The 66,255-nt window shown below is 30.5% G+C and overlaps 2 protein-coding genes and 1 long non-coding RNA gene across 3 annotated transcripts; 2 read left to right on the top strand and 1 right to left on the bottom strand.

Moving 5' to 3' along the window:
• The first annotated feature begins 22,102 nt into the window (after positions 1 to 22,102).
• Positions 22,103 to 34,928, top strand: LOC112791179 (cellulose synthase-like protein E1). Its single transcript, XM_025833908.2, has 8 exons — positions 22,103 to 25,364; positions 26,043 to 26,382; positions 27,487 to 27,627; positions 27,720 to 27,854; positions 28,491 to 28,703; positions 29,111 to 29,344; positions 32,494 to 32,841; positions 34,284 to 34,928. The coding sequence occupies exons 1-8, from the start codon at positions 25,084 to 25,086 to the stop codon at positions 34,824 to 34,826; spliced, it is 2,235 nt and encodes a 744-aa protein (XP_025689693.1). The 5' UTR covers positions 22,103 to 25,083; the 3' UTR covers positions 34,827 to 34,928.
• Positions 34,929 to 35,651: 723 nt separating this feature from the next.
• LOC140184472 (uncharacterized) lies at positions 35,652 to 37,935 on the bottom strand. The gene is made up of 2 exons (XR_011881363.1): positions 37,362 to 37,935; positions 35,652 to 35,831 (listed from the first exon to the last, which is right to left on the bottom strand). It is a non-coding gene; the product is annotated as an uncharacterized lncRNA (long non-coding RNA).
• Positions 37,936 to 45,580: 7,645 nt separating this feature from the next.
• On the top strand, positions 45,581 to 56,754 carry LOC112791168 (cellulose synthase-like protein E1). Its single transcript, XM_025833897.3, has 8 exons — positions 45,581 to 45,945; positions 46,691 to 47,021; positions 49,750 to 49,890; positions 51,060 to 51,191; positions 51,965 to 52,177; positions 53,004 to 53,243; positions 55,185 to 55,532; positions 56,096 to 56,754. Exons 1-8 carry the CDS (start codon positions 45,668 to 45,670, stop codon positions 56,645 to 56,647), a joined length of 2,235 nt encoding a protein of 744 aa, XP_025689682.1. The 5' UTR covers positions 45,581 to 45,667; the 3' UTR covers positions 56,648 to 56,754.
• The last annotated feature ends 9,501 nt before the right edge of the window (positions 56,755 to 66,255 follow it).

Below are 66,255 nucleotides of genomic sequence, written 5' to 3'. Positions count from 1 at the left end.
AATTTAAAGTTCCTCGCTTGTTTTAACACTTGATTGCCCTTACTTATGTGTAAAGATGATTCAACCCTATTGATGCCTTTCATAGCAGGTTCTCCTTTAGCAACATAATTAGAAGATTTATCCACATAAACTTTTTTGGACTTATCCTGGTCATGCTTACCCAAAAAGACCTTCTTGTCCTTTGTCTTTCTTTCCACCTTGGTCCACGTTGTATCCCCTGCATGCGCCCCTTCCATTACATGCACTTCCTTATCCTTATTCTTCTCTATCCCAATTGTAGCACTACCAAAAACAAAAGGCTTCTCAATATTAGAAGAAAATGGCACCTGATCCATCTTCTCGTGATCTTGTTCCTTGTCTTCATTCACCCCTGTTTCATCAATGTTCGTCGAAATTGAACTAATCAATTTACAGTCTACACCAACATGCCCATAACAACCACACGTATTGCAGACCAACTCAAGGCTTTCATATTCAACATCCAAAACCCTCCCATCCACCTCAACACTACGAGTAATGGGAACGCCTAAATCAATCTCCACACAAGCCCTCGCATACTTCCCTCTTGCTGCCATCTTAGTTGCTACATCGACTTTCACTGGCTTTTCCACCGCAGCGGCAATCCTCAACATAGCCTTCTCATGGTAGTACCGAATCCCTAAGCCATAAAAGCGTACCCAAACCATGGTGGATCCAAAAACCTCCTCTTCTGAATAGAACTCAGGTGACCATGGCTTTACAGCAAGATAAAACCCAGATATCATCCAAGGACCACCAAGTAATACCCTCTCCCAATCTTCGAAAGCATCAAACTTCACCAGAAAATAGCCATTTCCAACATCCAGAACTTGAAACCCACCCTTCAATCTCCACACCATACCCAGCTTATGCACCATCGCCGTGTAACTCATATGCTTGCCCAAGACTTTGACGACGATCGCTTCCTTATATGGTACAGATAACGCCGTCAGCCCTTCTTCTGAGAAGATGACCCGAGGAGGATGCGAATCCCCGTGGTTCCCTTTGATCACCTTGGCTAGCCTCTCTCCATCTAAAGCCTCATTCCAAAGCATAGGAGACGGAGACTTCTGTCCAGTCACCATGTCGCGGAAGGAAACCTTTTGAAAGCCATGTTTTTCCTTAGAAACCCTAGTAACCTCCTCCTTCTCACCAGATACAAACCCCCCGACGCTCTCCCCCTTAGTTCTATCGCCGGCATTACCGGTTACCTCACTGTGTGTCACCCTCTTCGTGAACCCCCCACTCACTCCGTCACTCATACCTAAACCCTAGCAGAAAGAGTACAAAAAGAGTATCCGTTATAATTTTTATTCTTTGTTTATAATTTCATATAAATATATTGGGTTCTTTTTTTTTTTCCGGATAACTGGTTTCTTTTAATAATATAAGGGTTACTCTTTGTTTTTTTTTTTTTGAAAGGTCTCCGAATTTATACCTCTTTTCCCAGACAAAGAAAAGCTCCACAAAGCAAAAAGCGGGAAAAAGAAAAACAGGAGAACCTCCTTTCTAAATGGGCTTCAACAAACATTAGCCCATAATAAATTTGGTAAACCCAAAAAAACGATTGGTAAAACGTAAAAACCCTATACGTTCTTAAAGACATTACAATCATCTGGTGGCGGCAAACGGGCACGCCCATCTCGCCTAAAGGCTAAAAGTGTGGTACCAAAAATAAACCTCACCTAACTCACATTGAAATTTTATAAACTGAAATTCGACTAGAACAAAGTTTTTTTTTTAACTTAAAATCAAAATTTTCTGCTTAACCTGAGTCTAAAAAAAATAAATAAATAATAAAAATAAGATGAAAATGCCTACAACTCTAAAATTCAATGTTCCGCATATTGAACTTTAGTAATAAAAAATATTCTAAATAAAAAATAACATTTTTGTAAAATTTAATAATTTATAACTTAAAATTATTCTTTTTTTTTGGTAAATAACTTAAAATTATTCTAAATAACAAATGTAATTTAGCATGTTATAATTATTTTTTTTTTAAAAGACAAACGTATACCAATTCATCGCAATCCATGATCATTGCACAAGGCTATGTAGTGTGTACTTTGCGGCGGAGTGAGAATGTGAGGGCGGGGTAGATGTGTTACTATTAGCGGGAGTTAACTCCTATCTTAATGGTTGAAATTGACTAATTGTATTGATTTAGTTTTTAATTAATATTTTTGTTTGTAATAATATTATGAGAATATAAATTTTTTTAAATTATAGTTCATTTTATTCTGATAATATAGATATACATGACACGAAAGATTTATAAAATTAAGCTATTTTTATAAAAAAAAGGTCATAAGTTGACAAAAATTTTTGCCTAAAAAGATTAAGGCATCTGTAGATAAAAAATCAAATAATAAGATTTTTAGTTATTATTTTTATATGAAAAGTCTAATTTTTATTAATAATTAATTTTGACATTTGTTATCTAAAATTTAAAATAATTTAACGTGTATATTTTTACATTTAATTAGGTATTAAATCTGTTGTACAAATAAAAATAATAAATTTTTATACTTTTTATTTAAAAATAATATTTTTTCTCTCTATGTATATAAAAATATAATTAGATATTAGCATAAAAAATTATACTGATAGTTATAAAATAAACTCATCTATAATTTTTTTTTAAAATAATTGAATCTTGATTTTAACTTTTAATTATAACATTAGTATTCTCTCCAAATTATATATAATAAATATTTGAAAGAAAAAAAATGAAAATATATATTAGAAAGATAAACGGTGAAAATTTAAAACTAAATAAAGAACTAAAAAAATGTATATAATAATAATTATAATTTTTATATGAATTATATTATTTTGTTAATTTCATTTTTTGGAGAACAAAAAAATAAAAAAATAGAAAATAAGAGAAAAGAGAGAAAAAAATAAAGATGAAGAATGAAACTGAAACTGAGACTGAGAGTTTGTTAATTTTAAAAGAAAAAATTTATTTTAATTGTAAAAAAAAATATCGGATGACATATTTTGATTTGTCAAATTATTAATATAAAATATAAATTATATATAGATTAAAAATGGTAGAGAGAAATAGAAAAATGGAGAGAAGTAGATGAGAGAATTTAGGAAGGGAGTTTATGAATTTTGAAAAAAATATTTTCTCTCAATTTTAATAAGAGAGTGTCATGTGACACATTTGATTATTAAATTATATAGTAAAAAATGATACATAATATAGGTATATTTCAATTTTAATTTTAATATTTTAATTTTAATTTTAATGCAATTAAAGAATGTCATGTTGTACATTTTGATTGGAAATTAGTAATTAGTCACTGATATTGATATTGATAATTATATATAAAATAGATAGAGTGGTTGAAGGAAAGAGAGAAATAGAAAAAGGAAGAGGGAGGATGAGAGAACTCTTTAATTTTGGAGGGAAATATTTGATTTCAATTGCAATGAGAGAGTGACATGTGGCACATTTTGGTTGTAAGATTAGTAGGGATGGGGAAAGAATTTTTTAATTTTGAAGGGAAAGATTTATTTTCAATTACAATGAGAAAGTGACATGTGGCACATTTTGGTTGTAAAATTAGTAAAGATAATTCCTTAATTTTGAAGGGAAATATTTGATTCTAATTGCAATGAAAAATTAACATGTAACACATTTTGGTTGTAAAATTAGATATATATATATATATATATATATATATATATAATAGATTTTTTAATTATTATAATTTAGTAATCTAGATTAAAAAAGTGCATTAATGTAGTTTTTTTTGTGTATTTTCTGTTGTCGGAGTTCAACGTAGTTAGTGACGTAGCTCAAGTCTTGTCACACTAAATATATTAAAACGACGTTGTAAGTGTTTTGGCGCTAAAGAAGATACTAAACGTTTGAGGATTTGAACAATACTAAAACGTTACATCCTCCTTTTTGAACAGTATTAATTGTTCAAATCCTCAAATGATGTCATTTAGTACCCTTTTTAGCACCAAAACGCGTACAACGTCGTTTTAATATATCAAGCGTGTCAATACTTGAGCTACTTCACTAACGACGTTGAACTCCGACGACTTAAAATATACAGAGAACTATATTGGTGCACTTTTTTTAATTTATGTGACCAAATTTTAGCAATTAAAAGATCAGAGACTAAATTAGTATAACTCGCCAATTTCAAATGTCAAAGTGGGGCTCAACTCATGTTAACAGGGGTAGAGTTAGTTTAGGTATAGGGATATTTTTGGGTTTTACTTATATTATCGATTTAGTTTAGTTGATGTTTTAATTTTAGAATCGAAAATCACACCGAAAAAGTAAAAAGAAGTAACAAAATCTAAATTTTTTGTTTCCTTTGTTCTCGATTTGTATGATTTTTCTTCTTTTTTTTAGTTCAATTTATCAATTTTTTTCGCTTTCATTTGATTTTTAACATCCTTACCTTTATCGATCTACTCTCACTTCCATCTCATCTATCTTGAAATTTAAATATGTTCTTGAAAGACTGAGATTTTTCATAGGTGATCAGTATCAAATCAAGCTCTATATATTTGAAATATAAAAGTGGGGGAATGGTTTAAAATAAACTTATTTTGTTTAAATCGGTGAACAACACCATGTTATTCTACCTTTTGTATTAATTAGGCCTAATTAAAAGAGATGTTTTAATCTAGCAAAATTTAATACGTCGTCATATTAATTCAAGTTTTGACATGCATGATAATGTCGTCATATGCAATTTTTTTTAGTCTAACTACGCATTCAAACATTTTTGTATTCAAGTCCAATCAAGCAATAACGCTTCTTCGCCTTTGTCTTCGCTCCTTCCTTCTTCTTCTTTGCTTTCCTTCTTCTTCGTCTTCGCATTCTTCCATCTTTTTTCTTCGTCTTCCTCGTTCGTTTTTTTTTGCGTTCTTTTTTCGTCTTTGCGTATTTTCTCTCAATCGTCATTCTTTTATTATTGTTGTTACTTGTTACTCCATTTTTCTTTTTCTCCTTTTAATTGAGGTTTATTTGGATCTAAAAATGAACCGAATTTGATTCAGATTTGGTGAATACTTAACAGTAATATCAAATGAACCTAACTTAATTCACAAATGAACCGAATTCGGTTCAAATTTGAACAAAAAGTGATAAACATTCAATCATCAAGAAAAGTACATTTCAATTCATTTCTACATGCAAATGAACTCAATTAAACTAAGAGATGAACCGAATTTCTTAAGGAATAACAGATTTGGTGAATACTTAAAATAAAGTAGTATCAGGTGAACCTAACTCAATTCACAAAGGAACCGAATTCAGTTCAAATTTGAACAAAAAGTGATAAATATTCAATCAGTAAGAAAATAACATTTTCAATTCATTTCTGCATGTAAATGAACTCAATTAAACTAAAAGATGAACCAAATTTCTTAAGGAATAATAGATTTGGTGAATACTTAAAAGTAGTATCAAATGAACCTAACTCAATTTACAAATGAATTGAATTCGGTTCAGATTTGAACAAAAAGTGATAAACATCAATCAGCAAAAAATCACATTTTAATTAATTTCTGCATACAAATGAACTCAATTAAACTAAGAGATGAACCAAATTTCTTAAGGAATAACGGTAAATATTTAAAAGTAGTATCAAGTGAACCTAACTCAATTCACAAATGAACCGAATTTGATTCAGATTTGAACAAACAGTTAAAAAATTAATTAAAGAATAAAAAGAAGAAGACGCAATATTGGAGGAGGAGGAGAAAGAGAAGGAGAAGGAAGAAGAAGGAGAAGGAAATGGAGAAAGAGGTGTATGATTTGAAAAGTTATTATAATAATTTGGTTAGACTTAATTAAGTATTTTGTTTGGATGTAGAGTTTTATTCTTTTTTTTATCTTAAATTTATTATAAGCAATGACAATATATTTAAATTTATGGCATAATTTTTTTTAAATATTGTCAACCTTTTTTTTTTCAAATCCACAATTTTTAACAAAGAATCAAATGCAGTAGTTCACAATATTGACATCAAACTTTTAGTTCTGTGAATAAATATTTGAGAAAATGATAAATAGGTTTTTGACTTTTTGATCTGAAGATATTTAAGTCCCTAAAAATTTGAAAATATATTTAAGTTCTCGACCTTCTCAAAATTTGGACATATCGATTCTTGAATCTAATTTGTCTTATTTTAAAAGCTCTTAAACGTGTATATTTATATATTGGCTAAATCACGATAACAGATGTTATATTTGATTTTTCTGTTGAATCTAATAAATCTAAATGAATAGATAAATTAATGTGTATAAATTTTAAAAAAATAAAAAATTTAAATATATTTTTAAATTTTAAAAAATTTAAATATTTATAGGTCAAAAGATTAAGAATCTATTTTTTAATATTTTAATAAGAATTCTAGTACGATGGTGGTGGGAATTGGGATTGAGTTGACCACGAATTGAGTTTATAATCGGAATAAATATAAAATACAAGAAATGTTCACCCTTAAACTCTTCAATCTTTTTGGATAGTCATTGCAATCGTAGTGGCCATTTCTCATCGACTTTATTTGGACATTCTTGAATACAAAATTACAAACCAATGCAACCACCATATATGACCAAAGTATCATTTATTAAAGCTTTGGACAAGACAAACCAACGCCACGCAAACGCAATAAATGAATAAGCATGGGGTCTTTTAGAATGAGTAATGAACTAATGATATATAATATTATGTTAAGAAATATATTTAATTTTAATAATACGCTTAGGCTTAACAAGTTGATAAGAAATTAATACCAAATCCTCTATTATAGACTCTCTATTTAATAAATTAATTAAAATGCTCAACAAACTTTATCAAAGTGTTAAGCATATGCTAAACATATTTCTTAGTATAGTTTAATTTATCATTATTATTAAAAAATTTGCATTTTTATTATATTATTATGTCATGGATCTGAGAATGACAAAGACACCCCAACTCCACGCAAATGTAATGTAACAAAAGAATTAATCAACATATAACCCCAGTCATGTAATTAAGAGAAAATATAGGAAATTAAACATTAGTCTATGATACACGATAATAATATGGATATAAAAAATTATACGATAGGAGACATGCGGGTATATTTATTTTAAACTTTTATAAAATACAGAAGTACAATATATATATAAAATATAAAATATTTTTTTTAATAAATTATAATAATATTTTAATATTTTATTAATATTAAAATATAAATTAATTTTTTAATTATTTTTAATATTTTTAATTATATAAAATATTAAAATATTTTTTGTTTTAAAAAATAATATATAATATGATTTTTTTATTTTTTACTAAGATATGATTGGATACAGAAAACATATGTATTAGACAAGTGTTGACAAGTGTCGTGTCCAAAATATATTTGATACGCAGATACAATAATTTTCAGCAAAGTATCCATATTTTATTATTTTATAGGTATTAGTTAATCAACATTAGTCCATTTTAGAGTTTAAGTTTATAATTTATACTATAAGAAAAATGTTAAGTACCGTCGAAAAAACGAAGAATATAATAAAATCTGAAGGTACGTTAATTACTGACAGATTTATCGTCGAAAAAATTCAATGGCATAAACCTCGTCAGTAATCAGTTACCATCAAATTTTGCATCCGATGGTAATTACCGTCAGATTCTGCGACAGATTACCTACCCAAAAAATTATTTGGTTACCGGCGGATTTTTTCCATAATAAAGTTGGCGCCACAATATCTTATTTCCTGAATTATTATTGTCGGATTATATCCTCAGTAAATCTGACGATAATGTTAATTTTTTTAAAAAAAATTATTGTGACACAATTTTTTTGTTTTTCCTTTTTAATTTTAATTTGTGGTCAAATTATAAACAATAAAAATCAATTATAAAAGTAAAATAATTACGATGAAGCAGTAAAATAAATGGATTAATTTTTTGGATATAATCCTCAAAATGTGTTGTTCATGGTTATAGAGAGCTGGTGTGTTTATAATCAATATGGAACCGATTTTTTGTTAAATTCCAAACCATAAATCAGAGACACCGATTTGGAGGAGGAAAACTAATGGTTCGATTTGAGGGTCGCTGAATTAAATTTTCGAGGGTTCACAAATCAGAGTCTCTAAATTGTGTAGTAATAATTTTTCTCACTTGGATCAAATTGGTGGGTCAGTTTTGAGAAATAAAAAGATATAAAATCTAAAAATTCAAATCAGTGAGTCAATTTTGTAAATTAAAAAAATAATTTTATAAAAATTCAAAGTCGAGGGTCAGATTTGTTAATATATATATACCCCATTGACCACTTGCGACAACATTATCGTTTTCAACTCATCTTCTTGTTCGTTCTTTACAGTTTTCATTTTGTTCCCTTTTAACTTTTAGCAATATGAACCAACGCGTTTTTAAAAAAATGGAGGATAGGGTTATATTAAAATTATACTATTATAGTCAAATTTTGGTACAAACATCTGAGAGCATAAGATTTATATGGGAGAATCCATGTGAGTTTATTGTTCTTTTTTCATTACCATTTGAAGAACTAAAAAGTGTTATTTGTGAAAGAGTAGATCCTCATATATCAAAGACGGTATCGAGTATTTTGTATCGACATTCTGTATCAGTACTTAGTGGGTTTGTTCATTTTCAAACAAAGTATGTAACTGATGAAGTGAGTACGCAAGAGATGTTTTCAATCTATTATCAAATTCGAGCATAAGTATCGTTTATCGAGTTGTACATTGAGTTCCAACAATCTAAAGCCGATCGAAATATCGAATGGAGAAATTACAATAGTGACAGCGAGAATGAGTTCGAAAGCAACTATGAGGTTGTTAGTCCAAATAAAGATGATGATGAAGCTGATGATACCATGGAGACAGATGTAGCAGAAGTGGTAAATGCATTGGCAAATAAGCATATGTTCGAAAAGCCATCTTTTATGTGCGTGTTGGATTTGGGAGCTATGCATGCATCAAAATTTTCGTGTTGGTATGAAAGATGAAGGATGGTTGCTAAGAGTGACCAAATGAGGTTCAAAGGGATGAATGAAAAGAGAAAAAAGAGATGAACTTCGTAATTAATTACCATCAACCCCACCCTTCCATGTGCATGCGTTACACTTGGTTCTTGACCACAAATCGGAGGCTCAGAATTGTGGAGCACTCCCTCACCAAATCAGAGGCTCAGAATTGTGGAGCATCCATTCACCGTCGATCTACGTTGATATATCCTTGTGTGTCGAATTGACAAGAGGTTAAATTTGAGGCTCAAATTTCGATCATCAAGCAATCACCGTTCGATCTCTATCTGTTCGCCCTTGAACGCCCGATTGTTGATCAAATCTGAGGGTTCGATTTAAAAAAACTGACCCTCCAATTTTCGGGGCTATATATCTGAGCCTTAGATTTATCTTCTGTTGTCGTCCACACTTGAGGAATAGACATAGCTTAGGATAGCAAATGGAGTGGGTGGCCTAGGCTATAAATATGAGGCTAAGTTCTCCATTTATTTTTGCACCAGTCAGAAACACTTTAAGCTTGTATCTGATTTTTTCTTTTCCTCTGTACTCTTTGATTAGAGAGCGTTGTGAGGTGTAGTTAGATATTTGCTTTGAGAGAATGTGGGTGTACTGGGGTGCCGGCGTTAGAGAGAAAGAAGTCTATGTGTTGTAACAATTTTCACATAGTGATATTCTACGATTGTCATTTGACAACGGCCGTGGTTTTTTCTCCTATTTCTTGGAGTTTTCACGTTAAATTCTTGTGTTGTGATTGTGTCTATTTTATTTTTCTGTTAAAGGTGTTTTCTCAAGGGGGATGGTGTCTTATTCCCAACAAGTGGTATCAGAGCTTCGGTTTGGTGGGATTTATTCTTAGTATGCTCTATGGTTGCAGCCTAGTCTGACCTTCCACATCAGAAAAGAATTTTGTCCTGTAGCTTGAGGTTGATCTTTGGTTGCTGTTGTTGTTGCTGGAAGGCAGTGTGACACTGTGAGAGTGCAGTTTGGAAAGGTTCTGGCTAAGGAAAGACCTGGTATTTAAGTGTGTCCATTGTGACCCACCTCTCTTTCCTGGGGACCCTTCCTAGTGTACGGTCTACAGTTGAGTTATACTATTCCAGTATACGGTTGTAACAATGTCAGGATATTCAAGTGTGATGAGTTTGGAAAACTCCAAATTAATATTTGTGATGAGCAAATATTATTAAAATATTTAATTGCAAAATTACTAATTTAATTTTCATATGTTAATTAATAATTTTGTGATGCAGGTTTTTAATTGGGCCGGAAAATAAAATGTTGCTAGCCCAAATTAAAACCAACAATCAGCCTTGTTACATGTTTCCTATTATGTGGCTGAATTATTGTAATTAAAGGGCCAAGCTCAATGTTGTTGCAACTAAGCCCATATTTGAAAGCTTCCTATGCTTCATCCGAAATCAAAATTCACCAAGAAAGCAATTGTTACTAATTGGGCCAGATTTAATTTTATTATTAACAAGCCCAACATTAATTTTTGAATGTTTCCAAGCTTGGTCTGAAACCAATAAAGCATATAGGCTTCAACGGATTCCATTGCTTGCTAAGAATGGATTTCAAAACTTAATATGCTAGCATTGGAAACATGAGAGAGAAACTTGACTTTGATTTGATGGGAATCATTATGATTAATGCTATACGCTATTCAAAGCAAGGGAAGTAAAAGCAATCTATCAATATGCTTCATTTCATTTAATTGCTTTTACTTTAACTTCACATTCTCTCTCATCTCTTTCTCTCTTCTCTTCGGTCATTAACCAGGAAGCCATGGAAGCAACATTCACCGAAAAGAAGAAGCTGCATGCATCAAAGACCATCAAGCTAATGATGGCAAGAAAAAGAAAACCAAAAGTATGTTGTGGCTGAGATAATCACCAAATGTGGTAAGATTTGGTGAGGTAATCTCGGATCCTTCATACTCAAAAAGAAAGAAGAAGATTCGACCAGCAAGGAAGAGATTCTTGGAGGCATGGCTTGTCTCTGATTCTGCTCAACCACCACAGGAAGTAGCTAGAGTGGCGAAGTGATGGAAGAGGCAAAGATTGGAGCAGATGAAGCCATCATCATCATGAAGCATCAAGTGCCAGAAATCTATCTTGGAGAGGAAGCCAAGGATGGAGCGTGTTCGGATTGATGAAGAGTGATGACCAAGGAAGGACTAGAGGTATTTGCATGTTGGTTTTTGCATGAGTTTCCTCTTCTCTCTCTGTGGCCGAACCGGTTTTGTTTTGGAGGAAAAGAAGCTAAGCTCGATTTTGTGTTTCAAACTGTGAAGGCTTCACTTATCTATAAAAGGGGTGAACAGTCATGGTTTGATTTAAGGAAAGAAAGTGAGAGTGTAAAGCACAGAAGTCTCATTGCTACCTAAGCTTACAGATTTTTTTCTCCTTTAATGTTTTCTGTTTTGTAATTTTTCTGTTTAATTTTTTCATGTCTTGAGTCTCATGGAAAAAGGCAAACAATGAGGTTTGTATGAAAAAGCCATAGAGCGGAAAAAGGTAGAGAGTGCAAAATTAAAAGAAAAAGCCATAGATGTCTTAGAGTTCCTTTGTTCATCTATGTTGTGTTTCATGATTCTGTGGGAATCCCCTTGTAAGTTGGGTTAGCACTTTACAATTTGTAATCAAGTTGATTATAGTGAAATTCCATCATTGTTGTGATGGAGACTGGATGTAGGCTGCACTGCACTTAGCAGCTGAACCAGGATATATCTGGGTGTAATCTTCTCTCTCTCCTACTTCACTTCTGTTTCTACAGTACAGGAGAAAAATCCAAAAATGTCTCATGCCAAGTGACGAGACAAAATGAAAATGTCTCGTGGATAGGGACGAGCTAAAACAGAAAAATCTCATCTAAATTCCAGCAAGTGTTAGCAAGCAAAAAAAGGGGCTAAGATTCAACCCCCCTTCTCTTAGCCACTAAAACCATCAATTGGTATCAGAGCTTGGTCTCAAAGAGATCAAGCTTTGCAGCTTGGAGAAAAGATCCTCATGGCAGAAAGCAGTGGCTCGAATCTAGTATCATACAATCTCACAGAAAGGCAATCAAGCAACAAGCCGCCTCTTTTCAATGGGAAAAACTATACCTATTGGAAGGAGAGAATGAAGATCTTTGTGCAAGCAGTAGACTACAGGCTTTGGAAGATTATCCTAGAAGGACCACAGTTTCCTACTAACACAAGTGCTGAAGGAGTAGTCACTTTTAAACCAGAAGCAAGCTGGACCGAAGAAGATAGGAAGAAAGTGGAGCTAAATGCCAAGGCCATAAATCTACTCAACTGTGCTATCAGCTTCGAGGAGTACCGATGGGTATCACGATGCACAACAGCAAAAGAAATCTAGGATAAATTACAAATCACTCATGAAGGAACCACCACTGTTAAGAAGACTCGGATAGACATGTTAAACTGGGAATATGAAATCTTTACAATGAAGGAAGGAGAATCTATCGATGAACTGTTCGAACGGTTCAATACCATCACTGTTGGCTTGGATGCTATAAGAGTAACACATTCTGATTCTGTGCTTGTGAGAAGAGTGCTGAGATGTCTCACTAAAGAGTGGGAAACAAAAGCTTTAATTGTCTCTGAGAGCAGTAATCTTGATTCCATGACACTTGATGATTTGAGAGGAAATCTTCTTGCTTTTGAAAACACTTATTTGAAAAAAGAGTCAAAAAAGAAAGGAATTGCATTTTCTTCTGTTACTAACCCTCTGGATGATGAATCCAGTGATAACTCATCTGAAAATGAATTTGTGTTGTTTGCCAAAAAATTCAGGAAAATGATGAAGTTCAAAGGCAAAGGCAGCAGTTCAAGGAAAATGAAGAAAGACCTTAGCAAAGTGACTTGTTTCAACTGCAAGAAAATGGGGCATTACAAATCTGATTGTCCTAAGTTAAAAAGGGAGGAGAAGAGAAAAGGAGGAAAGAAGAAAGGCCTGATGGCATCATGGGAAGACTTAGAGAATGACTCGGACAGTGATGAAGAATCTGAGACTAAGTCATAGCCTTGTCTCATGGCAGATCATGTAGATCAGATATTTTTTCAAAACCCTGACACCGAAGACCTTCATCTCATGATAGATCACCTTTTCTGAAAAAATAAGATGTTTTTTGACTGATAATCAAGATCTTGAACAACAAATTTTCATTCTTAAAGCTAAAAATGATTTTCTCAAAGAAAAACTAAGGGAGGCTGAAACTGCTTGTGATCTTGTGGAAGAAAATAAGCAGTTGAAAGCCCAACTTAGAAGCTGTGAAAGTGATCACTCGGTAGTGGCGTATGCAAACTGTTTTAAAGAAAATGAAGAGTTGCGAGAAAAGGTTAAAAATCTTGAAAATGACTTAGCCAAATTTACTCTCAGTTCTGAAAATCTAAATCAAATATTGGCTAGTCAAAAATCACTTTTTGATAAAGCTGGATTGGGATTTTATAAATCTGATGAGAAACCCTCTTTTAAAGATAAACCTTCTTCATCCAATGACACAAGGTTTCAAGATCCCACCTACTTTAACAAAACAGCAACTCCAAGATTTTGTAGATTGTGTAACCGAAGTGGTCATTTTCCAGTTCAATGTTTCTTTGGTGAAAGAATGATTGGTGATAAAGTTTACAAAGTTGTTTTTTATTACAATGATTTGGGACATAGGAGATGGTTTAACGTGAAAGAATCCAAGAAAATTTGGATACCTAAGGTCACTTGAGCTTATTTTGTAGGTATGCCTAGCATCCAAGAGGAAAGAAAATATGTGGTACATGGATAGCGGATGCTCTAGGCATATGACCGGAAAGACAACCTTCTTCATAAAGCTTGATGAATATGATGGAGGATTTGTCACTTTCGGTGATGATGCAAAACGAAAAATAGTGACTATTGGGAAAGTGGGTAAAAATCTCTCATCTTGTATAAATGATGTCCTTCTTGTACATGGCTTGAAACATAATTTACTTAGTGTTAGTCAATTATGTGATTTGGGTTTTGAAGTTATTTTTAAGAAATTTGTTTGCTTAGTTGTTTGTGAGAAAACTGGGGATGTTCTATTTGAAGCTAAAAGATGCAACAATGTGTATGGATTAACTCTTGAGGATTTAAAGGAACAAAATGTAACATGCTTTACCTCTCTTGAATCTGAAAAATGGCTTTGGCATAGAAAGTTGGGTCATGCTAGCATGTACCAAATTTCTAAGCTAGTCAAAAAGAATTTGGTTAGAGGAATTCCAAACATCAAGTTTGATAAGGATCTTACTTGTGATACTTGCCAATTGGGCAAACAAGTAAAATCCTCTTTTAAATCAAAAGATGGAATCTCAACCAAAAGGCCATTGGAGATGTTACATATTGATCTTTTTGATCCTACTAGAACTTAAAGTTTAGGAGGTAAATACTATGGTCTTGTGGTGGTAGATGATTACTCTAGATTTGGTTGGGTGCTTTTCCTTGCTCATAAGAATGATGCATTTTATGCCTTTTCCACTCTTTGCAAGAAAATTCAAAACGAAAAGGATTTGAAAATTGCCCATTTGAGAAGTGATCACGGAAGAGAATTTGAAAATCAAGACTTTAAAAAATTCTGTGATGACTTAGGGATTTCTCATAATTTTTCATGCCCTAGAACCCCCCAACAAAATGGGGTGGTTGAAAGAAGGAATCAAAGCCTTCAAGAAATGACTAGGGCTACGCTATGTGAGAATGAGATTCCTAAATTTTTATGGGCTGAAGCTGTGAACACAGCATGTTATGTTTTAAATAGAACAATCATTAGAAAATGGTTAAAGAAAACCCCTTATGAGCTATGGAAAGGAACCCCTCCAAATCTTAAGTACTTTCATGTTTTTGGATGCAAATGCTTTGTTCTTAACAATAAGGAAAACCTTGGAAAATTTGATCCAAAATCCTATGAAGAAATGTTTGTTGGATATTCCACCACAAGCAAGGCCTATAGAGTTTATCTCAAAGAATATAGAACCATAGAGGAATCCATACATGTTACTTTTTGTGATTCTAACTTAATTCCCAGTACTGTAAAGGATAATGATTCAGATTGTGAAGAAGATGGAACAAGTAAAGAAATTCCCAAATCTGTGCAAAATGAAGAATCTGACAGCCCAGTTTTGTCTCGTCAGATTGGAGGAGACATTTCCATTTTGTCTCCTGAGAAGGCACGAGCAACTGAAACAGTGAGACCACCAGAAGTTTATCAAAGCTCTACACCTGTCCGAAAGCCTAGAGAATGGAAGTCTATGAGGGGTTATCCTCATGACTTCATCATTGGTGATCCCTCTCAAGGTGTAACAACAAGATCCTCCACCAAAAGGCAAACTGAACCTAGCAACTTTGCTCTCTTGTCACAAATGGAGCCCAACAATGTCAAACAAGCTCTTGAAGATCCATCATGGGTCAAGGCCATGCAAGAGGAGCTTGCTCAATTTGACAAGAATGAGGTTTGGACATTAGTACCTCATCCGGATGGTAAGAAGGTAACGGGTACTAAGTGGGTATTCAAAAATAAACTTGGTGAGGATGGACAAGTTGTTCGTAACAAGGCTAGATTAGTGGCCCAAGGTTACGATCAAGAAGAGGAAATAGATTTTGATGAGTCTTTTGCTCCGGTAGCTAGAATGGAAGTAATTAGGTTGCTTCTTGCCTACGCTGCACATAAGGGTTTCAAAATGTTTCAAATGGATGTTAAATGTGCTTTCCTTAATGGCTTTATTGATAGAGAAGTGTATGTGGTTCAACCCCCCGGTTTTGAACATAAAAATTTTTCTAATCATGTTTTTAAACTTTCAAAGGCTCTTTATGGCCTTAGACATGCTCCAAGAGCTTGGTATGAAAGGCTTAGTGCCTTCCTATTAGAAAATTATTTTCAAAGGGGAACCACCGACACTACTTTGTTCATTAAAGTTTCTAATGATGACATCCTTCTTGTTCAAGTTTATGTGGATGATATTGTGTTTGGATCAGCCAATGAGTCCTTGTGTGAAGAGTTTGGAAAACTCATGACTAGTGAGTTTGAAATGAGTTTAATGGGAGAGCTAACTTTCTTTCTTGGCCTCCAAATTAAACAAACTCCTAGTGGTACCTTTATTCACCAAGGCAAGTATGCAAAAGAATTGATAAAGAAATTTGACTTAGAAAATTCCAAACCAATGGGAACACCAATGCATCCTAACACTAAACTTGAAAAGGATGATGATGGCCAAGATGTGGATGAGACACGGTATAGGAGAATGATTGGTTCACTAATGTATCTTACATCCTCTAGACCGGATATTGTTCAAAGTGTGGGTGTATGTTCAAGATTTCAATCTCACCCAAAAGAATCCAATCTATCGGCCGTTAAACGCATCATTAGATATATTAAGGGAACATGTGATTATGGCTTATGGTATCCAAAATCTGATGATTTTTGTGCAGTAGGATTTTGTGATGCAGATTATGCGGGAGATAGAGTGGATAGAAGGAGCACCTCCGGCATATGTTGCTTCCTTGGAAGCTCACTCAACATGTGGTCAAGCAAGAAACAAGCCACAGTGGCTCTATCCACAGTTGAAGCTGAATATATATCCGCATCTGCTTGTTGTTCACAATTAATTTGGTTAAAAACTCAATTGGAAGATTACAAATTAAAGATCAATAGTATACCCTTATTTTGTGATAACATGAGTGCAATAAATATTTCAAAAAATCCTGTTCTGCACTCAAGAACAAAGCACATTGAAATCAAATATCATTTTATTAGAGAACATATGCAAAAGGGTACTATTGATATTCAATTTGTAAAATCTGAAGAACAACTTGTTGATATTTTTACAAAACCCCTGTGTGAAGATAGATTCTGTTTGTTGAGGAAAAACTTGGGAATGTTTGATTTAAGCCATGTTGAAAATTTATGAATGTCTAATTCTGTCCAGTTTTATCTCGTAGGAATGGACGAGATAAAATTAAGGCATGCTGGAGGAGCTATGATTAAGGGGGAGGCTGCGCAGACTTTGCTTCTCATGGGCCCCACAAAATCTTATTTGACCCCACCTTAACTTTTTATTGATCCCTCATTTCATGATGATCAAAATCTTTTTGTGTGTCATTTCAAATCTTATTAGAAGTGGTTATTGTCAAATCAAATCCCTCTCTCCATCTAATCCTTTGATTCTAGGAAACCACCTTTTCAAAAACCCTATGGTTAATAACCGCGCCATTATGGTCATTAACTTCCCCATCATCTCTCTCCAATCCACATTTATTGCACCACTAACCTCCTTCCCTCCTCACTCTCTCTCTCTCGGCACTCCCATCCTTTCATATTCAACTTCTCCATTCATCCTACCATGAAAAAGAAAACGGCACAAAAGAGAAGTGGCCGAACCCCCATTCCAAAAAGTCCACCTTTTTCATCACCTCAAACTCATACACACATTCATCTTCATTCTAATTCATCTTCTACTCCTTCACCTCCTTCCAAAAGAACCGAAATCATGCGCCGCAAGGTTATTGCTCAGAAAACTTCAGGGAGAGGCAAGACGGGAAAGAACAAGCAATCCAGTGTTCAAGAAGAAAAAGAGGAATCACATACCTCACCACCTTCATCACCGCCGAAAAGATCTACTCCACATTCAAAAGGCTCTCAGAAAAAGCAGAAAAGTTTTATACTGCATGATACAAGAGAACCTGCAAATTTGGAGTCACTAGATTTCAAGAACAAATTTCACAAAACTCACTCCCATTTTGATCCCTCTCGGTTTTATTCATGTGCTTTCTATGAATTTCACAAGGAAGTTCTGCTGAAACGTCCTCTCTGCCTCTCTTACTTGGTAAATCTTGAAAAATTGGCCACCAAAGGAATCAACTTTTCTTCCATGTTTGATGCTCTGAAGTGGACTCCACTGATTCACATTCAAAAATTTGTTTACCCGGGGCTGGTCCGGGAGTTCTATGCAAACATGCGCTTGATTGATGGCTCAATCCACTCTTACGTCAAGCGTGTTTACATGACCCTCAATCCTCAAACCATAGGCGCTGCCCTTGGGTATGAAGATGAAGGGCCGAAAGTTTACATGGTTGATAAGTGGGATGATCAAGTTGGCGTTGCACAGCAAACAGTCTTGCAACACATCTGTGAAAATCTCTCTGGTTTAGATGGACTAATCCCAACTCATCGAGCACTCGGCCCTGAGAACTCTCTGTTACACTATATCATCACTCACATCCTCACTCCACAAGGCGGTTCTCACCACAGAGTAACAGTTTCTGATTCAATTATCTTATTTGCTCTCATTACTTCTTCCCAAATTTCATTTGCTTACATTATGATACGTCATATGTGGGAAGCAGTGAAAAGTACTAAAAAGGCTAATCTCCCATATGGCATGTTCCTCACATGTATATTTGAGTATTTTAAGGTTGATTTGACTAATGAATCTGTTGAGAACAAGGTTTCAATAATTAAAGGAGGAGGAGTTTGGGGCAAGAAAGGCAAGCGATCTGTCCCCTCTGAACCATCTCTCAGCGATTTGGAGAGCCGTCCTGAATCCTCAAATGTCACTGCATTAATCCGGGAGGTTCTCAATGAGATGCGCAACATGTCCAAGTTGATGTTCAAATCCCATAAGACTGCCCGAAAATTGGAGTATGAACAGGAAAGGGCTTGGAAGAAATGTCACGACAGAGTTGGCTTCATGATTAAGAGCTTTGATGATGAAATGGGAACAGGGGATTGCGAAGATGATTCCGGTTCAGAGTTCAATCTTTCTGATGATTAATGACTGTTTCTTTACCTTTATTCGATATTGGCTCCATTAGGCTCAATCTCTTTTTTTGGTATGAGCATGACTTGATACTCACTGCTCTATGATACTTTGATACACTCTTGTTACTTTATTATGGTTATTTTGTTGTGTTTTTCATATTTTGTGCAGGTACCCCTTGATGACAAAAGGGGGAGGAAAATTAGTTTCTAAAATTGAAATTGAAACTAATGAAACAGGAAAGGATCTGCTGGAACAGGGGATGAAACAGGGGATGAAATTTTCAATTGAAAATTTATGATCACCCTTGTTTAAAGAATGCATGATATTGTTATTGCATTTGTTTCACTATGGTTAATGCTGCTGAAAAATGCATTTGGCATTGATGATGTTTGAATATATGAATGTCTGGTTGTTGATTTATCTTGATAAACATGTTAGTTTGAAAAACTTATTGTTGGCAGTTCCTTTAAATTGTGATATCCAACTGCTGCCATGTTTTGATCATAAGTGTTTCAAAAATATTTTCCTTACTTGAATAATACGGCTCTGATATCTTGACTGAAAAATAATTGAAATGTTTTTTAACAACATTGTTCATTGTTTTGTGCTCAGTTGATGTATGTAAACATTGAGCAGAAAATCAGATTACTGATAACAAATGAGTTTTGTTTGTCATTCAAAATCTGCTCATAAATAAAGCATTTAGCATCATGAATAAATATGCTAAATAACATTGATGCTTAGAGGCTTGATTAAAATGTTACAGGTTATGTCTCCCTTGGTAAAATAGCATACATTGAGGGGGAGCCATGCGACATTTAGAAAAGGAGAGAAATTCAAATACAAAGGGAGTATTCTTTACTCAATCTTTAAATTTCTTTCCATTTCAATTTTAATAATGTTTGTCATCAAGGGGGAGATTGATGAGTTTGGAAAACTCCAAATTAATATTTGTGATGAGCAAACATTATTAAAATATTTAATTACAAAATTACTAATTTAATTTTCATATGTTAATTAATAATTTTGTGATGCAGGTTTTTAATTGGGCTGGAAAATAAAATGTTGCTAGCCCAAATTAAAACTAACAATCAGCCTTGTTACATGTTTCCTATTATGTGGCTGAATTGTTGTAATTAAAGGGCCAAACTCAATGTTGTTGCAACTAAGCCCATATTTGAAAGCTTCCTATGCTTCATCCGAAATCAAAATTCACCAGGAAAGCAATTGTTACTAATTGGGCCAGATTTAATTTTATTATTAACAAGCCCAACATTAATTTTTGAATGTTTTCAAGCTTGGTCCGAAACCAAGAAAGCATATAGACTTCAACGGATTCCATTGCTTGCTAAGAATGGATTTCAAAACTTAATATGCTAGCATTGGAAACATGAGAGAGAAACTTGACTTTGATTTGATGGGAATCATTATGATTAATGCTATACGCTATTCAAAGCAAGGGAAGTAAAAGCAATCTATCAATATGCTTCATTTCATTTAATTGCTTTTACTTTAACTTCACATTCTCTCTCATCTCTTTCTCTCTTCTCTTCGGTCATTAACCAGGAAGCCATGGAAGCAACACTCACTGAAAAGAAGAAGCTGCATGCGTCAAAGACCATCAAGCTAATGATGGCAAGAAAAAGAAAACCAAAAGTATGCTGTGGCTGAGATAATCACCAAATGTGGTAAGATTTGGTGAGGTAATCTCGGATCCTTCATACTCAAAAAGAAAGAAGAAGATTCGGCCAGCAAGGAAGAGATTCTTGGAGGCATGGCTTGTCTCTGATTCTGCTCAACCACCACAAGAAGTAGCTAGAGTGGCGAAGTGATGGAAGAGGCAGAGATTGGAGCAGATGAAGCCATCATCATCATGAAGCATCAAGGGTCAGAAATCCATCTTGGAGAGGAAGCCAATGATGAAGCACTCGGATTGATGAAGAGTTATGACCAAGGAAGGACTAGAGGTATTTGCATGTTGGTTTTTGCATGAGTTTCCTCTTCTCTCTCTGTGGCCGAACCGGTTTTGTTTTGGAGGAAAAGAAGCTAAGCTCGGTTTTGTGTTTCAAACTGTGAAGGCTTCACTTCTCTTTAAAAGGGGTGAACAGTCATGGTTTGATTTAAGGAAAGAAAGTAAGAGTGCAAGGCACAGAAGTCTCATAGCTACCTAAGCTTACAGATTTTCTTCTCCTTCAATGTTTTCTGTTTTGTAATTTTTCTGTTTAATTTTGTCATGTCTTGAGTCTCATGGAAAAAGACAAACAGTGAGGTTTGTATGAAAAAGCCATGGAGCGGAAAAAGGCAAAGAGTGCAAAATTAAAAGAAAAAGCCATAGATGTCTTAGAGTTCTTTTGTTCATCTATGTTGTGTTTCATGATTCTATGGGAATTCCCTTGTAAGTTGGGTTAGCACTTTACAATTTGTAATCAAGTTGATTATAGTGAAATTCCATCATTGTTGTGATGGAGACTGGATGTAGGCTGCACTGCACTTAGCAGCTGAACCAGGATATATCTGGGTGTAATCTTCTCTCTCTCCTACTTCACTTCTGTTTCTACAGTTCAGGAGCAAAATCCAAAAATGTCTCATGCCAAGTGACAAGACAAAATGAAAATGTCTCGTGGCTAGGAACGAGCTAAAACAGAAAAGTCTCATCTAAATTCCAGCAAGTGTTAGCAAGCAAAAAAAGGGCTAAGATTCAACCCCCCTTCTCTTAGCCACTGAAACCATCAAAGTGCTGTGAAGCTTAAAATAGAGAAATTTGATGGAAGAATTAATTTTGGCTTGTGGCAAATACAAGTCAAGGATGTGTTGATACAATCAGGTTTGCACAAGGCGTTGAAGACAAGAAGTATCCTCGGATAAGTTGTGGCAATCGGGTCCACAATTGCACACGGACATTGGTTGGCGTTGAGATGCAAGGTGTGTGGCGGAGTTAGATCGATGGCTGAAGAATTTCCAGGAAAAGCCAATTTGGAAGTTGTACCATGAATTTTCAGCAAGGTTTCGATCTGTAGCAAGGCGAAATGCTTGGAGTGGTCTAATTCCAAGTGAGTATACTTTCATGGTGGAGTATGATAGTTCTCTGAACTATGATTGTCGGTATAGACAATGGCAGCAAAGAATTGTCGGTGTTGACAATGGAAGCTGAAGATGTGTGACTATTTCAATCAAGGTGGAGATTGTTAGGATTTGGTTGAATTAATCCCACATTGCTTAGGATAGCAAATGGAGTGGGTGGCCTAGGCTATAAATATGAGGCTAAGTTCTCCATTTGTTTTTGCACCAGTCAGAAACACTTTAAGCTTGTATCTGATTTTTTATTTTCCTCTGTACTCTTTGATTAGAGAGTGTTGTGAGGTGTAGTTAGATATTTGCTTTGAGAAAGTGTGGGTGTACTGGGGTGCCGGTGTTAGAGAGAAAGAAATCTATGTGTTGTAACAATTTTCACATAGTGATATTCTCTGGTTGTCATTTGACAACGGCTGTGGTTTTTTTTCCTGTTTCTTGGAGTTTCCACGTTAAATTCTTGTGTATGTGATTGTGTCTATTTTATTTATCTGTCAAAGGTGTTTTCTCAAGGGGAATGGTGTCTTATTCCCAACACTAAAGATCTTGGTAGTCGTCGTTATCGTCATTCCCGTGATCCTGCTAAGGCGGCAGTCGACGAAAAAGGCGGTGATGTCTCCCACTAGCAACACTGTTGCCACCACCAAGACCGCTGTCACTAGCGCATATCTGAATCTAGTACACCGCTATCTACTACTTCATCCACTGAAGCTGCTCCAACTGCTCCCTCTATTCCAACCTAAAATTTTGTCACACAAGTGAGAATTTTCTAATATTTCTTTTAAGCCTAAAATTTATAATTTAGGGTAGTCTAAAATTTAATATAAACAAAATAATTAAGAAAAGTTAATTCCTTAATATCATTCCAATTTTAAATATCTCATTGTTTTTATAAGATGAAATTTTGTTCTTTTATTCCTTCATAGTACATTCATAAACCTTTATTTCCCTTATATCTTGTTGTGATGCTGTGAAGATGAGTAGATGACCCTTACTTCGCAATTCAGCGATGGACCTAAACTTTTTTCTTCACAGAATACGGATATTATATATTTTGTTAGAGTCCTACACATATAATTATTGATGTATAATTTTTTATCAATTTAAATATTTAAAAGAAATATTTTTAAAATATAATATTAAAGTCTATTCAATTCAATTTTATTAGATTATGCATCTGAAAATATTTACGCTCTATATAAGTATTTATAAGTGTAAAAAAAATGTATTATAAGTCCCACATTAATTAAAAGTAAAATTTTTAAAAAATTATAAATATAAAATATTTTTTATTCTATAAATTATTTTTTGAAATTAAATGTTTTAAAAAATTATAAATATATAATATTTTTTATTCTATAAATTATTTTTTGAAATTAAATTAGATTCATTTAATTTTAATTTTAATATGTATCAGCTTAATTGTTTGCTAAAAGTGATTTCATGGAAAAAATTTTATGAACCCCACCATTGTAATTTAATTTTTTTTTATGGCGTATTGTTAGTGTCAAAAGGCAGTCTTATTGGATAAATAAAACCATTCAGTCAATATCAGCTTGCAGGTACATTATACATGTCTTAAATATCTTAGTATAAGATTGACTATAACTCCTTATATTGTACGTCTCTTTCAGATTATGGCAACTCCATCGGAATTTAGCCTCCGCCGCGCTACTATATGTGGACGATATGATCATTTCTTAAATATCTTAGATGAGTGAATTCTATAAAAAAATTTTAAAATAACATATAATTTATTTTTTTATGATATGTCAATTTTTAATTAGATGTTATTTAAATTGGATAACTAACTCTTCGTAATTTAAATTATTTTAATTTAATGAGAATTAATATCTTAACTATTATAGATAATTAAATTATTATTTAAAATGGATAATTATATAATTTTTAAAAATATTAATATTTAATTTTTTTTGTTTTCCAAATCATTCTTTCTTAAAATGATAATTGAATTTGTACCCTTTAAAAATTTTTAATTGAATCATTATAGTATTTTAAATTTATAATAACATTTTTTCTATTTTAAAGATATTTAATTTAACTTAAAAAAATAATCTGGCATATTACTAGTAGTATGGGATGGATGAAAATATTTTGATAATGGTTATTATTAAAAAAAGATCTAAAATTACAAATTTAAAATTTGTATAAAAATTTAATTAAAAAATTTTAAAATAAAACACTTAAATACTTAATTATAAAGATAGATAGAATAATGTAAATTTTTGGATTCTTTTTATTTTATATTTTTAATAATATTATAATTTAAATCATTTGTTAATAAAATACCAAAATTTCTTATTTTAAAATTAAGAATAAAGTGACAATTAGATTTTGAGAATTTTGATTTTAAATTAATTAATTATTAAAAAAAGTATTAATTAGATTATTTACGATAATAAATAGTAGACATGTATGTCATTTTATCAATAAATAGTACGAAATAAAATAGAATTATTTATAATGGTGCGTACGTATTCTGTTGTTACTATGTGAACATAGAAACAATGTAATTTTACATAATGAAATATTTATTATTTTTTGAGTTTTTATATAATATTTATCAATTACTCTTTATTTACTATTGAATCTTATTAAAACAAATAAAATTTCATTCTAAAAGTTGTTATTTATACGACGATTTTTTATAAATAAATACATCACAATAAATAACGGTATATATACATACTACTTTAAGTTTTACATGATAAATTAATAGAAAGACATCACATATATATTCATCTTTTGTTATTTTAAAAGATTAAATTAATATTTTTCTATAAATTAATTAATTTAAAATCAAAATTTGTAGAGATCTAATTATGATTTTATTCTAAAATCAAAAGAATAATTCGATAATTATGTCTCGGATATAATAAAAAAGAATTTGCATTCTCTAAATTTTAAATTTTACTTTAAAAGATAAAATATGATCTATTACTATTTATTTTATAAGTGGGACTAAAAAAAATATAAAAAAAATATTTAATAATGAGAGATTTTATTTTATCATTTAAAATAAAAATTTAAAATTTAGAGAATTCAAATTCAATAAAAAAATACCAAACTTAAAAAGTAATAAATGACGTTGGAACTTGGAACCTGTTAATTGGGTAGCAAATTATTGAAAGCACAATAATAACAATCAAGTTGCGCATACCAAAGAAGAAAAAATGGGAGCAGTAGGTATGGGGTACTCTCCATTGTTCGAGACAAATAAGGGAAGAGGGAGAGTGATCTATAGGCCCTTTGCAATCTCATTATTTCTGGCCATATTCTTCATTTGGGTTTATAGACTCACCTACATACCTTCAAAGCTTGAAGATGGCAACATCTGGGTATGGCTTGGTATGTTTGGTGCAGATTTATGGTTTGGTCTTTATTGGCTTCTCACTCAAGCACTCCGTTGGAACCTTGTCTTCAGGCACACTTTCAAGGACACCCTCTCTCAAAGGTCACCACTCTATTATCATATATATACTAATTATTTTCTGCTGATTATTATATATAACTTTGCTAAAAATGTTTAAAATTTAATATTGTTAATTTAAAAATATAAAAGAAATAATTTTAAATATTTAAATTTTTTATAAAAATAAATTAAATAAAAATTAGACTCTAAGTAATAAGTATTATAGAATTATCTTATTTTTTTCTTTCATCTTTTTCAATTAAGATTGTGAAATTGGAACAGATATTGTCATTTTTAATTTAGTAAATAAAGTATAATAAATTAATTTTTAATTAGTTAATATTAGTTATTTTTATTTTAGAATTTATAATTTAAAATTTTCAATTCATATAGGAATTGTTTTTTATTTTCCTTTTTTTCAAACTTGAGCAATGCACATAGTTATCTATTTATGTATTTCAATAAAATTATCCTGCATTTTTTTTAGAATTATGTTACATGTATATCAAAATCAGCTATTAAAATTAGCTATCAATATAAATACATGTTAGGATATAAATATACATTAAAAATAAATTAAATTATACATATATTTATACACAAATACATTAGTAGCTAATTTTATTGGCTAATTTTGATTTACAAATAATATTTTTATTTTTTTTATCATAAAGACAGAAAAATATTAATTAAATGCGTGAATTGGTTTTATATGAACAGATATGAGGACAAGTTGCCAGGAGTGGACATATATGTGTGTACGGCAGATCCAGAAATAGAACCACCAATGATGGTGATTAACACAGTTCTCTCTGTTATGGCTTATGACTATCCAACTCATAAGCTTAGTGTCTATCTCTCAGATGATGGAGGTTCAGATATTACTTTCTATGCTCTCTTAGAGGCATCTAATTTTGCTAAGCATTGGTTGCCATTTTGCAAGAAGTTCAACATTGAACCAAGGTCTCCGGCGGCTTATTTTAATAACATTTTCTCAATGGCACACCAAAATAATCAATATGATGATCACACTCACAATATAGAGTTGGCGGCTATAAAGGTATTATTATGTTAAATTAGACTAACCAATCAATTTTTGTTTTACAAAAATGTGTCATAACAAAAGTTTAAATTGATAAAAAAAAAAGTAATATTAATGGTTTGGACATAGAGTTTTGATATTATATAATGAAATTATTCATTTTAAAAATTTAAGCCGATAGTAGAAAATAATATGAATGGTTATATCTTTAACAAAATATTCGATAACAAAAAAATATTAGCAAAATACTGTTAAAATTTACTATTGTTAATTTTATTTAATATCTTTTGTAATAAATAAATATTAAATAAGGTAAATTTAGGCTAAATTAGGTTGATTGTTGTTTGTTTTTTGTTTAGGTTTTGATTGTTTGGTTTTAATGTTTGATGTATTATTATTGTTAGTGTTATTCTTTTAGTAGGTAAGCAACCGTTTACTTTTTTTGTTTCAATATAATTATAAATAAATGTTAGGTACTAATACTTTATTTTTATATTATTAAAATTTAGTATTTAAAATTTAATATAAATATATTTTATTTGGCCAAATTAAAAATAATAAATTTTATTACTCATTCAACATTACTCATTATTATATGTCATTAGGGTAGTCTTATTTCTAAAATGGGTTGAAACATTTACTAGAGTGGGTCAGTTTCATTTTTTATTTTTGGCAATTTTTCTTTTATGAAAATATACTTTTTTACATATTTTTATAAGTTTTATAAACAATACAAATTTTGAATAGCTCAGTTTTTGTTTCTTTTGAAAAAGACCAAATTTTGAATAGTTCGTTCTTATCATCTTTTTTAGCTATATAAAAAATTAAATTGTAAAATCAGTGATCTTTTATATAAAGTCATTCTAGAAGTAGATGGTGGATATGATGTATATATTATCAATGTTAAAAAAATGTTAAATTTCTGTATGTGTTGTTATTTAATTAACAATTTAAATTATTAGTAAAAATATTAATCCATAATATGATATCATATTTTTCTGGTCAAGATATATATAAAAATTTGTTATTTTTTTTTTCTAGTGACATAAATACGATTCTTCTTATTATATTATGTACAATAATCACAGTTTTGTGGGACATTGAAATTGTTCCATGTTGTAGAAATTATACGACGAAATGGAAAAGAGAATTCAGGACTCCACGAAGATGGGTGAAGTACCCAAAGAAGCACGTTTAAAGCACAAAGGATTTTCTCAATGGGATTCATATTCTTCTAAACTTGATCATGACACAATTCTTCAAGTAATAATATTGCTTGTTTTTCTTAGGCATCAATGCATCATATATATGAGCTTATTTAATCTTATGATGATTTTATATTTTTTTTTCTTTAGATAATACTTGATAAAAAGGACCCAAATAATTCGAAGGACGTAGATGGGGTTGTTCTACCAACTTTGGTGTATTTAGCTAGGGAGAAGAGACCCCAACATTCCCACAACTTTAAAGCTGGAGCTATGAATTCACTGGTATTCATATTTTTTTTTTAAGGGGAAAGTGATAATTAAATTATTGAAAATTTATATTTCGAACAAATTAATTTTTAAAGAAAAAAAATACCAATAAAGTTTTTTAGAATAATAAATGTGGATAAGTTAATTTAAATTTAGATTTTTTATTTTAATTATAAGGACTAATTTAAAAATACTGTGTTCACATCTATTATCTATAGGACTTAATTTGTTGATATTTTTTTAGAAATCAATCTGTTCGAAGTGTAAATTCTCAAATGTTTGTTTGTCATTTTACTCTTTTTTAATAAATATTATGATTTTGGATCTTCTAAATTTTAAATTTTCACTTTAGAAGTAAAGTGTGATCTCTCACTCTTGAATGATTTCTCTCTCATATTTTTTCTTGGTTCCACTTATGAAATAAATGGTGAGAAATCATATTTTTTTTTTCTAAAATAAAATTCAAAATTAAGAGAATTTAAATCTAAATATTATTTTAAAAAAAATAGATGAATGGATGGATTGGATATACATCTTTAATTAATTAATTTGGTTATTCATACGATTATTCCTCCTCAATTTTGCACTCTAGATATGTGTTTAACATTCCCATTTTAAGTTAATTCTTTGATTGGTTCTAATTAAATGCAGTTAAGGGTGTCTTCTTCTATTAGCAACGGCAAAATAATTCTGAATGTGGACTGTGATATGTACTCAAACAATTCAAAATCGGTGAGAGATGCTTTGTGTTTTTTCATGGATGAAGAAAAAGGCCATGAAATTGCTTTTGTGCAATTTCCACAGAACTTTGAGAATGTCACCAAGAATGATTTATATGGGAGTGGTCTAATAACAATTAGCCAGGTATGTTAATATTTTTGAAATTTGAAATTAAACAAATTAAATAAGAATTTAGTTATTTATGTTTTAAAAACATATTTTAAGAATATAATAATTAAAAATTTCAAAATTTTCATGTATTTTTTAATGTATTAGAAATGTAAACAAAATTAATAAAATATTTTTTATAATATCCTTAAAATGTATTCTTAAAATACATATGAGCAAAATTTATTAAAGAATTTTGTTAAAAAAAAAACAAAATTCTATTCAACACAGAAGTATATATAACTGTTTTCTTAAAATTCAAGTAATTAACAATGTAGTATAAAAATCTATATATTGATAGTTACTTATTATTATGTTGATGAGTTTTATATAATATTAAAATTTAATTATATAATAATGTATTATCTTTTATGATTATGAAGGTGGAGTTCCATGGTGCAGATGGTTTTGGTGGCCCTTTGTATATAGGGACTGGTTGCTTTCACAGGAGAGATACACTTTGTGGAATGAAGTTTAATAATGGTCAAAACAGGATTAATGATTGGACTAATAATGAAAATGATCAAAGTCTAGAAGAAAACTTGCAGGAATTGGAAGAAAGATCAAAGGTCCTCGCAAGTTGTACCTATGAGGAAAACACATTATGGGGGAAAGAGGTATCATATATAAGTTTTTGTTTTAAACTTTCATGATTAGTTTTAAGAGTTTAAGTAATTTATTACATTATAGATAGTACATCAAAATTATTTTTCTAAAAAAAATAGCTAGCTATATAGTGGTTGTTCGTTTGGGAATTTCAAAAGTAATTTTTTTGAGCTTTTGACTTATGAAAAATAGTAGTATTAATATTTGGTGTAATTTTTAAAATCAAATTTCGACTTTTTAAAAAGCTATTTAGGAGCTTATAGAGAAGTTAAAAAAATGATCTCTCTCATAATACTACTATTTTTTTACCACATTTCTATAAAATAAACACTTTTATAACTAAAAATTCAAATATAAAATAACTTATTTATAAGCTACTTTTAATATAGTCATTAATTGTTTAAGCTATTTTTTCAAAAAAAAACTTAATTAAGTTGTTTACCCAAATTAGACCTTTATCATATGTGTTTTAGCTTAATCTAGTTAATATAAGAGTAAAACACATGCATAAACCAAACACATGCTAATATTATATGAATCTCTCAAAATAAATAATGATATATAGATGTCTTCATTCATACTTCTATGTAATTCGAATTTATTCATTATAATACTAAATCGAAACAAATGTGTTCGAATAAGAAAAAAATATTGTAAATCGAAGTAATTAGCTTTGATTTACCAAGGAAAATAAAATGCGAAATGTCTATGGTATTATGGCACATAGTAATTCGATACAGGTTAATTCGATTTAGTCCATGGTATTGTGACACATAGTAAATCGAATGATATAAATTCGAATTACATTCCATAGTAATTCAAATGAACTCAATTTGAATTATGAGTGGTATCGTGCTCATAGTAAATTGACACATATAAATTCGATTTAGCATAGATATTCCTATATATAAAATTTAAATTCGCTTGTTTTGAAATACATTTTTTCATACTAAACCCACCCAAAACAAAAAATCCAAAATAACTAAGGAAATGTATACTAAAAGATTCAAACGGTGGAAATGAAAGACGATCTGAATTGAATCTATCAGTTGGATGGAGTCGCCCATATTGCTAGTAGCGTCCATGAAAATGTTAGTGAATAAAATTTAATTTAATTTTTTTAAGAAATAAAAAATTGTTAATGATCTTAAATTGTTTAAAATTTGATTATTAGAATTATTAGAATCTTTAAACTTTAAATAATAGTTAAAGTATTGATTTTCGGTAGTAGTTTGTTAAAACATTAAAACACAAATGCATGTTAGGTGAGGGATAACTAAGTGTGTTGATGAGTAGTGATAACCGGTTTGATTAGAATTTGTAAATTTTTAATGTTAGACGTTTATCGAGGATAAAAATTTTGTTGGAGTTTAATTTAATTTAATTTAGGTTTCAAGTCCCTGTGGTCACTAGATATCGATGTGGTCAAACAAGTATGAGGTCTATTGTACCATTTTACTTCCCAAATACTTCTGCGTTAGCAGAGATTGATCCGAATCAGTGCACCCGTTGCCAAAATTCTTATACTTTCTATAGTACTTGCGATGATTGGATTTTAACACTTTGTACTCAACCACACGGCAGATGCTATAAGTCTTCACGCTTAAGACGGTCTCCTTTTTATCCTGAAACTGCTGACCAACTTGGAACTCAGCTAGTCCTCCTGTATCCTGTGTATCTCTGCTCCCAAATTCAACAGGTACTCCAGATACTTCATGCTGTGTCACGGCATCCAAGTTAAAAGTTGAAAAGTGCAGGAATACTGTTGAGTTCCTGAACTAGATGTTCCACCACCCTAGCTGGAATACTCCTTGCTATGTCATCATCACTATCATCAGCAATCGTGGCGAGCTCCACATCATCATCATCATCCTGCAGTACATCCTCGACACCATTTGGTGCTCCACCCTTTCCAAAAATCGGGACCATAACAGGAGTACTGGCCATTACAATTGCAAGCTCACCGAAGGATATATCACCTATTTCTCCATCATGATTGCGCTTTAGATCAGCTGCGAAGGACGGAGATGCAACCAAAATTTTCTTAGGTGCAATCACGGGCACAGATGATGAGGCACTAAGAGGCATTGAATTAGAGCAGGCTGACATTGCTGAAGATTGAGGATTCCAGTTCGAACCTCCTGAATTACAAACTGCATCTACAAACTTGGCCAATAGCTCAGGGGTCCTCACATCGAAAAACTGACGACGATAATGGAATAGGATTTGCAAATCTTCGTCACTGCCTATGCCGAATGAATCGTACTTCACACTATCACGCAACACAGAAATCAAAATTCAATAGAATAACTTCTCCACCCGTTTCACACATTGCATCCGATCCCCGGTTTTTGGATTATAGTATTCTGAAACTTGTTGAAGGTTTGAGAAAAACACTCACCGGATCCTTATTAGTAAATTTAATTCCAGATAACGTTTTTTTCTTAATCGACCCTCTATAGTGCACCAGAACTAAAAAACTATCATCACTAGCTATTATGAGTCTTACTATAACGAGGAATTCACGTTCAACTCGTATTTATATACATTAGTATCATACTAAATCAAATTAATTCAGTTCAATTTATATATATAACTCAATGCATACTAAATCAAATCTAATAGATTTGATTTACCACTAGCCACCATTAGGTATAAATCGAATTTGTTACATTCGATTTCGAATTAACTTAATTCGATATAGTAGTGCACCATGTAATTCGAATCGTATTAATTCGATTTAGTCCTGCAACAACTAATTTGAATTCAATGTATTCAATTTATACTTAAATCTGGTGCATCATGTAATTCGAATATCTTTGTTTCGATTTAGTACTATAATGTGTAATTCGAATTTAATAAATTCGATTTATATAGAAATATGAATGAAGATAACATTATTTGTTTGGGAAATTCATATAATATTGATATGTATTTGATTTATGTATGTGTTTTATTCATAATATAATAACATTATCTTGTTTAATTTGGTCAATCCAAATTAGTTATTACCTTTCTAATGGTAATCTATCTTATAGGATGTGATTATTACCACTAATTTGTTAAATATAAAATCATTGATATTTCTTTACTTAATAGCTTAAGTTTCTGAGATTTCAAAGTTTGAAAGAAAACCAAAATTAACTTTTGAAAAATGCAGATGGGTTTAAGATATGGATGTCCAGTGGAAGATGTAATAACAGGATTGGCTATACAATCCAATGGATGGAAATCAGTGTACTACAACCCAAAAAGGAAGGCCTTCTTAGGAGTAGCTCCAACAACACTACATCAGACACTTGTACAACATAAGAGATGGTCTGAAGGTGACTTCCAAATTTTGCTTTCTAAGTATAGTCCTGCTTGGTTTGCACATGGTAGAATCAGTTTGGGCCTTCAAATGGGGTATTCTACTTATTGCTTATGGGCCTCAAACTCTTTGGCAACAGTATACTACTCAATTATCCCTTCATTGTATCTCCTTAAAGGCACTTCCTTGTTCCCAAAGGTAACAATTGCACTCTTTCTTTTTATCTTGTATAGTTGTCAAAAGAAGTTGTTTGCATGTTAGCAATACTACATGCCCATTAAATATTATTATTTTTAACTAACACTAATTTATATTTATATTTATAAAAATTTTACATACAAAAAACATATAGTTTATATTTATATTTATCAAAATTTTATATATATAAATCAATATAATTTATATCTATATTTTTTTAGAATTTATACACATAAATTAACAAAATTTATTTATTAAAGATAATTTAATATCTGTGCTGGTCAAATAATAACAAAAAAAATACTAAAAATTATTGGTCCCAAAAATTTTTCGTTTGGATAGTATTTTCTAAACTAAAAGACTCCAAGTGTTTAAGATGTTTTAATAGTTTTAGTAATCTTAGTTATATATATAATTAAAATTAATATCTAAAAAATTAGTAAAATAATATCTAGAATACTAAAACATTTGAAATATTTTTTAAACTATATATATAAAGTAACTTTGTGTTTTTATTTAAAATTTATTATTCTTTATTATTATTAATATAAGATTAAGCGTAATCCTCACTTGAAATGAAATTCATAATCCATTTTATAGCGATAAAGTGAATTTCAAATAATACATGAAAAAAATCTCACATACATGTCTTTCGTAAAAACAAAAATATATATTTTGTAAACCATGTTTTGGTTTTTTTTTTTTACAAATTTTATTGATTTTTTTTCAATTTCATATATACGTGTTTATATTAGTACTTAATATAATTAATCAGTTCAATATAAAATAAAAAGCACCAAATTTATCTTGTAATAAACTAGCACTGCATATACTTTGGCTACATCTTGTCCCACACTTAAAATAATTAACCCTCAACACATCTTTATACCCGCTCTTAATTAATTTTAGTTAATGTTCATCCTAGACTTGGTTTTTTTTTTGTTTAATTACTCTTGATTTTTATAGTTTCGCAAAAATTTTTAATTAGGTTCTTATACTTTTTTTCTTTTTAATTGGGTCCCTGTACCAATTTTTTTTTCAATTAGATCCCTTTTGGTAGTAATTGGCTTAATTGTATAAGGACCTAACTAAAAAAAAAATTAGTGCAGGGACCCAAATAAAAGAAAAAAAATATAGGGACTCAATTGAAAAAAAATTGATACAGGAACTCAATTAAAAGAAAAAAAAGTATAAGAATCTAATTGAAAATTTTGCGAAACTATAAAGACTAACACGTAATTAAACCTTTTTTTTTTCAACTGATTAACAATTCATTCTTTCCCAATAAATCATCTATGTATGTAGTATGGATTGTGCTTAATTTGGTTCAATTTCTCCATTTATGCACCCACACAAATTAAAATGTGTACTTATTATGCATCTCATTTGGCTTAGAAAATGCACAATTCCTTTTATTAATTGGTTATTATTGGATCTGTCAGATGTCAAGCCCATGGTTCATACCCTTTGCATATGTTATTATTGGGGAAACAAGTTATAGTTTATTGGAATTTTTATTCTCTGGAGGCACAATTCAAGGTTGGTGGAATGACCTAAGGATATGGCTATACAAGAGAACAACTTCATACTTGTTTGCCTTCATTGACACCATCTTAAAGCTCTTCGGAGTCTCCGATTCGGCCTTTGTAATCACGGCGAAAGTCGCCGGAGAAGATGTGTCGAAACGCTACGAGAAAGAAATCATGGAGTTTGGAACCTCCTCTCCAATGTTCACTATGCTATCAACACTTGCATTGCTCAATTTGTTTTGTTTTCTTGGGTTGTTGAGGGAAGGTAGCACTCTTGAAGCATTTGAGGAAATGTTTTTGCAAACTATGTTGTGTGGCTTTTTGGTTCTTATCAATTTGCCTATATACCAAGGACTTTTCTTAAGAAGGGATAATGGAAGATTACCAACCTCTCTTGCCATTAAATCAACCGCATTAGCTCTAAGTCTGATTATCTTCTTCAGAAGCCTTGCATGAATATAATTTGATTTTCTCATCTTATATTTGAAAGAATAATGTAATTTTGTATGTCCTCTTTTTTGGGTATTGCATAAATAAGATTTAATTATTCTGTCATCATTTTAATCATGAAAAAAGTTAAGTATAATAAAAATATAATTATTTATGTGTATTCTTTTATCGATTTAAATTTTTGAAAAAAAATGTATTATGATATAATATCAAAATTTCTATGATAAAAAAGTTTAGAGTTTTATCATTATTATCTCCCAAAAAAAAATCTATACAAAAGATTCACACAAATCCTATCAATTTAAATGTTTAGAAGTAACATGCAAAGAATGTATAGACCAAACTATGAAAAAAAGTTGAAATTTTATTGAAAGACGAAAGAATTGAATATACAAATGTGTGTATTAGATATAAAATCCTAAATATAATCGCAGAGAAACTAAATCTCACAATAGCTAACTATAGTAGTACGAATTAAAAATTATGTTATTTTCTATTTTGTATTATATATCATGTTACTATAGTGTCAATGCTATAATGGCTTATAGTTATGGTATCTTAAAAAGTATTATATATTAAAATTAAAATAATATTTTTTAATTATTTAAGAATATTTTTTAATTTAAAAAAGAAGTATTATAAAAAAATTGATGACCACCGACCCGGATCGATTGGACAGGTAGGGGTGGCAGCGGGGCGAGTAGGGGCAGGTTTTTGTCCTACCCGACCCCGCCCCGCCGTCCTTGCACTCCACTACTACCCGTCCCACTCCTACCCGCGGGTAGTAGACTGTCCAACCTTAACCCGCCTCCACGGGTACCCGCCCCACTCTTATAAAAATTTAAAATTCATAACTAAATTAAAATACAAACATAAGATTCATACAATGTCAAATAATTTGAAATTAAAAAAAGATTAATGTTTAATCACTACAAATTTAACAGCAAAATAAAAAAATTGCATCAAAAGAGTCTTCAATCATTATTCTTATTCTTCCACCATTTAACAAACCTATATTGAAAACACAGCATAAAAACTAGTTAAGTTAAGCATTATGATCAGTAAACACAAAGTTTTATCAAATAACTTGGCACCATTTTTGAAAAAAAGTGAAATAATTTTTCAGAAATAACAGCAATACCATTGAGAAGAAAGCAACACCAAATTAAAATTCCAAAACAAAGATAAACAAAAATAGAAGCAGCTAACACTTATTTTAGAATTGAACAATTTACATAAGTATAGTTTCCATGGTCAACAAATAAAATAACTCTAATGATGATGCAATTAAAAATTACTATATAACTATGCAGAAATAGTTACTCTAACTCTTACTTTGTAAAATAATAAATAAAAAAACCAATCTTAGTAATGCCTCATGCTAAGAAATAAGAATATATAAAAATTGAGTCCTATTAACCAATCTCATCCCTCTTTACCTGTTAACCACAACTAATCAAGTGTTATCCCAGCAAAAATTTCTCAATTATATCAAAAGATCAAGTGCAAACTCTACAAGCCTGGTTCCAAGTTCTAAGTTTCTAGTCAATCTTTTTAAAAGTAAAGCCAAAAACAAATTAGCACCAATGCATCATATATCACATTGTAGTCTCTTCTCTAAATACTTAAACCAGCTTGACAAGAACTAACTTTTAAAAAAAATTTAAGTTTATTCAATGTTAATTCTAATAAAATTCATTGTATAAAATAAGAGTAACAAATTTACAGTCAACGGGTTAATAATTTAATAAGCAAATTTGATACAACAATGCTAAATGTAAGCTGTAACATCAGCAAGTGAATCACTCATTACCTAAATAAGTTTCATGTGTATACATAGCAAGCATGATGACTTGATGGTGTTAGATTGAAATCAATTATAACTAATCAAGCACAAATCACAAGATTGACTGACTCTGAATCAGCTCCAAAAGAATACATGGCATTATGGATAATCAGCCTTCAATTTTATAACTACCACAAGTATCTTGATTGCTAGAAAATATTAATCAGGAAAGCCATAAACAATGCTTAAACAGAAAAGTCATATGATATATATTTAACATAAAAAATGAGAAGTAATAGATAATTTCAGTTTCCAAACATACTTTGAATTAAAAAAATACACATAAATTAGGCCGATTCTTATTAGCTAGTAAGTAAGAAAACTTACAGTTATTACTCAAACAAATTGCAAAACTCATGTTTTAAAGAAGTACATAAATCAACTCAGATTAGCAAATGTTAATTTCTTTAAAAAGGAGAGGACCTTGGCAGGGCCAACAAGTTCCTGAGGACTGAGGACATCATTCTTTATATCGTCATTTAGAGATTTTTCAAGATCAATAATTATTGTACTCAAATAAGTCCTTCGTCAACAATTTACATAATATTAATGAAAAGGCAAGTTTAACTTTTCTAACATAAAAAAAAATTAACTATAAAATCTACTCACAAAAAACAAATCTGGAGAAGGCAAGAAGCAAAGAGCAAGCCAGTAAGCTGTAAGTAGTGAATAAAGGAGGAGTGCTTGCTGCTTACCAGTGAGACGATGACAGAGGAAGGAAGGACCGGAGACTGCAAATCGAAGAGACGAACGGCGAGGAGAGTGACGGCAACGAGAGAAGTGCGAGCGAAGTGAGTACGGTGAGGGAGAGCGGCGAGGTGAGCGACTGCGTGACGACGGCGGTGAGCGACTGAGCAAAGCAAGCAACAGCGGCGGTGAGCCACGGAGGCGGTGAGCAAGGTTGCTGCTGTGTGGGTTTCTGGGATCTGGGTAAGTGAGTGCTGTGTGTGTTTCTGAGATTTGGGTATGTGGGCAGGGGTATGAAGGTATGAGGGAAGCAACCCTAATTGCTAAGAGAGATATATATATGAGGGAGTATATGTACACTCCGGGACGGATAGGGGGGGTTTACCATGAACCCGACCCCGCCCCGCCTCGATCAACATCTCGCCCCGTTCAGGACCCGTCCCACTTTGGGTTGGGTAGGGGCGGGTCGAATACCTACGGATTCGGGTATTCCTGCTACCCCTATAGACAGGTCGATTGTGTCTATCGATCGGATTGATTGCTCCGGCATACTTGGTCGATTGGACATGCTGATTGGACCAGTCAGCTATTTCGACCCAGTAAGTCGGACATAATTGACGAGATTAGCCTGAAATTGAGACAAATGTAATTGTTTATGTCGGTTTAAATGGTCGTTTAGACCATGCTAATTGACTAACTGTGATTATTGATGGTAATAAAAAAGTGTGATAAAAAAATAGTTGAAAATAAAATATAAAATTAATTTATTATATCAATTTTTAAATCAATCCGTTTATGTTTTACATTATTCTAAACACAATAATTCCTTTCAAATCAAATTAAATCAATTTCCTAAAATTTTTGTTCTAAACTTAATTACCCTTACAGAAACATTGAAGTAAAATGTTATTCAGCATGACACACATGCACAAATTCTATTTAGGTTTATTGATTGAATTTATATTGGAATTTCTTTCTTTTCCGTTTTCGTGGTTTATATATATTACAGGCTGGATCTGCTGCTGACTCTCCATTTATAATTGTCGTCCATTAAAAAGGAAGATATTTGGTAGAGGTTTTTCTTTTTTATTTATATTTGGAGTTAGCTAGTGTGTAATATGTGACCCCCTAATTGGTGTATGTGATCTATCCACTTAACTTGATAGGAAAAAGATTAATCTTTCTATGAATTTTTGAAGTCAATGATGACTTTCAATTCGATCGATGACATGTGTGTTCTCTAGGTATGGTAAGAACAATGAGTAGGCAAAACTGGTCTATTAGTCTAGCTAAAAGATTTAATATCTTGTCTGCTGGCTTATGAAATGCTAAAAATCTTGATTGAAATTGATTGATTTTGAGGGTCAAACTCTCAGTTCATGAAACTTCCCTCTTGGAAGAACAATGAAGCCTAAGGAGAAAATTGACGTACATTTATTAATTAAAATTTATGAGATGATTTTATTTTTTTATTAAATTATTATTTAATAAATCTTAACTATAAACTTTATATGAAAATAGTTGTATATGAACCTTTATCTAAAGGTAAATTATTAATGTTCAAGATTAAAGATGTGAGAGCATAGTTCCTGGTAAAATGTTTAAAATGTTTTGGTCCCTCGTAAGTCGTATCCTTGACTCAAATATTTAGGATTATTCTTATTCTACCACTATTAATTATTAATTACTGAATTAAATTTAAGAGTAACTGGTCCTCTCGTTACAAATAGCAAAGTCTATAAATAAAGGATCAAAATTTTCTAAAATAAAAAATTAATAAAATAATAAAATAAAAAATTACTTATTGTTAAATTAAGATAATAAAATATATGTTTTATGATAATTATAAATTTAATAATTAATTTTTTATTTTATTATTTTATTAATTTTTTATTTTAAAAAATCTAAATTCATAAATAAAAATAATTTAACCATTAAAGACACAATCCTATAATGAGATTGTTTTTTAGTAGGGGTGAACACGAGTAACGAGTATCCGATTACCCGTCTGAATTCGAACCGAACTAATTAAATTGGTTTTGAAATCAATGTATAATCGGGTCTAATTCGAACCAAACCGATAAATTTTATTAGTGATTGGTTCGGGTATTGGTTTTAGGGGTGCAAAACCCGAACCAACCCGTAAATCCGATCATATATTAATTAAATAAAAAAATAAAATATATATGTTTGAATTTTATTAATTAAATAAAATATGACTTTTAGTGAATTTTCTATTGCACTTTTGTATTTCTATTAGACAAAGATTATTCACTATTAATATGTTTGAATTTTAATGAGTTTAGTTTTTAATATATTTGGTGTTTAACATGTTTGAATTATTTCTATTGATATTAAATATTTATTATATTTGTTGAATTTTTAAGATAAAATTTTGTTTTTTTTTAATGAATTTTAAAGTCCAATTATCCGAATTAAACCAATTCATTCTTAATCAATTTGATTTGGTTCGAGTACATACACACACAGAAAAACACAAATTCAAAACAAGTCAAACCAATTATAATTTAATCGATTCAATTCTAATTTCACTTTAAACTCAAACCAAACCGACTCGTGCTCACCTCTATTTTTGAGTCGCTGGGAGAATATTTCACCCTCAATTATTCATTCAAATAAGCAGGAGAATATGCTGCATAAACAGACCTAATATCTGTTTTCCCCTGCTTTATGGAAAAGATAATTGGGATACAATAAATAGGAGCGATGATAAGATAAAGTTCAAGTTTCATTCTAACTATATTCGTGTTAAACCTCTCAATTCGAATTTTATGAATTTAAATCTTATACAGTAAAAAAGTTGATAAAATAATAAAATAAATTAATTATTATAAATTTTATAATTTTTATAAAATATATATTTTATTATTTTAATTAAAAAATAATTAACTCTTTATTTATTATTTTATTAATTTTTTTTACTTTAATTAAAAAATCTTAGTTCAAATTCTATTATATTTTAAAATTTTCAACTCAACACTATTTGATTCAATTTATAAAAACTAAATTCATCTTTACTCAAACACAATATTTAATTCTTTTATTTTCGGTGCTAGACACGATAGATTTTTTTTATTAGAAAAGATCTAAAATATATAGTCATATTCCTCCGAGTTCCGAGAATTTATTAGACTTCTATTTCACTACGTAATGTGTTGAAATATGACACCTTGAGACTTTTGAATTTAGACTTTTTGTGTGTAGCTGTTCAAAATTTTATATATATATATTTTTTTCTCTTTTAATTACCTTTTTCTTTCTTTCTTTCTTTCTTTTTTTTATCTTCTTTTGCATTAGTATTGTTGAGGAGGCTAGCTAATATAAATATTCATTTTAATTTTAAAAAAATTTCAAACCAAATATTTTAGTTTTTAATTAAATTAAAATTAATTATTCAATTAATTTTAATAATTAATTTTGTCAATCACTTAAGTTTTTTGTTCCATCAATTTTAACAGAAGACAAATAATCTTTAATAACTCTAACAGAAGACAAAATAATTCGATTCCCTCTATTTAAAAACGGCACTATTTTTCTCTAATTTCTATCATATCTTGCATAACACTAACAGTTTAACATTACAACTTCAAGTTACATAATACACACTTTATAACTTCTATGTTTATAAGAAAAAAAATCTTCAATTTGTTCTCAACCAATTCATATTCAGGAAACTAATGACTATGTCTCTCAAGTATTTGTCGTCTTCGATGAATCCCATGAATCTAGACATTAAGTCCGATTTGTTAAGACTCGTCATCGTCGTCGCCATCTCCCTCCTCATCTTCCCTATCATCCCATGATCATGTTGTGTACCACTCCAATCGCTTTCTAGCTTCACCTTTTTCTTTGAATCAATATTCCGTAATCGCTTCAGTTTTTATATGAGCATCGACAATGACATTGCTCGTTGTACTGATAGCTTGATTGTGAGGACGAAACTATCTGCTAGCTTGGACTTCGAGAGAGAAGGAATAAAGCACTCAAGGTCTATTCCAAATGAAAATTTGCATATAATGTTGAAGGAGATTTTTTTCTAAGATGTCTTTATGTCCAACAATCTATATTGCTTGTCGGAAAGTGGAGAAATATGTATCCTTAGGGTAGTTGTGAAACTTGGTCTTGAGGATGTGGTGGATATTGTCAGGATTAGAAGTGATGCTGTTATCGAGGACGTGGAGGTGGATATTTTTGGTGGGTAAAATGTGGAGGAAGTGGGTGTACTAGTCATAGAAATTTGAGATGTGTGTGGTTCATAACATGTTGAGGTAGGTGCGACACGCGTGACAGTTACACCATGGCTTGATCTTGGAACTAAAGAGGAGGGAAAAAAAAGATAAAGAAGAAGACTGTAAAGGTTAGGGTTATGCATGATACGATAAAAATTAGAGGAGAAATGTGTCGTTTCTAAATAAAAGAGGCAGAAATTATTTTATTTCCCGTTAAAATTGTCAGGAATTATTTTGTCTCCCACTAAAATTGACGGAGCAAAACAACCAAATGATTGACAGAATTGATTATTAAGAATTAATTAATTAATTAATTTTAGTTAATGACTAAAGTGTTTGGTTCAAAATTTTTTAAAAACCAAAATCAGTAAATACTATATATATATTACTTTAATTATTCTTTTCGCGTAGCTTTAATTTTTTATATATTCCTTTAATTTGTTGGCTTTCATAATCTCCTTTCTCGAAATATGTTTTGGGTCCCTTCAGCAGAAGAAGACATTCAATCTCTTATGTCATGCATGATGCATGGCTATATATATATATATATATATATATATATCAATACTAGGGGCCAGCAATATTTGTGATTGGTAGCCATTAACTAATCATTAATAATAATTTGATGGTATAAGATTGACGTGAGATTTCATCCAATAGCTCATATTTCTCTGCTGGTTATATGCTGGTCAAAATGTAATAAAATTACTGGCCCCTAGACTTTTCCTATATGTATATATATATATATTCTTTGGCGCTAGTCACTTACTCACTCTTATCATCTTTTTATTTTCGTTTTTAAGGTTTATTTATTCTTGTGTTCTTGTAATTATTTTTTGAGTAGCTTTAACCTTTTTTTTTTATATATCCTCCTTAATAATTTGTTGGATTTTAATCATTTTATGATATCCTTTGTTTAAAAAAAATATATATCTTAAAAGTCAACCTTACACAAAACCAACATTATATTACAACTAACGCTAATATAACAAAAAAATATCTAAATTAAAAAAATATTCGAAACTCAATTAAAAAACATTCAAAATATAAATTCAATAAAAATTCATTATTAGTAGATTTAATATTATATTATACTTATTTAATAATTTATTATAATATTAAATAAAATTAATTGCGATATAGTATTAGTTCCTTAGTATTATTCTTGTCTGAATATGTTTTGCATACCTTAAGCACAAGAAGACATTCAATCTATTATATTATGTTTTTTTTTGTTTCCTTTCTCTACTACGGATAGTGTCTTTGGACTTGGGAGTTTTATGGATATAGATGAACTTAGAGCTTATTTGAGAGTTACTAAGAGTTTGTTTTGGTGAATTTTTATGAAAAAATTAAGTAATTTTTTTAAAAAATTTTATAAAAATAAAATTAATTTTATATTTAAATATTTCGTATAAAATTTTTTTTATTTATATTTATTATATTAAAAATATTTTTTCAGATAAAAAAACTTTTAAAAAATATAAATTATAACTTTTAAAAAAATATTTTTTTATTTTTTTGTATTTTTATTTTTACTATTAAAATTTTTTTAAACACATTAAAAAATTTCTAATAACTTAATAATTTCCAAACGAAAATTAAATAATTGAAAAATATCTTATTTTAATAATTTTTAGTATATTTAATAAATTTTTAGTAATAAAAATAAAAATATTAAAAAAATTAAAAAATATTGTTTTAAAAAATTATAATTTATATATTTTTTTAAATATTTGTTTACATAAAAAAATATTTTAACATAATAAATAAATAAAAAATTATTTTTATATTATTGTACTCAAATATAATTAATAAATAAAAAATATTTTACATAAAATATTTAAATATTAAATTATTTTTATTTTTTCAAATAATATATAAAAAAATAGTTAATTTTTTTTTTAAATTCACCCAAACAAATTTTTAATATTTTTTAAAATTTCTTTTATCTTTTTTATAACGATAAATTATCCCATTGTTTATCCCTCAACCAAATATAACTTTAAATATAGTAAAACATATACTGTCATCATCACACGCATATATGAAAATCGGATATAAGACTTGCTTGAATGAAATTAAAAATAAAAAAATATTAAATATTAAATGTTTAAATTTTGTAGATAATTAAATTTAATCAAGTTATTAAAATTTAAAAATCTCTTGTATACTATCCTATTTTTTTTTCCTCTTCCTCCTTTTCTTCTTTTTTCATTAACATCGTCATTGTTATAGTTACTGCCGCTACGACTGTCATTATTAGTTATTACTGCAGTCGTCGTCATTACTACAGCTGTTGCCGTCGCCGTTGTCATCGCAGCCGCCTTCTCCTTTTTCTTTTTCTTGTTATTGTTGATGATGATATTATTGTTGATGTTGTTATTATTATTTAGTTTATTCTTTTTTTTCTCTTTCTCACTTCTTTTATTATCATTATCCTCATCGTCTTCATCATCTTCTTCTATTATAAATGTTTAAAAGACTAAAACATAAAAATATATGCACAATGAATACAATTTTGGTGTACAGCATACACATTTTAATATAGAATACAATTTTTTTTTAAGAATTATATGTCCAAAATATTGATACCGAACCAATGAAATATGCACAATACATAAATTTTAGTGTACAACATAAAAATTTTGGTGCATAATACATCAATTTTGATGTGCAACACATAAATTTTTAGAGAACTACATATTCAAAACATTGACTCACCCAACTAAAAAATATATTTACAGTAAAATTTGTATGTTATGTATAAAAATTTGTGTGCTATATACAAAAATTTGTATATTATATCTAAGAGTATTAAAAAAATAAGTTTAACTAATTTTTTTAGTATAAATGATTAAAACTCTTGTGTGTGTACTCATAAATGTATAATTTCAGTTTGATTAATGCATGACCATATTAAAATGAAAGATTTTATGAGAAGGAGGATAATAAACAAAAAATTTTTGTATCAAAGTATAAAAATAAATAAAAATAAAAAAATTAAGAAAGAAACGAAAAAATTTGTGTACTATATCAATAAATTTGTGTTATGCACAAATTATTTTTGTGCTATTTTTTGAAAATTGTGTGCTCTCTAACAAAGTGCGAAAAATTACACGCTGTAAATATGCGTTAGTAGAGTGCGTGTGCATGCGTGTTTTTTAGAGTATTTTTTAGAGTATCTTTTATTGGTAATAGACCAATTTAGTTGACTTAATTACTAAAAAGACTTATATGTAGTATTATTAAAAATAAAAAATTGAATAATTTATCTTTTTCAATTTTTTTTAAAAAGCTAAAAATAATTTAGTAGTTAGATATTTTATACAAAAATATTTTTATAACTATTAATTATATTTAGATACAGTAATATAAAAATAATTTTTTTATTATTAAAACATTTTTTTTAAAGTGATAATTATAACTTTTTAAAGAGATCTTTTTAATTTTTAGTATTTTTATTTTTACTTAAAAAAAATTGTTGAACACATTAAAATTTTAAAAAATATATTTTTTAATATTTTTTTATCACTTAACGACATTCAAATACGGATATACACCGATATACAAATATAATTGGGTCCAATCTTTGGATTAGATTGTAGAAAATATTAAAAAATGTGAATTTTTTGAAAAAAATGCAAAAAAATATCGCTCGTTTAATCAGTAGACTAACTTATTTAAGTTGTTATTTTTTTGGATTAATTTAATTCAAACTATTTAACCTAAAGTTTAAACAGATCTAAATTTAAAGATAAAAAATCTATAACTAAATTAGTTTAATAATCAACGAGTTATAATTCAAAAGCATAATCTCTCGTATTCACTTAAAAATTACGAATTCGAATTTCCCACCTACCTTAAAAAAAAACTACCCTAACGAATTTAGCCTACCTTGACGGCTGATATCGTAATCAATGATGTGGACAAAAAATATGTTTCTATAAGATTATTATTGATTAAAATAATAAGAATATCCTCTTACCAAATATCAAATCGTTACATTATTATATAGTAGACTAAACAACACAGTTTAGACCTCAGCACCAAAAAGAAGAAAGATGGGCAAGAATGAAGAGTCTCATCCATTGTTCGAAACAAGGAGAGCCAAAGGAATATTCATTCATAGAATATTCTCCTTCTCCATGTTTTTGGGAATTTTGTTCATCTGGGTTTACAGAGTGAGTTACATGCCAAGAAAAAGTAGTGAAGATGGGAAATGGGTTTGGTTTGGAATGTTTTTATGTGAGCTATGGTTTGGTCTTTATTGGCTCATGAGGCTTTCACTCAGATGGAACCCTGTTTTCCGACAACCCTTCCCCCACACACTCTCCCAAAGGTAATGCCACATATTAATTACCACAAATATATTGCTTTAAACTCTTCAATAAATATTTAGACTAATATATTAAATAAATAATATTTTTTAAAGTTTAATAAATGTACACATAGATAAGTATGTATCTAATATATTTAGAAGCACTTGATTTGTAGTTTTAGCAAGCTTTCCATATTTCATTTTTTGGTTAAAAAGGTTCGGCGAAATTAGGTCTATGGTGAGTGGGAGCGTCCTTCATCAGTTAATTAATCCCTTTGGTTAATGAACCTGTGATCATGTTCGTGATAGATATTCATTCATGTTTTTCTTAAATTAATCGTCTGTTTAACCTTTTTATTCATTGAAATTCAATATATGTTAGATAAAACTGCCTCCAAACACTATTAAACTCTTCTGTATTAGTGACGGATTTTTATGAATTTGTGACAGATATTGATGTTGTTGAAGAAATTAGTGACGAATAATATCCGCTACTAATATTTTACCTTTTGAGTTCTTGATAATGTTAATATTCAAAAATACTATTTGCACATTAAAATTAGTTATTAAAATTAATCGACATATATTTATATATAAACACATGTATAATTTAATTTATTTTTATGGTATATTTTTATATTTTTATATATATTTTATATTGATAACTGATTTTAGTGGTATTTAAATTTTTATCATATCAAATTTGTTTTTTTAATTATATTTGCGACAAAATATTATTGATTTAATTTGAATTAACTCTGACCAGGTATGATGATGATAAGTTGCCAGGAGTGGACATATTTGTGTGTACCGCAGATCCAGAAATAGAACCACCAATAATGGTGATTAATACAGTTCTGTCTGTTATGGCTTATGACTATCCAACTCATAAGCTTAGTGTCTATCTCTCAGATGATGGAGGTTCAGATATTACTTTCTATGCTCTCTTAGAGGCATCTAATTTTGCTAAGCATTGGTTGCCATTTTGCAAGAAGTTCAATGTTGAACCAAGGTCACCGGCAGCATATTTCAAGAGTGTTTCCTCAACTACTTACTCAAATGATTCTATAAATGCCAAAGAGTTGGTCACGATCAAGGTAACATTATTATTTATAGGGTTAAGTACGATTTTGGTTCTTAGGATATAGGTCGAATTTTTTTTTATCTCTAATCATTTTTTTCCTACAAAATCATCTCTAAGATTTAACTTAATTTTAAAATTATAATTTTTACTTAAATTTTAATTTTTATTATCAAATTATCCATAATTAAATAAATTATAAAAAAATAGAACCATAACGGATAAAGAGGAAGGAGAAAGGAGGAAAGGAAATGAGAGGGAAGGGAAGAAGAGGGGAAAGAAAGGAAAAGGAAAAGGGGGAGTGGCGCGGGCGAGGCTCAGAGCTGCATCGTCATTGTTGGAAATCAGAACCAGAGGGAGAGAGAGCTCGCGAAAGAGAGAGGAGACCCATGCCTTGCCGTCGCCATCGAAGAGCTCGCGAAAAGTGAGAGAAAACGCACGGCCAGGGAGAGGAAGAGGGGTGCCTCGTCGCCGTCGCGCTTTGTTGTTGCCGCTTCGCGTCCTCGCCGTTGGTCCTCCCTAAAGTTCCGATTCTATTTTTGATTTGTTCTGCTTCTGATTTTGATTTGTTCTGGTTTTACTTCTAATTTATTCTACTTCTCCTGATTCTGATTTTATTATTTTTGTGCTTTTGATTCTGATTCTGTTTCTTTGATTTCATTGTTGTTGTGCTTTTGATTTCATTGTAAATTTATTAATAAATTTAAAATGTAAATTTATTGATTCTTTAGTATTGATTTCTACTTCTTGTTGATGCTATGAACTACAAATTTTCTTTATTTTTGCTTGTTAATTTGTTAATTTTATTGTTCTTTGAAATGCAAATTTTATTGTTCATTTCTACTTTATTTCTGCTTATTGATTTAAAACTTTCATTGTTGTTCGCGGTTTCTTTATTTGCGGTTTCTGTTTTGAAATATCCATTGTTAAAGAGTAATTCCAATGGAGGTGACCATTGTACTAATTGTTAGAGAGTTGAGGTTAAGGTTAGAATTTGTTGTTCGTCTTTGTTTTCTTTATGATTATTTGAAAAAGAGAGAAAGAAAGAAAGGAGGGGGGAGAGGAGAAGCTGAGAAACAGAGCAGGTGATAGGGTAAGGTGAGGGTATAATTGTTCAAAGGACGATTTTAAAATCAAGTTCGACCTTAGGGATGATTTTGTATGTAAAAAAAGGTTAATGACAAAAAAAAATTTTCGGCCTATATTTTAATGACCAAAATCGTACTTAACCCCTTATTTATACCATAAACAATACTACATTATTACTAAATATTATTATTTTTATTCAGTATTTAATCAATAATAATTTGCACACATATTTATAAAAAATTTGGTCACAAAAAAACATATAATCTATACCTATATTTATCGAATTTATATACATAAATCAATATAATTTATATCCATATTTTTTAGAATTTACATATATAAATTAATAAATTTTATTTGTTAAAAATAATTTAATATTTATACTAATTAAATAATAATTAAAAAAAAATAAAAATTACTGATCCCAACAGTTTTTTTATACCCTTTTGTTTGTTGTGTTTGTCCGTACTAAAAATAATTATTATACCAATTTGTGAAGAAGCAGAGCAACGCAACGCAAGAACAGTTTTGTAATGCAGCAATTTTTCTATATTTGAATAGCATTACAATTAAACGAACAAATATATTAACATTTAGCCCCCTCAAACGTTATGCTTAATTAATATGTCAAGATCTTACTTTGGTGGTCTGTTAGTACTTCATAGAATCATAGAGCAAGAAAAATAACCTGAGTTAACTTGTGGTAACATTAATGGTGTGGGGACTAATTGTTTCTCTTGACAACTTGATTTCACAGGTCCACAATTAAAAGCAATAAGCTGAATTTCACCACTTTCACCTCTACTTCCATTGTAAAATAAATAAAAGAAAAATATACTATCATTATTCGAGGATTATTGCACTTCTAATTAAATAAACAAATTTTACTTTCTATTTTATTATATTTTATATAATGGTTGATATTTTAAAAAATAGCCTGCTAATCAAGTTAACCCTTTTTTTAAACAAAATTCAAATAGATTACATATACTTTTTTTATCAAAATGAATTAAAATTTTTAATCTGCTATTTTATCAGCCATAAATAAATAAATAAAATTATACATATATTTATATATACCAAAATCAGTTATTAGTATAAAATATATTAAAATATAAATTATACATTAAAAATAAATAAAATTATATATTTATATATAAATACATGATAACTAATTTTAATGTATACATAATATTTTGTTATTATATTTTAAATTAGTTTTAGGAGCCAACATAACACCTCCAACATTGCAACTAACATTTAATAGAAGAAAAAGAACATCTAAAATTAAAAAAAAAATCCGAAACATAATTAAAAAAAAAACATCTGTAATTCAAACTCAAGAAAAATTTATTTTTAATAAAATTAAAATTCATACTAAAATTATTTGACAACTTACTCTAATATTGACTGAAATTAACTGTTATAGTATTAGTTCTATACTACTACTACTCTTTTATTTATTATTTCTAATAGTATAATTTTTTTTCTAAAGGGTGCTGCATTTCTTACCTTACTTGGATTGCATTTTGAAGTCTTAAAATGATTATAGAAAGGTCGTTGTCCATGCATATAACATTATTGAATATTTAATAAATAGAACAAATGAATAAATATTTTTACGTATTATGATTATTATTTATTTTTACGTGTAGAAATTGTATGAAGATATGGAAAGTAGAATAGAAAATGCAAGCAAGGTGGGTGAAGTAGCTGAGGAAATCCGCTCCAAACACAAGGGATTTTCTCAGTGGAATTCATTCTCTTCTCGAAGGGATCATGATGCAATTATTCAAGTATGCCTCTTCTTCTTCTAACGTTTTCTTTATGCTTTTGCAGCATCTATCTATGTAATATATCTTTCTCAATAAATAAACAAAATACACATTCAATAAATGTAGAGAGAATAAAAATACATTAAAAATTGAAAATAATTTGATATATCCTAAAAATTAATTTCACAACCTTATATTAGACTAACAGAATATTATAGATAATAGAAAGACAGTTTCGATTTCTGAATATAAGTTTAAGCTAAGGTATATCACACTATTTTGTAATAATTTTATATATATTCTTTTTTTTTTCTGTCAAATGAGTTTAATTTTAAATTTTGATATACTAAAATCACTCTATTTGAAATTTTAAGATGTTAATAAAAATATTACCCACTTTTATTAACGATAAAAATATCTTCAAAATATTTTTACACACGATAAAAATATTCAATATTAAATACATATTTTTAAAAAGTTTTTTAGAGACTAAATTTTAATTTAATTTTTTACGAACATAATTAAAAAATAAAATATTTTTATTCTTAACATTTAGTGATTTTATGATAAATAAATTTTTTGCGATTTTTTACCAATCACCAAGAATACTTTTAAAAGAAATTATAAAGATCGAATTTTTATTTAGTTTTTTCATGTACTTTCTAAATAATTATCTAAATATTCTTAAAAAATTTTGGATCAAATGCGTAAGTGATTTGCTAAATACAAAATTCATTTGTTACTTATAAAAAAATTATTTTTAATTACTTTTATAACATTTTATAATATTTTGAGGATATTTTTATGGTTACTAGAAGTGAATATTATTTTATCAGCATTTCAACAAATCGAAATGTGATTTTGGTAGTTCACCGTTTTATTATAATACTATTTTTGCCATAATTAGAAATATGGATTGTTACATTAAATCAGTCTTCCAGTGTGATCTAATAATCACTCATATGAAGTCATGCAGTCTCCCGTATGAATTTGTAAACAGTTTTAATGTAAATATAATATATGATAAAATTTAATGGTGTTGTTAATATATAGAATAAGGATTGTTCGTTGTTGTATTGTTACTACGAAACTACGGTTTAGTTTATATATAAATACTTATTAAATCAATCAATATATAAACTTATATTTATTATGTGTGTGTTTAACTTTACACATTAATCTCTCTGTAGATTTTACTTCATGGGAAAGACTCGAGCGCAAAAGATATAGATGGAATCGTTTTGCCAACATTGGTATATTTATCTCGCGAGAAGAGGCCCCATGTTGCACATAACTTCAAAGCTGGAGCCATGAATTCACTGGTACATACTATCAAGATTTCAGCTTCATTCTATCAACTAATATATATATGCACTAAGTAAATCTAAATAATCTAATATTAGGTTTAATTAGATTTAATTACTTTGTCGGTTCCTATAATTTTACTGAATTTTTAATTAGATCTTTATAGTTTTTTCTTTTTGATTAAGTGCTTATATAAATTTTGTAATTAAGTCTCTGTTATCACAAAAATACTAAAATTAACAGAATATTTCGTTAAACAAAACGAATATACTTAACATTTAACTGAATATTCTGTATAATTTAATAGAATATTCTATTAATTTTAATATTTTTGTTATAGCAGAGACTTAATTACAAAATCTAATATAGTATTAGGATTTAATTGAAAAAAAAAGTATAGAAACCTAATTAAAAATTTAATAAAATTATAAAGACCGATAGAATAATTAAATCTAAAAATTATTAGTATTTTTTTTTGTTTTTAGAGAGAGATTAAGCTATTTTAAAAGTGAAAACATAGTAAAATAATTAAGAATATAAAAGTTTAATTACTTTTAAATTAAAATAGTGATATTTGAACATTATAAAAATTATAAATTTAATGGTAATTCATCATTTTACAATTTTTCTCATTTAGAGGATTTTTTTTCCGTTTGTATTGAATCTGATAGTGAATAATTTTGTGATGATCATATAGTAGTACTTGTGAAATTTGAATTATTACTATTACCTTGATGCATTAGCAATGTTGGAGAAAATGATGGTTATTAACCTTAATTGCTAAATGTAGATAAGGGTGTCATCAATTATTAGCAATGGGAAAATTATTCTTAATGTAGATTGCGACATGTACGCAAACAATGCACAATCTCTAAAGGAAGCACTTTGCTTTCTCATTGATGAAGAAAAAGGCCATGAAATCGCTTTTGTACAAACGCCACAGGGCTTTGAGAATCTTACAAAAAATGATATCTATGGCGGTGCTCTTAGAGTTATTTATGAGGTAAATATTTAATTATTAGTTGATGTTCATAAAATCTAATTAAAGTTAAAAAAAATATAAATTTAAATTACTTTATGTTAGATATTCCCTACTTCCACTTGTCTTTTTGGCAAATTTTTTTCTACTAATTATCTTATATTTGAGAGTTTTAAGTTAGTAATTGTTCTTTCAAATTCCAATTTATATTATTTATTTTGTTAAAAAGTGCTTTCAATATTCATACCAAAAAATCATTCATCAGTAGCTACATTCAAATGTTGATTATAAATGTGAACCTAATTTTGTTTATTATAATATCTTTTTCTATTCACGTGCTTGTCCACATTTCTTTTCCTTTTTTATAATTAAACTAAATTCAGAATCGTAATCAAATTTAGATTTCATTTATAATCAGACATGTATGGCATAGCTTATTTTGTGATATTCACATGGCACTATACTCACTCTTATTTTCTTACAAAATTAATATAATTGGAGGGTAAAATATATTTTTTATTTTTAATATTTGTAATTTTTAAATAAATATTTTTAATATTTATTTTTTTAATTTTTTAAATATTTTTTATTCGTTTAATTTTATCTTTAATATTTTTAATTCATGTTAGAATTATTTTTGGATAATTTTAATTTTATTTCTAATATTTTAGATGAAATTAACATCTAGAAATAATTTTAATATAAATAAAAATTTATTAAAAATAAAATTAAACATTAAAAATATTTTTTTAAAAATCACATATATATTTGAGGAAAGAACACACTTTACCTATAATTAACACATTATAGATTTTTTGAGTGCTTTGTGGTGGGGTTTGAAACCGTGTAGTGGGAATTCCCTGGCATGGATGGATTTGGTGGACCTATGTATATTGGATCTGGTTGCTTTCATAAGAGGGATACACTCTGTGGAAAAAAGTTTAATGATCAAGAAAGCTTGAAGCATTGGAATGGTGAAGATATAAACAATGACCAATCAATGACAAAAACAAGCTTGCATCTATTGGAACAAAAGTCAAAGGCTCTTTTAAGTTGCACTTATGAGAATAACACACTATGGGGAAAAGAGGTTTTCTTCTTTCTCATCTTTTAATTTCAATTTTGATAGTAATTTTTTTTCTATCTAGTACTCTAAAAATTAGGGAGAATATTGAATACTTAATTAAAATATTAAGGATGCAAACAAACATGTTGATCTGTTTATGAATCATTTAGATAATTTCAACTATAAAAGTATTACATCATAAAATTGTTTTAAAATGTTAGGGATAAGAATACAAGCAAAAGAAAATTATAGGAAAAATTGCAATCACCCTTAAACATTACTATAGAAGACAATAGTTTAACCTAAATTTGGTTATTTAAAACGGACATGGACACAGGACACAACACGATATAGAACATGTCGACACATAAATTTTAAAATCTTATATGATATGAGGATACGTATACATATAAAATATAAAGTATTTTTTAGATAAATTATAATGATATTTTGATATTTTATTAATATTGAAATATAAATTAAAATTTTTAATTATTTTTAATGTCTTATTTTAATTATATCAAGTATTTAAAATATTTTTTTATTTTAATAAATAATAATATATACTATATCTAAATTTATTTTAAGAATATATGTTAAGAAAAAGACTGGACACGTTGACACGTGATGGTATTTAGGTGTGTTCAGGCGTATCCGAAAAAAAATTTATTTTTTATCAAGACACGATTGGACACAACAAACACACATGTCGGACGAATATCAATGAATGTCGTGTTCAAAATATGTCCGACACACAGACATAATAACTTAACAAAATATCTGTACTTCATAAAAATCAGACCTTTTTCAAAAAGCACATGTGAGTAAATGATTGTAATACTAGTAATAGTAATAATAAAAATAAGAGTAAATTACATTAACATCATCGGTAACTAAATGATATTACACATGTTATATTTTGATTTTTCATATCTATAAAAATAAATATTTTTTTTATTCCGGACTATTTATTGAAAGATCAAAATGTCTCTTCATAATTTAAAAATCTCTAATCATTTTTCAACTTTTTAAATAATAATGGTCTAAATAGTTTCGATAAATGGTGACCTTCTGATGTATTAGGCTGCTTAGACCAATAATAAGAGTCATTTAAACCAATAATTTAAATAACTGTAAACCCATTAAGAATTTTCTAATTTTCAAAATTACTTTGTCTTTCGAAAAAATAATAAGATACTGAAAAAGACATTTACTTTATCTATAATAATCAAACTTATATTTATGAAAGAAGATAATTCCATATTTTTTTATAAACTATAGATATACCAAGTTTCACATAATCAAAATGGCAAAACACATAAGTGTATTCTCTATAAATATAAGGATATGAGGTCACATATAGAGTAAATGATTAAATTAGCCTTTTAAAAAATTATTTATTTTATAAATTAGTCTCTAAATTTTTTTTAAATAAATTTATCTTTTAAAGATTTTAAATTAATTATTTTAATTTTTTTGTCACTTTCTTTGTTAATGATGTCAAACTTTATTGATGTGATACGTTAAAGGACATCACAATACACATACCTAGTAGTTATAATTGACAGCTAATATGATAAATTTATGAAATTAGATAAAACGAATTTCAAATTGAGGAATTTTAATACCTCATATTCTCTTCTCAATTAAGTTTTAATTTGATCTAATTTCATAAGTTTATTGTGCTAATAGTCAATTACGACTTCTAGGTGTGTATTGAGTATCACTTAACGTGCCACATTAATAAATTTTGGCGCCGTCAATGAAAGAAATGACAGAAGGACTAACGCCACTAGTTTAAAATCTTTGAAAGATGAATTTGATTAAAAAAATTTTTTGAGAACTAATTTGAAAAATGAATGATCTTTGAGGAACGAATTTGACTATTTACTGTGGATAATATTGCTTAATATAGTTGTATAGTACTAAAAAGAATTTATGTTATGATGATATATGATTGGATAGATGGGACTACTATATGGTTGTGCAGTGGAGGATGTTATAACTGGTTTAGCTATACAATGTCGAGGGTGGAAATCAGTGTACTATAATCCAAAAAGGAAAGCTTTCTTAGGAGTATCTCCAACCACATTGCCAGAAGCATTAGTTCAACATAAGAGATGGTCTGAAGGAGGATTCCAAATTCTGCTCTCTAAGTATAGTGCTGCATGGTGTGCTTATGGATTAATCAGCCCAGGACTTCAAATCACATATTGTTTTTACAATCTTTGGGTCCTTAATTGCTTGCCAACTCTTTATTACTCAATTTTCCCTTCACTTTGTCTCCTCAAAGGGATTTCCTTGTTTCCACAGGTACCAATCATCATCATCATCATCATGTTTTAATATATAAATATGATCACAGGTATATGCTTTACCTAATGTTATATGCTTTACCAAACATATTCACTCTTTTACCTAATGTTATATGCTTTACCAAACACATCCTTGAGACTATCTTCTTTATTTATTTTTAAATAACATCCAAAATTAATCTCTAAGAAATTTTTAGTCAAACATCCTAGTTTTTAACAAATTTGAACCACTATATCAATTCTCAAAGTTTCATTTTGTTAGAAAATTTAGTCTTCATATTAGATTGTTTGCTTATATGAAAAAAATGATACGAAAATTTTAAAAATAGTTAAAGTCTGATATGTCCTTAGTAAATAATAAAAGAGATTGATTTATCTAATTTTTTGTCCGAATTTATACACAGATTGATCTGTCTAATAAAATTTTGTTGAGAATTAATTTGTTGGACTAAAAATTCTATGCAAATTGATCTAGGATATTACAATATATTCTTTTTTGTTCAAATTTCAAGCAAAGATGTACTTTCTAACTAAATGTGTTTTGTTTTCATGGATCATCAGATGTCAAGTCCATGGTTCATACCATATGCATATGTCACACTTGGTGAAAATACTCAATGCTTGTTGGAATTTTTGTGGTCAGAAGGCACAATAAAAGGTTATTGGAATGACCTAAGGATGTGGCTTTACAAGAGAACAAGCTCATACTTATTTGCCTTGATTGATACCATCTTCAAGTCTCTAGGGTTTTCAAGTTTAGCCTTTGTGATCTCAGCTAAGGTAGCTGAAGAAAATGTTTCTCAAAGATATAAGAAGGAGATAATGGAGTTTGGAAACTCTTCCCCAATGCTCACTCTTCTTGCAACACTAGCATTGTTCAATTTGTTTTGTCTTGTTGGTGCCTTATTCAAAGGTGGTCTTGGAATGTTGATGGTGTTGCCATTGCAAGTTCTACTAAGTGTGGTGTTGGTTCTCATCAATTTGCCTTTGTATGAAGGCCTCTTTCTAAGGAAGGACAAGGGAAGATTTCCAACCTCTGTTGTGTTTAAATCAATGGCAGTTGCTCTAAGTGCTTGTGTTCTATCAAATGTGAATGTCTTCACTACAATTTAGAAGACTGTTATGTTTTTTACTAAATAAATATTTTGTTGTTCTGTTTTTGAGACATTGACTAGAGAGATATGGAAATAGGAAAAAATTGAATTACGATTTCTTTGTCATTTGAATGTCATATGAAAAAAAAAAATCAGATATACTAGACTTTGGTTCTAGTGCTATTTATTTATTCAAGTGTTGAACAAATTACTCCCATTTAAATCCCTTTTGCAAGTTTAGTTTCATGAGTTTCAGTGTATGTATGTCACTTTTGTTTTTTTTTATTTTTTTTGTTCTTTTTTTTCTTTGGAACATATTATTAGGCTATTGGCAAACTCGGAGAATAGGTAATTTAAAAGGAGAAAGTTGAGAAACGGTACATAAACAAAAGAAAAAATCACTTTTATAGATTTATAATACAATCCAAAAGAAAAAATCACTTTTACATATATATTATAATCCATGAACACTGATATAGATATGTGTTAGAAATATAACTATGAATGTTGTCTTCTCCTATCAGTTTAACCTTTTGAAATAAGTGATTTCATAACATAATATCAAAGCTCTATATCAGTTTAAATTTTTGGGATGAGTGATTTCATAATAATATGAGATACGATATGATACGGAATACATAAACACTCATATATATAAAATATAAAATAGTTTTCACAAAAATTATAATGATATTTTAATAAATATAATATTAATTATCTCTAAACTCATTTTAAAAATACATGTTAAGAATAAAGTTGAACACACCGACACGTAATGGTATTTAGATGCATCTAAATATGTTTAGAGAAGAATTTTTTATCTTTTATTAAGATACGATTAGATACAGCAGACACGCATATCAAACAAATATCGATAAATATCGTGTTCAACATGTGTCCGACATACAAATACAACAACTCGACAAAATATCTGTGCTTCGTAGGTAATGTACCAATATCAATAAGGCATTAAATTGGTATAATAATAATTATAGCAACATAAGCATTGTGTTGATCAAATGAAACTCAGAATTCTAACAATTATTCTCTACATATAAGTCATTTACGCATACAAGTCCATATAAGTCATTTACATTCATGCGCTCTGCACGTTCTTCTTCGTTATTTTTCTCTTTTGTTATCGTCGTTACCAACACCACCATCTCCTTCTCATCCTCCTCCACCTCCTCCTCTTTTTTTTTGTTGTTGGACTTTTTTCTCCTTCTTCCTTTTCCTCATTCTCCTCCATCATCTTCATCATCATGATCATCATCGTTATAGCATCGTCGTCTTCTTCTTATACGTATCGTCATTATTGTTATTGTTATCGTTATTGTAGAAATTTTGCCATATTGATGATGTCGCCTGATCTAAAATTTTTATCATAGAATTTTCTCAATTTGTGTAGTTGCAGCAAATTTCGGGGTAAAATTAAGATATTTAGGTGTATTGTTTAAGAATTTTTGGTGGATTTGTATTGATAAATTCTGTATAATTCGAAGCTCTTCCTCTTCCTCCTCCTCATCTTCTTCTTCTTCTTCTTCTTCTTTTTTTTTTTTATCATCATCACCATATTCTTTCTTTTTTTTCTTATTCGTCTTTCCTTTCTTGTTTTACTCTTTCATAACATGAATAAAAATAAAAAAATCAAACAAAGAAGAAGAAGAATCACATAATGCTGTAAAATTACTTGAAAGATGATGAACTTACATTCACTTAATTAAAATAAAGAAAGAAAGAAATAAGGAAAAAAAAAGAAAAAATGCAGCATTAGAGAAAATATTTTTGTGTAGTTGCAGCAAATTTTGGGGTAAAACTAAAACATTTAAGTGTATTGTAAGAATTTTTGGTGGAGTTATACTGAAAAATTCTGTATAATTCAAAACTCTTCTTCTTCCTCCTCCTCCTTATCTTCTGCTGTTGCTTCTTCGTTTTTTTTTTATCATCATCACCATCTTCTTTTTCTTCTTTTTTCTTCTTCATCTTTCATTTCTTATTTTATCTTCCTAAGTTTATTCAAACAAAAATAAAAACAAAAAAAAATCAAACAAAGAAGAAGAAGAAACACATAATGCTGCAAAATTACTTGGAAGAGGATAAACCTACATTTATTCAATTAAAAAAAGAAAGAAAGAAGGAAAAAAAGAAGAAAAAAATGCAGCATTAGAGAAAATATTTTTGTGTAGTTGCAGCAAATTTTGGGGATAAAACTAAGACATTTAGGTATATTGTTTAATAATTTTCGGTGAATTTGTACTGATAAATTCTGCATAATTCAAAACTATTATTCTTTCTCCTCCTCCTCATTTTCTCCTTCTTCTTCTTCTTTTTTTTTTATCATCATCATCACTATCTTCTTCTTCTTCTTCTTTTATTCATCTTTCCTTGTTTGTTTTACCTTCTCATGTTTCTTCTTGTAAACTCTTTCTTAACAAGAATAAAAACAAAAAAATCAAACAAAGAAGAAGAAGAAACACATAATGCTGCAAAATTACTTGAAAGAGGATGAACTTGCATTCATTCAACTAAAAGAAAGAAAGAAATAAGAAAAAAAAAACGAAGAAAAAAATGCAGCATTAGATAAAATATTTTTGTATAGTTGCAGCAAATTTTGGGGTAAAACTAAGACATTTAGGTATACTGTTTAAGAATTTTCGGTGGATTTCTACTGATGAATTCTGCATAATTCAAAATTCTTCGTCTTTCTTCTTCTCATTTTCTGCTGCTTCTTATTCATCTTTTCCTTCTTGTTTTACCTTTAAAAAAATACATAATATTGCAAAATCAATAGAAAGAGGAGGAGGAAAAAGTGCATTAATAAAAAGAATGACGAAGAGGATGAAATACGCGAAGAAGAAGAATGAACGCAAAGAAAAAGGAGGAAGAACGCAAAGAAGAAGGAGAAGAAAGAGGAGGAGAAAGAACGCGAGATACAAACGTTGAAGGAGGAATGTCGTGATTTTACGCGCGCATTATGAAAGTGGATTTTGTTAGGTTAGGGTTAACTTATATAAACTTATATGCCAAAAAGACTTGTATGTATACTTATTTGTACGCTTTTTGGCATTGTTTTTAGTATGTTTTTAGTATGATCTAGTTAGTTTTTAGTATATTTTTATTAGTTTTTAGTTAAAATTCACTTTTCTGGACTTCACTATGAGTTTGTGTGTTTTTCTGTGATTTCAGGTATTTTCTGGCTGAAATTGAGGGACCTGAGCAAAAATCTGATTTAGAGACTAAAAAGGACTGCAGATGCTGTTGGATTCTGACCTCCCTGCACTCGAAGTGGATTTTCTGGAGCTACAGAAGCCTAATTAGCGCGCTCTCAACGGCGTTGGAAAGTAGACATCCTGGGCTTTCCAGCAATATATGATAGTCCATACTTTGCCCAAGATTTGATGGCCCAAACCGGCGTTCAAAGTCACCCTCAGAATTCCCAGCGTTAAACGCCGGAACTGGCACAAGAATGGGAGTTAAACGCCCAAACTGGCACCAAAGCTGGCGTTTAACTCCAAGAGGAGTCTCTACACGAAAATGCTTCATTGCTCAGCCCAAGCACACACCAAGTGGGCCCGGAAGTGGATTTTTATGTCATTTACTCATCTCTGTAAACCTTAGGCTACTAGTTCTCTATAAGTAGGACCTTTTACTATTGTATTGAGATATATGGGTAGTTATCTTTGTTCTGATGCTATCTTAGATCATTGGGAGGCTGGCCATTCGGCCATGCCTAGACCTTGTTCTTATGTATTTTCAACGGTGGAGTTTCTACACACCATAGATTAAGGTGTGGAGCTCTGCTGTACCTCGAGTATTAATGCAATTACTATTGTTCTTCTATTCAATTCCGCTTGTTCTTGTTCTAAGATATCACTTGTTCTTTAACTTGATGAATGTGATGACCCGTGACACTCATCATCATTCTCACCTATGAACGTGTGACTGACAACCACCTCCGTTCTACCTTCGATTGGGTGAATATCTCTTGGATTCCTGATACACGATGCATGGTTGATCGCCTGACAACCGAGTGCTCGCCTGACAACCGAGCCAGCCATTCCGTGAGATCAGAGTCTTCGTGGTATAGGCTAGAACTGATGGCGGCATTCAAGAGAATCCGGAAGGTCTAACCTTGTCTGTGGTATTCTGAGTAGGATTCAATGACTGAATGACTGTGACGTGCTTCAAACTCCTGAGGGCGGGGCGTTAGTGACAGACGCAAAAGAATCACTGGATTCTATTCCGGCCTGATCGAGAACCGACAGATGGATAGCCGTGCTGTGACAGGGTGCGTTGAACATTTCCACTGAGAGGATGGGAGGTAGCCACTGACAACGGTGAAACCCTTGCTTAAGCTTGCCATGGAAAGGAGTAGGAAGGATTGGATGAAGACAGTAGGAAAGCAGAGAGACGGAAGGGACAAGCATCTTCATACGCTTATCTGAAATTCCTACCAATGAATTACATAAGTATCTCTATCTTTATCTTTATGTTTTCGTATATCATCATTCATATCCATTTGAGTCTGCCTGACTAAGATTTACAAGGTGACCATAGCTTGCTTCATACCAACAATCTCTGTGGGATCGACCCTTACTCGCGTAAGGTTTATTACTTGGACGACCCAGTACACTTGCTGGTTAGTTGTGCGAAGTTGTAGTGATCACAATTTCGCGCTACCGAGTTTTTGGCGCCGTTGCCGGGGATTGTTCGAGTATGGACAACTGACGGTTCATCTTGTTGCTTAGATTAGGTATTTTTTCTTCAGAGTTCTTAAGAATGAATTCTAGAGTTTCTTGATGATCTGTTGAAATCTGGCTGGCTGTGAAGCCATGTCTAATTTCATTGGACCGAGGTTTCAACTTATCATCACAAGAGCTTGTTGATTTCTATCAATCTTGCTGTTGGAGCAGTGATCTGCTAAGGCTTGGCTGGCCTTTGGCCATGTCTAGTGTTTTGGACCGAAGCTTTCTTTGAAAGCTTGGCTGGCTGTGAAGCCATGTCTAATTCCTGGACCGGAGTCTTAGACTAAACATTGCATGATTCCTGGACTTCTCATTAAGAATTTTGATATCTTTATTTTCTTTTTCCACTTAATTTTTGAAAAAAGCACAAAAAAATTACAAAATCATAAAATCCAAAAATTTCTTGTTTGAGTCTAGTGTCTCATATTAAGTTTGGTGTCAATTGCATGTTTCTGTTCTTCTTGCATTCATGCATGTGTCTTAGTAATCTTCAAGTTGTTCTTGATGATTTCTTACTCTGATCTTTGAATTCTCTTGACTTGAGTGTTTATGTGTCTCATATGCATTCTCATTAGTGTCAGTAGTATACAAACTGCTAAGTTTGGTGTCTTGCATGCATTATTATTTGATTTTAGTTGCATTTTGATTATCCTCATTATTAAAAATTCAAAAATATTTTTAATTTGTGTCTTTTCAAGTCAATAATACAGAGAATTGAAGATTCAGAACATACAGCAGAGGAATTGCACAGAAAAAGCTGGGCGTTCAAAACGCCCAGTGAAGAAGGACAGACTGGCGTTTAAACGCCAGCCAGGGTACCTGGTTGGGCGTTTAATGCCCAAAAGGGTAGCATTTTGGGCGTTAAACGCCAGAATGTGCACCATTCTGGGCGTTTAACGCCAGGAGGGCACAAGAGGGAAGATTTTGTTTTCAATGCAAATTTTTTTTAAGTTTTCAAAATCTTTTCAAAATCAAATCTTTTTCAAATCAATCTTTTCAATCAAATCTTTTTCAAAATCAATTTCTTTCCATTTTCAAAAATACTTACTATCAATTAATGATTTGATTCAACATTTCAAGTATGTTGCCTTTTCTGTTGAGAAAGGTTTAATGTTTGAATCATATCTTTTCTTGATAGCCAAGTCATTAATTTTTAAAATCAAATCTTTTTAAAATGTTTTTCAAATCATATCTTCTCAATCACATTTTAAAAAAAAAAAACCAATCATATCTTCTTAACCACATCTTTTTCAAAATAGTTTTCAATCAAATATTTTTGATTTCTAATTTCAAAATCTTTTTCAAAATTCACTTTACTTCTTTCTCAATCATGGTTTTCGAAAATCAATTAGTGTTTTTCAAAATGTTTTCAAAATCTTTTACTTAAATTTTCGAAAATTACTTCCCCTCTTCTCACATCCTTCTATTTATGGACTAACACTATTCCTTAATGCAAAATTCGAACTCCATCTTCTTTGATAAGTTCGAATTCTCTACTTCTGCCTTCTATTTTTCTTTTCCTCTGACACCTCAAGGAATCTCTATACTGTGACATAGAGGATTCCATATTTTCTTGTTCTCTTCTCTTTCTTATGAGCAGGAGCAAGGACAAAAACATTCTTGTTGAGGCTGATCCTGAACCTGAAAGGACCTTGAAGCGAAAGCTAAGAGAAGCTAAGGCACAACTCTCTGTAGAGGACCTAACCGAATTCTTCAAAGAAGAAGAACACATGGCAGCCGAAAACAACAACAATGCCAACGATGCAAGGAAGGTGCTGGATGACTTTACTGCATCTACTCCCGACTTCTATGGGAGAAGCATCTCTATCCCTGCCATTGGAGCAAATAACTTTGAGCTTAAGCCTCAATTAGTTTCTCTAATGCAACAGAATTGCAAGTTCCATGGACTTCCATTGGAAGATCCTCATCAGTTCTTAGCTGAATTCTTGCAAATCTGTGACACTGTCAAGACTAATGGGGTTGACCCTGAGGTCTACAGACTTATGCTATTCCCTTTTGCTGTAAGAGACAGAGCTAGGACATGGTTGGACTCTCAACCCAAAGAAAGCCTGGACTCTTGGAAAAAGCTAGTCAATGCCTTCTTGGCAAAGTTCTTTCCACCTCAAAAATTGAGTAAGCTTAGAGTGGAAGTCCAAACCTTCAGACAGAAGGAAGGAGAATCCCTCTATGAAGCTTGGGAAAGATACAAACAATTAATCAGAAAGTGTCCCACTGACATGCTTTCTGAATGGAGCATCATAGGTATTTTCTATGATGGTCTCTCTGAACTGTCCAAGATGTCTTTGGATAGCTCTGCTGGAGGATCTCTTCATCTGAAGAAGACACCTACAGAAGCTCAAGAGCTGATTGAAATGGTTGCAAATAACCAATTCATGTACACTTCTGAAAGGAATCCTGTGAACAATGGGACCAATCAGAAGAAAGGAGTTCTTGAGATTGACACTCTGAATGCCATACTGGCTCAGAATAAAATATTGACTCAACAAGTCAATATGATTTTTCAAAGTCTGTCTGGAATGCAAAATGCACCAAGCAGTACTAAAGAAGCTTCATCTGAGGAAGAAGCTTATGATCCTGAGAACCCTTCAATGGAAGAGGTGAATTACATGGGAGAACCCTATGGAAACACCTATAATCCTTCATGGAGAAATCATCCAAATCTCTCATGGAAGGATCAATAGAGACCTCAACAAGGTTTCAACAACAATAATGGTGGAAGAAACAGGTTTAGCAATAGCAAGCCTTTTCCATCATCTTCTCAGCAACAGACCGAGAGTTTTAAGCAGAATACCTCTGACTTAGCAACCATGGTCTCTGATCTAATCAAAACCACTCAAAGTTTCATGACTGAAACAAGGTCCTCCATTAGAAATTTGGAGGGACAAGTGGGTCAGCTGAGCAAGAAAATTACTGAACTCCCTCCTAGTACTCTTCCAAGCAATACAGAAGAAAATCCAAAAGGAGAGTGCAAAGCCATCAACATGGCCGAATTAGGAGAGGAGGAAGAGGCAGTGAACGCCACTGAGGAAGACCTCAATGGACGTCCACTGACTTCCAATGAGTTCCCCAATGAGGAACCATGGGAATCTGAGGCTCAAAATGAGACCATAGAGATTCCATTGGACTTACTTCTGCCATTCATGAGCTCTGATGAGTATTCTTCCTCTGAAGAGGATGAGTATGTCACTGAAGAGCAAGTTGCTAAATACCTTGGAGCAATCATGAAGCTAAATGACAAGTTATTTGGAAATGAGACTTGGGAGGATGAACCCCCTTTGCTCACCAAAGAACTGGATGACTTGTCTAGGCAGAAATTATCTCAAAAGAGACAAGATCCTGGGAAGTTTTCAATACCTTGTACCATAGGCACCATGACCTTCAAGAAGGCCTTGTGTGACCTAGGGTCAAGTGTAAACCTCATGCCTCTCTCTGTAATGGAGAAGCTAGGGATCTTTGAGGTGCAAGCTGCAAAAATCTCACTAGAGATGGCAGACAACTCAAGAAAACAAGCTTATGGACTTGTAGAGGATGTTCTGGTAAAGGTTGAAGACCATTACATCCCTGCTGATTTCATAGTCCTAGAGACTGGGAAGTGCATGGATGAATCCATCATCCTTGGCAGACCCTTCCTAGCCACAGCAAAGGCTGTGATTGATGTTGATAGAGGAGAATTGATCATTCAAGTGAATGAAGAATCCTTTGTGTTTAAGGCTCAAGGATATCCCTCTGTCATCATGGAGAGGAAGCATGAAGAGCTTCTCTCAAAACAGAGCCACACAGAGCCCCCACAGTCAAACTCTAAGTTTGGTGTTGGGAGGCCACAACCAACTTCTAAGTTTGGTGTTGAACCTCCACATTCAAACTCTAAGTTTGGTGTTGGAAGGTTCCAACATTGCTCTGAGCACCTGTGAGGCTCCATGAGAGTCCTCTGTCAAGCTACTGACATTAAAGAAGCGCTTGTTGGGAGGCAACCCAATGTTATATTCTCTTTTGTTATTTTATGTTTTCTGTAGGTTGATGATCATGAGAAGTCACAAAATCAATGAAAAAAGCAAAAACAGAATGAAAAACAGAAAGAAAAATAGCACACCCTGGAGGAAGAACCTGCTGGCGTTTAAACGCTAGTGAGGCTAGCAGATGGGCGTTTAACGCCCAGTCTGGCACCATTCTGGGCGTTTAACGCTAGAAATGGGCACCAGACTGGCGTTAAACGCCAGAAAAGGGCAAGCTCTTGGTGTTAAACGCCAGAAATGGGCACCAGCCCGGCGTTTAACGCCAGAATTGGCTCAAAACGCATTTTTGCATGCCATTTGGTGCAGGGATGACTTTTCCTTGACACCTCAGGATCTGTGGACCCCACAGGATCCCCACCTACCCTACCACTCTCTCTTCTTCTTCACCCATTCACCAATCACCTCCACACCTCTTTCCCAAAAAAAAAAAAACCCTTCACCACTCACATCCATCCTTCATAAAACCCCCACCTACCTCACCATTCAAATTCAAACCACTTTCCCTCCCAAACCCACCCTCCCATAGCCGAACCCCATCCTTCTCTTCACCCTATATAAACCCATCTTCACCCCCTCATTTTCACACACCCTAAACACTACTTCTCCCCCTTTGGCCGAACCACAAAGCCATCTCCATCTCCTCTATTTCTTCTTCTACTCTCTTCTTTCTTCTTTTGCTCGAGGACGAGCAAACCTTCTAAGTTTGGTGTGGTAAAAGCATTGCTTTTTGTTTTTTCATAACCATTTATAGCATCCAAGGCCGGAGAAACCTCTAGAAAGAGGAAAGGGAAGGCAAAAGCTTTCACCTCCGAGTCATGGGAGATGGAGAGATTCATCTCAAGGGTGCA

The sequence above is a fragment of the Arachis hypogaea genome, chromosome 1 (assembly GCF_003086295.3).
Source record: "Arachis hypogaea cultivar Tifrunner chromosome 1, arahy.Tifrunner.gnm2.J5K5, whole genome shotgun sequence".
NCBI classification, from domain to species: domain Eukaryota; kingdom Viridiplantae; phylum Streptophyta; class Magnoliopsida; order Fabales; family Fabaceae; genus Arachis; species Arachis hypogaea.
The sequence above is the reverse complement of the archived record's forward strand: the minus strand, read 5'-3'. Positions and strand labels throughout refer to the sequence as shown.

Excerpts from the sequence above, each read along its gene's own strand:
- LOC112791179 (XM_025833908.2), top strand. The coding sequence starts at position 25,084 with ATGGGAGCAGTAGGTATGGGGTACTCTCCATTGTTCGAGACAAATAAG. Across the intron at positions 25,365-26,042 it reads AAGGACACCCTCTCTCAAAG|ATATGAGGACAAGTTGCCAG; the intron begins GTCACCACTCTA and ends TTATATGAACAG. Across the intron at positions 27,855-28,490 it reads CTGGAGCTATGAATTCACTG|TTAAGGGTGTCTTCTTCTAT; the intron begins GTATTCATATTT and ends AATTAAATGCAG.
- LOC112791168 (XM_025833897.3), top strand. The coding sequence starts at position 45,668 with ATGGGCAAGAATGAAGAGTCTCATCCATTGTTCGAAACAAGGAGAGCC. Across the intron at positions 53,244-55,184 it reads ACACACTATGGGGAAAAGAG|ATGGGACTACTATATGGTTG; the intron begins GTTTTCTTCTTT and ends ATGATTGGATAG. Across the intron at positions 55,533-56,095 it reads GGATTTCCTTGTTTCCACAG|ATGTCAAGTCCATGGTTCAT; the intron begins GTACCAATCATC and ends ATGGATCATCAG.